Below are 72,089 nucleotides of genomic sequence, written 5' to 3' on the forward strand. Positions count from 1 at the left end.
TTTGTTTCTGGAATTATGTTACCTAATATTAAAAAATCTCATTCAAAGTTTATAGTTTCTTTAAATTCAGTACAATTTACATTTCTTAATATTATTTTTACTACTGGTAAACTTTCCTCTTTTCTTTACAAAACGGTATAGCTCTAGTCTTTCTATCATTTTTTGTTGTTGTTGTTGTTAAAAAGAGAAATAATCTAGGCCTCGATTGGTCCAATAGAAATAAAATAATTTTTTCAGAGACACCAATATAGAAGAATGGTAGTTGTACACACAAAGGAATCTGATTTAACTAGAGCCAGGGGACAAAAAATAAAGGTCACTTGACAACATGTTAAATTCAAATTGAAAATCATATGATGAAAATAAATGAAGGAAAATAAAAGACATATTCTGGGTCACTGGACTAAGATGACCTGGAAAGGGGTGGAAGTGTATAATGTGTGTACAGAGAATTGAAAGCATAATTTTATGAACTGGAAATCTATAGGATTTTTATGTAAATTTGTTAGGAAAGATGAGGAGAGGGATGAAATAAGACAACCATAATTTACCAGAGTATTATGGGGGAGCAGGGTCATAGTTTTTCCCAAAGTGATTGCAAACAGATCATATAAACTCTAGGTATGTACTGGCTAGCCAGTGGTATCATAAACTGCCAGCAGTAAAAACAATAGAACATATTTTCTTGAAATGTTTTGGGTATATGGTAATTTTTAAAGACAGTGTAATGTTGAGTAAGACAAAAATTCAGAAGTATTTGTGATTGTTGGAGTGACCTTGTGTTTGATCATATTCCAGAGAGCATACTCCAGGGTCTGGAGTATGGGGAATTTCCACAGAGACACAAGCCTGAAATTGATTTTGCAGTGGAATTGGGGTGGTGGATTCTGTTTCTCTTCTATACCTTTCTCAGTTCAGTCCTTGCTCCTTTATTGTATATTTATATATAATAAATGTGCTGATTTTAAATGTACAGTTTTGAGTTTTGGTAAATGTATATGTACATTTAATCAATACTCCTATCAAAAACAAAACATTTCTATCATTCTAGAATATTCTTTCATACTTACTTTCTGTCAATCTCGTTTTCTAATTCTGTTCAAACTTCCTGTTCTATTTCTATATCTATTCATGTATTTTTCCATTTTTCTGAATTGCATATAATTAGAACTATATTGTATGTATATTACATTAGGCTTCTTTTGCTCAGCATGATGTTATAAAGTTCATTCTGATATATCAGTGATTCACTTTTTTAATCGCTGAGTAATATTTCATTATATGATGATAACAAATTAGTTTATCCAATGTCTAGTGTCCAATTATAATTCATAATGGATATTGGGGTTGTTTCCAGTTTGCTGTAACTGTTTGAACATTCATATACACACCTCCCTTGACAACCCTCATTGTTTAATATACTTCTTTTTATTATTATACTCTAAGTTCTAGGATACATGTGCAGAACATGCAGGTTTGTTACATAGGTATACATGTGCCACAGTGGTTTTGCTGCACACATCACCCTGTCATCTACATTAGGTATTTCTTCTAATGCTATCCCTCCCCTAGCCTCCCACTCCCTGACAGGCCCCAGTGCATGATGTTCTCCTCCCTGTGTTCATATGTCTCATTTTTCAACTCCCACTCGTGAGTGAGAACATGAGGTGTTTGGTTTTCTGTTCCTTTGTTAGTTTGCTGAAAATGATGGTTTTGAGCTTCATTCATGTCCCTGCAAAGGATATGAACTCATCCCTTTTTATGGATGCATAGTAGTCAATGGTGTATGTGTGCCACATTTTCTTTATCCAGTCTTTCACTGATGGACATTTGGGTTAGTTCCAAGTCTTTGGGTTAGTTCCAAGTATCTGTTGTTCTTTGAAACAAATGAGAACGAAGACACAACACACTAGAATCTCTAGGACGCTTTTGAAGCAGTGTCTACAGGGAAATTTATAGCACTAAATGTTCACATGAGAAGCCAGGAAATATCTAAAATTGATACCCCAACACCACGATTAAAAGAACTAGAGGAGCAAGATTAAACAAATTCAAAAGCTAGCAGAAGTCAAGAAATAACTAAGATCAGAGCAGACCTGAAGGAGATAGAGACGAAAATCCATTCAAAAAGCAATAAATCCTGGAACTGGTTTTTTGAAAAGATTAACAAAATAGATAGACCACTAGCCAAACTAATAAAAGAGAAAAGAGAGAAGAATCGAATAGATGCAATAAAAAATGATAAAGAGGATATTGCCACTGATTCCACAGAAATACAAACTACCATCAGAGATTACTAAAAACACCTCTATGCACATATACCATTAAATCTAGAAGAAACAGATAAATTCCTGGACACTTACACCCTTCCAAGACTAAACCAGGAAGAAGTTGAATACCTGAATAGACCAATAACAAGGTCTGAAGTTGAGGCAGCAATTAATAGCCTAGCAACCAAAAATGTCCAGGTCCAGATGAGTTCATAGCCAAATTCTACCAGACGTACAAAGAGGAGCTGGTACCATTCCTTCTGAAACTATTCCAAACAATACAAAAAGAGGGAATTCTTCCTAACTCATTTTATGAGACCAACATCATCCTAATGCCAAAACCTGGCAAGGACACAACTAAAAAATAAAATTTCAGGCCAATATCCATGATGAACATTGATGAGAAAATCTTCAATAAAATACTGACAAACCAAATCCAACAGCACATCAAAAAGCTCATCCATCACAATCAAGTTGGCTTCATCCCAGCGATACAAGGCTGGTTCAACATACACAAATCTATAAACATAACCCTTCACATAAACAGAACCAAAGACAAAAAACACATTATTATCTCAATAGATGCAGAGAAGGTCTTTGACAAAATTCAACAGCCCTTTATGCTAAAAACTCTTAATAAACTAGGTATCGATGGAACATATCTCAAAATAATAAAAGCTATTTATGACAAATCCACAGCCAATATCATACTGAATGGGCAAAAACTGGAAGCATTCCCTTTGAAAACTGGAACTAGACAAGGGTGCAATTACTGCAGACAGCATGATTGTATATTTAGAAAATTCTTTTCTTTAAGAATGTTAAATATTGGCCCCCACTCTCTTCTGGCTTGTAGTGTTTCTGCAAAGAGATCTGCTGTTAGTCTGATATGCTTTCCTTTGTGGGTAACTGAACCTTTCTCTTTGGCTCTCCTTAACATTTTTCTTACATTTCAACCTTGGTGAATCTGATGATTATGTGTCTTGGGGTTGCTCTTCTCAAGGAGTATCTTTGTGGTGTTCTCTGTATTTCCTGAATTTGAATGTTGGCCTGTCTTGCTAGGTTGGGGAAGTGCTCCTGGAAAATATACTGAAGAGTGCATTCCATCTTGGTTCCATTCTGTCACTTTCGGGTACACCAGTCAAAGGTACGTCTGGTCTTTTCACATAGTCCCATATTTCTTGGAGGCTTTGTTCATTTCTTTTCATTCTTTTTTCTCTAATCTGTCTTCATGCTTTATTTCATTAAGTTGTTCTTCAATCTCTGATATCCTTTCTTCCACTCGATCAATTTGGCTATCAATACTTGTGTATGCTTCACTAAGTTCTTGTGCTATGTTTTTCAGCTCCATCTCCATCAGGTCATTTATGTTCTCTAAATGGGTTATTCAAATTAGCAATTCTTCTAACCTTTTGGTCAAGATGCTTAGCTTCCTTGCACTGGGTTAAAAGATGCTCCTTTTACTCTGAGGAGTTTGCTATTACCCAATTTCTGAACCCTACTTCTGTCAATGCGCCAAACTCATTCTGCATTCAGTTTTGTTCCCTTGCTGGCATGGGGTAGTGATCCTTTGGAGGAGAAGCAGCATTCTGGTTTTTGGAATTTTCAGCTTTTTTGTGCTGGTTTTTCCTCATCTTCTTGGATTTATCTACCTTTGGTCTTTGATGTTGGTGACCTTTGGATGGGGTTTTTGTGATGCTCTTTTGGTGATGTTGATGCTATTCCTTTCTGTTCATTAGTTTTCCTTCTAACAGTCAGGTCCCTCTGTTGCAAGTCTGCTGGAGTTTGCTGGAGGTCCACTCCAGACCCTATTTGCCAGGGTATCACCCGCAGAGGCTGCAGAACAGCAAAGATTGCTGCCTGGAAGCTTCGTCCTAGAGGGGCACCCGCCAGATGCCAGCTGGAGCTCTCCTGTATGAGGTGTCTGTCCAACCCTTCTGGGAGGTGTCTCCCAGTCAGGAGGCACAGGGGTCAGGGTCCAACTTAAGGAGGAAATCTGTCCCTTAGGAGAGCTCAAATGCTATGCTGGCAGGCAGGAACATTTAAGTCTGCTGAAGCTACACTCACAGCCGCCCCTTCCCCCAGGTCCTCTGTTTCAGGGAGATAGGAGTTTTATCTGTAAGCCCCTGACTGGGGCTGCTGCTTTCTTTCCTAAATTTCTAGGAAGCTAGAGAGGCAGTCTGGCTACAATGACACTGTGGCTCTGAGGTGGATTCTGCCCAGTTCTAACTTCCTGGCAACTTTGTTTACACTCTGAGGGGAAAACGGCCTACTCAAGCCTCAGTAATAGCAGATGCCCCTCCCCTCACCAAGCTTGAGCATCCCAGGTTGACTTTAGACTGCTGTGCTGGCAGCAAGAATTTCAAGTCAGTGGATCTTAGCTTGCTGGGCTCCACGGGGTGGGATCCGCTGAGCTAGACCACTTGGTTCCCTGGCTTCAGCCCCCTTTCAGGGGTGTGAATGGTTCTGTCTCGCTGGCATTCCAGGGACCACTGGGGTATGAAAAAAAACTCCTGCAGCTAGCTTGGTGTCTGCCCAAATGGCCATCCAGTGTTGTGTTTGAAACCCAGGGCCCCGGTGGTGTCAGCATCTGAGGGAATCTCCTGGGCTGTGGGTTGCAAAGACCACAGGAAAAACGTAGTATCTGGGCCAGACTGCACCTTTCCTCATGGTACAGTCCCTCACAACTTCCCTTGGGTAGAGGAGGAGTTCCCTGACCCCTTGTGCTTCCCAGGTGAGGCGATGCCCTATCTGCTTCAGCTTGCTCTCTGTGGGCTGCACCCACTGTCTAACCAATCCCAGTGAGATGAGCTGGGTACTTCAGTTGGCTATACAGAAATCAGCCACCCTCTGCGTTGGTCCTTCTAGGAGCTGCAGACCAGAGCTGTTCCTATTTGGCCATATTGCCAGTCTCCTCTAATGTACATTTTTAAAAATTCCTTTTGTAGTAGGTTGGATAATGATCATACATAAATGTCTAGTAATTCCTGGTATTTGTAAATGTTACCTAATTTGGAAAAAGGTAGTTGTAAATACAATTAAGAATCTTGATATGAGGTGATGTGGCCACTGCCAAAAAATAGCCTGAGCTACCAGCAGCTGAACTGATTCTCCCATAGGGTCCCTGAAGTGTGTGCAGCTAGATATATGACTTCTATTAGTTTGGTGCGAAAGTAATTGCAGTTTTTGTCATTAAACGTAATGGCAAAAACCACAATCACTTTTGCAGCAACCTAATAGCTTCCAGGAACTGTTAAAGAATGTTTCAGTTGTTCAGTTTGTGTCAATTTTTTATAGTAGCCTCAGGAAATTAACACATCCTTCCTGGTCTTTCCTGTCTTGCTGGCTATTACTTTGAAATTGGGGATATTTTGGAGGCCAATCTTTTTTGGGAGAAGAGGCATGACTTTTCATGCCAGTTCTCAATGTTAACTGACCCCTGGATAACTAATAATTAATATACTAATCTTTAATACACTTAGAAAAGCTTAGGTTGCCACATCATTTCATAAGGCAGGATAAATATTTTGGCATGGTGAATTTTTCTTAATATTACAGATAACATTTGCTGACATGATGAACTAAAGAAATGCTGGGATTTAAAAAAAAAACATAATACAGTGAGGAAAAAGCTAATATTTGGCAAGGATGCTTTTCTCAGTAACCTGAGATCTACAACCCACACCATTTTAATGAATTATTTATATTAGCTTTCCTGGGAGAATCTGATAGGGGCCACACATTTTAATTTTTATTATCTAATTTAATTCAACAACACATAATGAAGCAGATAACTGCATACACACACACACACGTGTATACATATATACATAAATGTATGTATACATGAGTAGCCAAAGGTGATGGGATACAGATCAGGGAGATCCAGTACCTAATTTCAAATTGTTTCTATTCAATAGTAAAATAGATTTGAGTTAAATAATTGTTATGGCTAGAAATATATATCAAATAATTTTACACATGAAAAAACAGCCCAGTATCAAATATGATTAATAATACAAATATTTTTAAAGCATTTTAGTATTTCTATTGTAATTTGGATCCAGAATTTTAAAAAAGCTTAAATCTACTCAAACTTGAAAAACACATATGTATACACACAAGCAAAACACCAAACTCCTCTCATATCTCTTAATGTCTATGTCCCTTCATGGCTAGGCTCTTGGAAATTTTATTTGTCATCATGCAGTGCTTTTATTTCCTCGCCTCCCATTCACAAGAGGAGGTTGAAATCAGCCTTCTCGCCTCACCACTTCAATGATACTGTCAGGCAAATGTCATCAGTGACTGACTTGCCAAATTAATTCAGTTGCCTTTAAAGTTTTCTTTCACTGTTCCTCTGTTGCATCTGACACTGTTGACTCTTCTCGGCTTGAAAGATTCCTACTTTGTCTTCAATGAAACCACTGAGGTTAGAATGATATACTAGTTTATTACTTGCCCAAAAAATAAACTCAGTAATGTTTGTATAAAAGTTGATAAACTACTTTTCTAATTTTATTAGTTCATAGATTTGATACATAATCTGACATTGTTTTAAGTGTAAAAATATAATAAAATTCATGCACATATTAATATGTAGAAGAGGTCAGGTTGTATAATTTCAAGTTTCCTTATGTTATTTCTCTATCAACTAATACAATATTTTTATTGTATTAGTTGTATATTTATTGTATTAGTTGTATATTGTATTAGTTGTATCTGAATTATTTATAACAAAATATTTTCTATATTTTCTCTTTAAGAATATCATGGAGACAATGTTTATTAAATTTATGTTTTAAATTAACACTTTTTTGAGAGATTACTATTAATATGCTAGATAAAGAAATTGGCAACATATCTTTAAACACTTATCACTTGTAAAACTATATTTTTGTCAAAATCATGGAGTTTTATTCCAATTGCAATTTTATGCTATACTTGAGTACTTCTCATTTTATTACATTAGTATAAGGTAGTGTTCATATGTTTTTAAATTTAATTCTATTCTACATGGTTACAAATTCCAAAAATATTGCTTTAGTTTTTTTTATTCTATTTATATACCCAAACTAAGTAAATTACCTTTAAAATGTAAATGTTTAGCTCTTTGTAACTCAAAGATAAAAGTATTTTTAACATCTTGATCTTCATACTATTTCTTCTGTCATTCAATACTTTAATTTTTCAAATCTTAAGTTGAAAAACAGTTTTATTTTTATATTTAAAACTTTCATGAATACATAATAGTTGCACATACTTAAGGGGTACAAATGATGTTTTCATACAAGCACACAATGTGTAAAGATCAAATTAGGGTAATCAGGAAATCCATCATCTCAAACATTTGTCATTCTTTGTGTTGGGAACATTCCAATTCCACTCCTTCATTTGATTTGAAAAATGCAATAAATTGTTGTTAGCTATAGTCATCCTATTGTGATACCAAACACTGCATCTTATTCCTTCTAATTGTATTTTTCTACTCATTAATCAGTCCCTTTTAATTCCCCCATCCCCACCACTCTTCCCAGGCTTTGGTGACCATAATTCTACTCTCTATCTCCAGGAGATCGATTTTTTAGCATTCACATATAAGTGAGAACATGTAATATTTGTCTTTCACTGTTCCTCTGTTGCATCTGAAAGTATTGCTTGGCTTAATTTTACTTAACATAATAGCTGTCAGTTCTATCTATGTTTTTGCAAATAATGGAATTTCATTCATATTTTATGGCTAAATAATATTCCATTGTATATATGAGCACATTTTCTTTATCCATTTGTCTGGTGATGGACACTTAGATTGATTCTATATATTAGCTATTGTGACTATAGGAGTGCAGATATATCTTTGATATACTGATACCCTTTTTGCTTTTCAATGTATACTCAGCAGTAGAATTGCTGGATTGTACAGCAGTTTTGTTTTTGGCTTTTTCAGGAACTTCCATACGGTTTTCTAGAGTGGCTGTACTAATTTGCATTGCTCCCCCAAGAGTGTAAGAATGTTCCCCTTTCTCTGCACCTTCACTAGCTTTCATTATTTTTTGCATTTTTGCTAAAAAAAATTTTAACTGTGGTGAAATATTTTAAAGATATCATTTACTTTGTATTTAAATGTGATATATTTAAAGTAAATAAATTTATGTCAAGAATTCTTTAAAATGTAAGCCTATCTCTTCAAAGTAGTCTGGGCAAATTTCCAAAATAAATGGGCTCTAAATACAGGGTCAGGCCTCCAGGCTCAGTTTCGTCTCTTTGGATCAATTTCATCTTTTTGTTTCTTAAAAAAAAAAAAAAAAATGTATAGATTACCCAAATTCCTATATTTTAAGTTTTCTAGCATAAGCTGGATCAAATTCTTTGGAATTTTTGTTTAAAATTGTGAAATATATTGAGCTTTTAAAAGGTGAATTAAAGAGATATATGTGTATATAATTTAACAATAATTAAATGATCTTTAAATTTTAACCAATCAGATTAATAGAGTATGACCAGCATATTAAATTGCCACTGTGTGTCCTTCCACTTTGGCAACCACTTTTCTATCTTCCAGACTAAATGTCATGCATAATTTGGATTCCTGGTTCATCTGTTTTTCCATCATACTCCTGTTGGACTTCTCCTAAGAAACAGAAAGACATGAGATTGAAGAAGTTAATTGTTCATCCCAGGTTATAAACGAATGCCATTACCAAGAAATTTGAGAAAATAGCAACAAACTCCTACAGGACGCCAAGAAATCAGCTAATCCAAGTTGAAGCAGAAGGCTGGCAATTCAAGGAAGGATATCGCCAAAAAAAGGTGAATAGATTCCTTGGGGTATATATAGTATGTTAGGAAAGTTTAAAGATCTGACAAAGAATTGAGGATGAATGAAAAGGCTAAGTAAATAAGAATTAATTTAGTTGGCGACTCCAAGATGATAATGATAAAAGAAAGGAAATGTAATGATGTTACATGATGCAGATTATCTGTGAATAACACAAAGGCGAAATAATATAAATGTCAATTATTATTTTAAAATAATAGTGCAATAAATTTGGTAAGCTGTGGGACTCAAGGTGTTTTGTATGTTTATGGGTATTTGCATTTTGTGAATTTATTTTTGTGCACAAAATATGGATCATGAATAAGAGCTAAATATTCATCCTATATTTAGGATAAATACAGGATCCTAAATTACAGCTCAGAAAATAAGGAAAAGCAATAAAAACATAACAGTTCATATCTATACAAATAGCAAGAAAGTCAGCTTAAGTTTTAAAAATAATTGACTTCTCTAAGAGAGGCATAAAGGATAAATACTTGAATTTAATCCTTTATCTAAGGATTCCAGAAAAAAATCGATTTCTAAATTGATATACAATAAATATCCTATCCATAAATGTTTTCATCTATATTATTTGTTCTTATTCTTGTTTTTTGTTTGTTTGTGTCTGTGTTTTTTTTTTTTTTTTTTGAGGCAGGGTCTCATCCTGTCTCCCAGGCTGGAGTGTAGTGGCACAATCTTGGTGCATTGCAACCTCCACCTTCACCTAGGCTCATGCAATTCTTGCATCTGACCCTCATTACAGGCATGCACCACCACACCCAGCTAATTTTTGTATTTTTAGTAAAGACAGGGTTTTGCCATGTTGCCAGATTTATCTCAAATTCCTGACCTCAAGTGATCTGCCCGCTTAGCCTCTCAATGTGCTGTGATTACAGGTGAAAGCAACCGTACCCAGCCTCTATGTGCTTATTCTAATATTTTGAGATATAGTTACTGATTGCAAATGTAAACATTTGCTATCATGAGTGGGAAATGATTTGTTTGACTAAACTAGTTTCTGTTCATTTATATAATAATTAAATTAATGTAATTTGGATCTTTTAACCTGATTTATTTTCTTTGACAGAATGGTCAGTAAAGACAAGCATGATATAATATATATTTAGCCTTTACATCATTTTATGAAAATATTTGCATTTATGGTAACTTTTCTGGCACTAAACTATAGACATAGAAATGTTTGTATTAATATCTCCCATTTATTTTTATTCTTAATAATCTATCCTTACTTTCCTGTATTCCAGGAACCAAGTATTTGCTGTTGATTCTCCATAAGGTGGAGACAGATGTAGACCTCCATTTCTACCTCCTTTTCATATTAAATTATTCTCTACTGCCTTCCTGTGCTACTTGGAAATTCATGAAAATGGATAAAAATTACATCATTTTTGAGTAATATTTATAGTATTTAAATTATCTTCTTCCAAGTTTTATCACTTCTGGGCAATTGGCTACAGCTTTTATAGCCGGTGAATTTGTTCTCTTTAGAATTAGATTGATTTGCCCTTTAGAAAAAAAAATTGTAGTTTCAGCCATGATTTAAAACGATCTTTATTAGATTCTAAAATATTTGTAAGTCAGTGATTCTGAAATTATTAGAGTCATTTTTTTGTTGTACCCATAGTCAACCCAAGATACAAAGACATTTTTCACTAAAATGATGTTGATTATTTTTATAAATTTGATGACAATATAATCCAATGTAATAGTAAGTAGCATTACCTAACTTTCCTATTTTTAAAGGAATATGTTAAATCCTTACTTAAAGTATATTTTAAGCCCCAGAACTTATTATAATTTTGACTTAGCAAATACGTCATTAATCAGATGAATGGATCTGTGCTCACTATTGATCTCTAAAGCTTTGAATAATAAATAGCAATGGCATCTGCTTATATGCACCCAAAGCTTTGCGTGACTTCCAAGTATTGAATTATGTATTTCATATAAATGGATTTTGTATTTTATGGGTTATTTTTTCCAATATAATTTCCACCTGAATTCAATTTTCATGTGAGGAGTCAGCTATCACAGCCTAACATAGATAGCTATATAGGATATAAGGGAAAATTAATGCATATTGGTAATATAGATGATCAAACATCCATCCATATTTGAAGTAATTTGTTGGGAAAAGTATTCACTCATGTAGTTTGTGAATGTGGTAATCAAATGTGACCAAAATGCAATATGCTATAACAGAAATTCATGCAAATAAAAACACTTTCAAACGTAATTTAAATCCATAAATATATAATAGATTAAAAAGAGAAGTAAATGATTTTAGTAGGACATTCTTATTTTCTGAGAACAATATATTAAGATAAATCAATTGTACTTACCTTATAAAATGTATTTTTTAAAATGTAAAGTAAAATATGGCATAAATAAACTAAGTGTTACACAGTATGGCATTTAAACTATTTTTATATATTTGAAACTCATGTCATACAATTGCGAGATAAACAAATGAACATAATTTACTAAAAAGATTTTTATTTTTGATGTAATTCTTCATGCACTTTTAGTTCCCAGCTTTAATCTCTGACAGGACAATATTCAATACCTACTTAGGTTTTACCATCATATTTTAAATACCATTACACTGCAATAAAAGATGTATCAATTGCCTGGTATGATAGGTTAGTAGTGCTAACTTAATCATTGCATTTACTCCGTTGTCTTTATTAAAAAGTATATAATTATCCCATTACATATAGAGTTAATGAGTCTTTAAAATCATAAGCAAAATCAATGTAACATTTACTTTTTTTAATATATACAAATCCTTTTTATCACCCTTTATATTTTAAAATGAGATGACATATAAGTGAAAATAAACTATTTTTAATAAAGTTTTACATATTATATATAATAGTTCTAGTTCATCAGTCAGAGAAATGGTGCCCAAAGATGTGTATCAAGCATTATTACTAATTGAACTACATAATATCACTATATTTGCATGCATAAAGTTTACAGGTAAGTGGACACTTTGTTATCCACAGAGAGAGGACAAATTTGTTTGATCATTATTGTAGATGTTTGAGCATGGATATTAAAGAGAAAATTTTCCTCAATTTTGCTATGCTGAAGATACAATTTAATGAGTATAATTATGCAGAATGTTTAAAAGATATTCTTTTGAGCATGGAAAATCAGTTTAATAAAACTTGAAGTGTTACATGAGATAGGTCCCTTATATTTGATATGGCATGAGTTGGCCTGGTACAGTGCTGAGTGGTTTCAGGGTAACTTTATAAAAGTCATATAGGAAAAATGAATTGCAATTTACATATAAAGTTTTCATTTATGAAAATGAAAATCATTCTTTGTCATGTCAGTAAAGGTATTTGCATTTTTTTTTAATTTTTTTATTTTTGAGATGGAGTCTTACTCTGTCATTCAGTCTGGAGTGCAATGGCTCACTGCAACCTCTACCTCCTGAGTTCAAGTGATTCCCCTGCCTCAGCCTCCCGAGTATGTGGGATTACAAGCATACACCACCATGCTGGCTGAGTTTTGTATTTTTAGAAGAGACGGAGTTTCACCATGTTGGCCAGGTTGGTCTCATACTCCTGACCTCAGGTGATCTGTCCACCTTGGCCTCCCAAAGTGTGGGCAAACATTTTAAAGGTGGTTAATTAATGCTACAGAATTATCTAATTGACATTGATATGCATTCTGTATGTGCCAAACACTGATAAACACTTTGAATTATTCAATTTAGTTAAATTGATTATGGTGATGTCTACACAACAACAATAGCAAAATGTTCTAATACAGCAAAATAGTGACTCACGTGTATTGGTAGATATTTGGAAAGTTTGTGTGACTGATATGTGGCTTACTCAGTTGATTGTATACATGTAGATGGTTAAGTCTTTGTTTCCTTCCTTATACCTCCTAACACTTTTGCTTAACAACAACAAAACCCAGAATTTTAAACACACTATTAACTGCAAAACCATTAGGAAGTGCTTTTTGTCAAGACATAAAGAATGAGTAAGTCCTGCTATTTAACAGCACAACAGTCCTACAGTCAATAATGACTTAATTGTACATTTTAAAATAACTTTAGAGTGTAACTGGATTGTTTGTAACTCAAAGAATAAATGCTTGAGAGAATGGATGCCCCTTCTCTATAATGTGCTTATTTCCCATTGGATACCTGTATGAAAACATCTCATGCACCCCATAAATATATACAGCCAATATGCACCTACACAAATTAAAGACAGTATAGTAAATTCAAGTGTGATGCACTACTCTTTTCCACAATGATAGAGAAAATACAAGGAGAGAGTGAGATCCCAAATAAAGGATGGAGATGAGTTACTTAACATATTCATGGCTCAATTAAGGAACAGAAAAACAGTACGAATACTCTAAGACTAGAGAAAATTTCACTAGTATATGACCATAGCAGAAACTGAATAACATGCTTCTATTATGCTAGGTCTCTGCAGTAATCTCAGCTTTTCTTACGGTATGTACGTATTGGAGGAGAGGAGTAAAGAATTAAATGATGGGCAGAAAGGAAGGAAGATAAAAGTATGGTCATGCATTTTTCAAGTTTTCCTGACTATACCACAGCTGCATGAATAAAAAAAAGGTGTATAATTGTATATATAAATATTAAATTAAAATTTAAAAAAACATTGTAGGATGAACATTTATTGGATGCTCAAAGAGATAAGTATCTGAGAGAACCAATTCGGTAGTGCCTGGAAAATTCAGTCAGAACTGGATATCTGATCCTTACACTTCTAACCCAAGATCAAGCAATGTGTTCTCAGTTTCATCAATTGGACTATAAGTTTTATGTAAATAGTCTTGAAAATAATGGCAACATAACTAAATAAAAATTGACTTTTGGATATCATACATCACTCAAGGTTTGTGGATTGCTGCAATCCCTCTTGGATTTTACATTGAAGATCTCTGAGAAGCAGCTGATACTGACAGAGTGAGAAGAAAAATCACATATATGGATGATGTGTTAAGGTGGACCATTCCAGTGGTGGAAGAACAGTTAGAACTGAGGTTCAACTTCTTGGAATCTCCCTTTGAGATGAAATAAAAATCTTGTCTGGTTGCATACCTCTAAGGAAAAGCTTCTTTCACAGCTGGAGCAGACCTTTTTCTAAGAGTCAGGGAAAATATCTCTACCCCTATGAGAAATCACAAGCCTTCCTGAACTTCTTTGTGTCTCTTTGCTGCTTAAGGTCAAATGGAAGGAAACAGACCATCAGTTTTTAAGAGGAGTGTGTACAGGAAATAACTATTTACTTGACATGTGTCTGTACTGAAAATTCAAGTATCTAGAGACCTCTAAAGGTTGGTACTTTTTAAATTTAGGTTAGCTGTTCTAATTTGTTTATTAGCTCTTGAAACACTGACATTAAAAGATGTCATTCTCTAATGGTTTGTAATGGGTCATATGAAACATGTAAAGCCAAAAATTGTTACTCTTCCACTCTTCGTTACATCCCCTCAAGCAAGATGAAATTCTGAATTATAATTAGTTTTGTATATACTAATTAATAATATATCATGAAAACTTCTTGCAAAATAAATAGTCCACAGATAATTTTTTCCACCAATTTTGATTGTAAGCAAAAAGACTACACCAGCCTCCTAAATACTGGCAATACATTTTGCTTGTTTTTTTAAATAATAAATGTGAAGGTACCTTGATTACAGGCTCTATAAACTCGAAGTATATGTTTTCTGGCTATTTCAACATAAGATTTTTGTTTTCATGTTTGTTTGGCCCAGTACTAATGTTTCTTTAGATCTTCACCTGACTCTTGCTGATGCATATTAGACAACTTTTATTTACAAGTGATAGAATAAAATGATGCCTGAGGAGGTGCTGGTTGACGGACAATCAATGACTAGATAGGAATTCAGATGAAATTTGTTTTTACTTGCTATCTCTCTATCTCTGTCTCTGTGTCTACCTCTGTCTCTCCATTTTCCTTTCTTCATTTCCTTCTACTACGGATGAAAATTCCAAACAAGAGGGCAAGTTGAAAGCTAGCTGCCACAACCTCTAATTCTTCCATTACTGTAACTTCACCAATCTAGTAGAAAAGTCCCAGGGAAGACTGTGATTGGCCTAACTGCATCTCAGGCCTACCCCAAACCAATCTCGGTAGTACAGGATTGAGAAGGTCTAATTGGTCAAGCTGGGCCATAAGTCCATTCCTGTCATGGGGATGGGAACTAGCTTTAACAGCCCCACTACCCTCATGATACAGATAGGCTTTGTGTCCCAACCCAAATCCCATCTTGAATTGTAGGTATTCCCAGGTATCAAGAGAAAAACCAGGTGGAGGTAACTGAATCATGGGGTTGGTTTCTCCCATGCTGTTCGTGTGATAGTGAGTGAGTTCTCATGAGATTTGATGGTTTTATAAGGGGCTCTTTCCCCTTCACTTGGCATTTATCCTTCCTGCTGCCTTTTGAAGAAGGTGCCTTGCGGGCATTTCACCTTCTACCGTGATTGTAAGTTTCCTGAGGTTTCCCTAGCCATGCTGAACTGTGAGTCAATTAAACCCTTTTCTTTAAATATTACCCAGTCTCAGGTAGTTCTTTATAGCAGTGTGACAAAGGACTAATACACCCCACTAGGACCAAAGCATTAAAGATGGGGGATTTCCTCAAAGGAAAAGCTACTGGACAAACTGCTCTTGTTCACTGTGGCCAGAACTTGAATTACAAGCCAGAACTAGAAATTATAAAGCAACCCTGTATATATCAATATTAAAATTGTTATTTATTACTATAGTAGTATGTTAGGGTCCAGTCAGAACGTGACACCAGTTATTATTTTAATAGACAAAATTTAATATAGATAATTAGTTGAGTCAGTAGTGAAAGGTTGAAAAAACAAAGGCAACACTGAAGTATCTGAGATGGGGAACTGCAAGAAGCAGCTACCACCTCCATAACTGGGAGAACCTCCTTAAAAATAAAAAGCTGGGACTATTAGAAGTTAGAAGAGCCAATAAGTATATTAGAAAAAAAAACATACTCAACATCATTAATCATCATGGATATGCAAATTAAAACTCCAATGAAATATTGCCTTACACCTATTAAAACAGCTATGATCAAAAAGTCAAAAGATAAATGTTGGTGAGGATGTGGTGGAAGGGAACACTTGTACACTGTTGATGGGAATGTAAATTAGTACAGCCATTATGGAAAAGAGCATGGAGGGTCCTCAAAAAGTTAAAAATACAACTACTATATTATTCAGCAGTCCTACTGCTGGGTATATAACCCAAAACCATGAAATTAGTTTGCCAAAGAGATTTTTGCAGACCTATTATCATTACAGCATTATTCACATTAGCCAAGATATGTAAGCAATCTAAGTATCTTTCAATGCAAGAATGGGTTTTTAAAAATGTAATACACACACACACACAATTGAGTTCTATTCACTCTTAAAAAAGAAGGAAATTCTGTCATTTTCCATACATGGATAAACCTAAAGGACTTTTATGTTAAATGAAATAAACCATGCACAAAAGACAAATATCACATGATCTAACTTACATGTGGAATCATGGAAACAGAGAATATAATGGTGGTTACCACAGGCTGGGGAGGGAGGAAGGGGTAGGGAGAAGATTGTGGAGGTGTTGGTCAAAGGACAAAAAAATTCAGTTAGATAGGAGGAATAAGTTCAAGAGATCTATTGTGCATCATGATAACTGCAGTTAATAACAATATATTTTGTATTCGGAAATTGCTAAGAGTAGATTTTAAGCGTTTTTATCTCCAAAAACTAAGTATATGAGACAACAGGTACATTAAATAACTTGATTTTGTCATCTCACAAAGTATACACATATCAAAACATTATGTTGTGCATCATAAATACGATTTTTACTTATCAATTAAAAAATAGTTTTAAAAATGTTAATTGAATCATACAAAAAAAGCAAAAGCTAGAAATTGGGTCAGAGACAGAACCCAGAACACAGATGAGTGAGTATTAGCCCACTCGTGCTGATATCTGTGAGGGGCCATAAGAGAATTGTTCTTGAGATGTGAAAAAGCAACCTGAAAACAGATATAAATATTACTGTTGAAATAATACTGAAGGGAAGAGAATGCACAACAAGGAGTACGTTTCTTCTTCCTCTTCTAGCCTTCCAGTCTCCTTCTAGTTCCCCCTTTCGGCAGAGCCTGAGGAGATCCCAGGTGGCAAAGTAGAAATGTGGTTTATAATTCCCCAGACAGAGCTCCGCAAAGAAGAGTTAAAAGAGAGGCTTTGAAACTGCGAGACAACAGCTTCATAACCAGCACATCAATGATGGCAACATCAATTCTGCGACAACTGGATAGTATTTTATGCATTAACAGTGGTTCTTATCTGTATCTATAGATAGAATAGTAATTAGAACATACACATCTATGTGCAAATTACCACTGGCTCCCTGTTGCCTGCAGTCCCATCTCACCACTAGTTTCTTTAAACTTTGTAGTTTGACACCAAATTCTTTCTATTCAGGTTGGGTATTTCTAGAATTATATTCTACTTAAACTTTGGAGCATGCTCACCATATTTACAGAGAGTGAAATTTCTGAAGCTTTTCTTTAGATTATAAATTTGGAACTTCCAGTAGTTCCTTGTGAGAGAACAGGTCCAACCAGGTTTATCATTTTCTTTAATAGTATTTTTTTCCCCTCTGCCTCAATGGTTGTAGCTTAAAAAAGAGCTGTACCAGCCTCATTTCTGTACTTCAGCCTGGCAAAGAATATGTTGACAATTGAAGAGAAGTCTTCTTTGGTGGCTATATTTCTTAGAATTTCTCACCCAAATTCTCTCACATGTCGGGGAATTTAGTAGAAAAGCTGGGCATTTGAAGTTCTCTGTGAATAGTGTTAAAATCTAGCATATATAATCAGAAACAATTCTTACAGGAGTTTTGTTTTCTCTAAGTTCACACTAAATATTTTGTTTTAAAAAATACCATTTTTTTAAAATTTTCAAAGGAATTATTGTTTGAATTTAATTCTACTTGTGTTCTTTTCCTTCTTTTTTTTCAATATGCATTTACTTTATTCATAGGATATTTCAATGAATAAAGTTGTATCAGAAGTACTGAAATATTTGGATGATTTTACAATCGGCCTTAAAACTGATAGATACAAGAAAAAAGAAAAAATAGAAATTAGTATTTTATGATTATAAAGATATTCTGAATTCTATCAGGAGCACTGCAGCAACCTTGATAAGCCTGCATAAATGATTTGTCTTTGAAAATTCACTAAATAGCAGTGGAAAAGTTTAATGTGGAATCTAACCACAGCTAATTATACATATTAGCTATATTAAGTAGTTTGCTAGCCCAGATAACCTTTAAACTTTGGCTGTAATGGTAATTTACCTAATGGAAAGGCTTAATAGAAATATTATAACAAATGTACCTCCTTAGGTTTACTGAGATTGAATTGGGAAGTTAGAAGATGTGAATGTGCTGTGCACACATACTGACAGAAAACCATGTTATTTTAATGATTCATAATTTTTAATTAGCCATGATTATTCTGAGTGGTTGTGGATATACATTTTAATTGTATCACATACTGTAATTTCCAATTTCCGCAGAGACGCTGATGAAGTGAAAGTCATATTGCAAAGTCATCATTTAAATATTTGAGAAATGGAAGGCTTTAAGAGGGATAAATTTCCACAGCTTAATTATAATTTGTATTGATTTCAGAAGTCAATTTTGCCTTGGTAATACAGATGGCTGTCTTTCTTCTCTTCCCTTGCTCAACATCATTCTGGGATTTTGAATACGTGGTGCCTTTCTCTCAGTGGATGGATAGAACGCCATGCTTCTATCATATATTCAGCATTTTAGAAGACAAAAGAGTAGTTAGAGGAGTTAAAATAGGGCAAGTGGAGCAACCAAGAAAATATCCTTTTTATAGGATGATAGTACACTTTTGGTTGAAATTGAGTGCAGACGTTTCATTGAAAATCTTACCTTGTTATTCATACTATACAAGATTATTTGATAGGGCCGTTGGAAGAATACTTAAACAAATTCAGCTTGTTTGTAGGATTTAAATTTGAAAAGAATTGGTAGCTCTGAAGAAATAAGACAATTGCCTGAGTAAGACAGGTCACCCAGCAGCTTGTGCTGTGAGAAGAGGAAATGAAGCAGGTTATTAAATGTGTATCTCCATGATTATTAGAATTATGTGAAACTATTCAGTGGTCTCCTCCAGATATAAGGACATTTCATGTACTTCGTAGATGTTGTACTGTATGGCACATACGAGCCGAAATAAGTCCATTTAAGACAGTACTCTTCAAAGGGTAAATATCTCTCTTCATTTGAGGCCCAGAAACTCAATGTAATAATTAATATCCACTAAGACAATACAAGGAGCTGTTTCTTGAGATTTTATGAAATCAAGCAGGGGAATGGTTATGAACAAATATACCTGCATTTAGGTTGATAAATAGGTATAATTTACAATAGAGTTAACCAAAGCAAAAACGACTTATCCAAAGTATAGATGATATTCAGTGGAGTTTGGAGTGATCTTTCAAGTCCTCTTCACCAAGAAAATGATGATAATACTTACCAAGATATGACCAAGAGAATAATCTCGGCCTTAAATTTTTCAGATTTGGATTTCTTTTTTTTTTTTGTATTGTTTGATTTGATTGATACCTTTCATGTATGTCTTGTGCAACAGCAACATGTTTAGTTACAGACCTTCCGTATATAGATCCCAGTTACTAATTGTAAAAAAGATTGCTTGAAATTTACCAAAATTACTGTCACAATGCTAAGTAAAATTGTTATGAATTCTGAAAAATGCACTTATAGATTTAGTTAACAAACATTCATCCATACATAGATAATGTATATACTATTATACTTACTTCAAATTAGCAAAACATTCTCATAACTATTGCAATGAAAAGAAATGTAAGTGGAAATGTACTTAGTACAGTACTCAAAACATACTTTGAATTCTATTATTTTTATTATCATTATATATTCCCTAATAAAAACTATAAATAAGGTAAGGCCCTGACATTACAATAGTATATGTGATCCTTACCTTCTTGAAATGTATGGTTTAGCAGCAAAGTCACACAATTACAAAACAAAACAATTAAAGGTTAATAAGTACTATAATGGTCCAAGTGTAGGTAGCCTTGAAAAAAGGGTCACTTTCTTTCTGTATGGCTGAAACTCTTTATGCAAATAGTTAAAATGCCCAATAAATTCTTTTTAAATGAAGGAATGGTTTAATTGAAGCTTTCTGTGTCCCATTTCCAATTTGTTTTCAATGTTTTCTACATTCTCCCTTGCACATATTTTAGTTTAGAATCTTTTCAAGGGTAAAAGCCCCTTTTATTTGGGTCAGAGTTAAAGGAGCAAGCTATGCTCCTTGATAACTACTTTCAAAACCTTCCAATTATCTTCTCTACATGCAGCAACTTAGAGATTTAATTGTTTTGCCATTTTGCACCCAATGCTAATTAAGTTAATTTCTTTTATATGTAGTATTTTATTACTTCACATAGATCTTAGGGTAGAGATACAGACAAGCGCAGAAAGATTAACTTTAAGTTAACCTTCCTGAGAAAAAAGCAAAAATGCCAATATTGAGGGCTTATCACTGGAGACACCAGTGATCAATGACCTTTCTACAAAAGAAGACAACATTATCAAAAAAGAATGGGTCTTCAAATTACAATCACAAGTCAAAGGGAAATTTCCCAATTCCTCTGAAGTGAAGCTATTTAACTACCAGTTCAAGGACCTCAAAGATTCCATCACTGGACTTGGAAGGGGTGAGGGTGATGTTTGTAAACATTGCAGACAACTTTGCCCTTTGTGTCCATCTATGAATCTTTCTGGAGCAAGGATCTATACTTTTTAATCTATTTCTCAAATGGGGCCATGACTCTAAAATGGCAAGAATCCCTGGTCTCGAGGGTGTGACAAGTCAACTTAAATCTATAAGAGGGCACCAAATGACCTGAGAAGTAGCACCAAGTTGTCTCTTCTGGTTGGAGCTAGATGGTATTGGCGAGCTCTTGTTCTATTTTCTTTCAAAACTCAACAGGATTCATCACAAGTCACTTTTCAGTATGAGCCAAGCATCAAAAATCTCTCTATTATGACAGTTTCCTTAAAGATTAGCTGGTTGATTTCACACATGAAAAGCCTTCTAGCAGGTGGTTTTTGCAAAATAAATTAGTAGGGAAATAATATGAGGAGAAAGGAAGGAAAATCTTTAAGACATTCGATTCAGTGTATGTGTGCTTTTCATGTTATATAGCGGGGAATGATGGGGGCATTATACCTGTTATGCCATGATATATCATGTGGCCTGATAGCCTGAGGATACCTGCAACTTAAGGACACTCAGCCCTGTGGAGTATCATCTTTATACATAGGTAGCAGAGATATGCCACTAACTTTGTATGACCCTGTATAATCTCATGAGTGGCAGCATTTTGTAGTTATCAAGGACTCAGACGTGAAGCCAGTTTTCCTGGGCTCAAATACTGGCCCTGTAAGTTAGTTGCTCTCTTATTCTGAGAAAATTGCCTAATTATCTCTGCCTCATTGTAAAATAAGGATGATAGCAATGTTACCTACTGCATGGGGTAGTTTTTAGAATTAAATGTTATTTGTTAAGTACTCAGAAAAGTGTCTGGCTCATAGTAAGCAATATTATGTTGAAAATAAATCAGGTTATATAAGTTCATGTTGCTAGAAAGGTAATATTTACAATGCTGGTGATATGGTTTGGCTCACACCCAAATCTCATCTTGAATTGTAATCCCACATGTCGAGAGAGGGACCTGTAGTCCCCACGTGTCAAGGAAGGGGAGTGATTGGATCATGGGGACTGTTTCCCCCATGCTGTTCTCATCAAAGTGATGAGTTCTCACGAGATCTGATGGTTTTATAAGCATCTGACATCCGCCTGCTTGCACTTCTCTCTCTTGCTGCCTTCTGAAGAAGATCCTTGCTTCCTCTTCACCTTTGCTATGATTAAGAGTTTCCTGAGGCTGCCCCAGCCATCTGGAACTGTGAGTCAATTAAATCTCTTTCCTTTATAACTTACCTAGTCTCAGGTAGTATCTTTATGGCACTGTAAAAAAAAGACTAACAGAGCTAAAACTCTTTGTTTTTATTTATTCATTACTAGATACCACTGCACTCCACTGAGTCTTTGAACCTCTCTACTGCCTGCTGCAGTAAAAATTCTTGGGTGAGATAAGAAGAATGGAAAGTGGTCCCAGGTGCTAAACCAGATGTGGTCCTGGCCACTAGAGCAGTTCTTATGAAAATATGTTTCAGACACCACTGCTTGTTGGGATTAGGGGAGGGTTTGCAGTAAGGAGTAGAAAAGTGCCGGAAGAAAGAAAGAGCACTCTCAGGAGAAGATGATAGGAATATAGGTTTTGGGGAGCTTATCAATGTTAGTGATTTTGCCTAGATTTTGCAGTTCAAAAAATCTTGGATAATTCAAACATTCATTGTCCTAAGGATATCTTGGTGGTGGGAATGCACAAGGGGTTCATGATATAATCTGAATCTGACTCAAGAGGCAATTCCTTAACTTCAGAATGAACACTTTTTCCTAAACCTTGAGGTGTACACATAAATGATACCAAGCTTCATTCTTTAATCTTAAACCTCTTTATTTGAAAATGAATCACTTCTCAATGTTTTAATTTAATTTGACCCAAAAGACATTGGGACACTCTTTAGTAATACTTTTTAATTAATCTCTTTAAATAAGTTGTGAAAAAATTTTCTATATATTGTCATGTAGTGCTGATCTCACCAGTGAGAAGTTGAAGCTGGAATTCAAGCTGGAATCACTCACCATACATACGATTTCTAGTTACTAAAGATTTAAATTAATGTGTTCTTATTGGCTAGTAGAGTAATATCATAAGTTCCATTGAAACTCCTTCTCAATCAAGTTCATCACTGAAGTAAATTTTCTGGATAAATCAAGTCCCCTACTGATACTATTGATTAAATAGATTCTGCAAAGACTGATTATGTAAAAAGCATCCTCCTAATTTATTTTGTCTGTTCATAGAATAAAGAGATGTATGATGTGATGATTTTCAAATTAGGCTCATCCTCAGAATTATATGGAAAATTCAGATATGGGGGTTACGCTAAAATCTTTATTTTTAAATAAATGTTTCAAGTAATTTTAGAGTCAGGAAACATATCAATGTAAAATAAAGTAAAAATGATTAAACTTTACTAGAATATTTTTGGAAAAGTAGACAGTTTTGGGTGAGTTATAATTGTTATCCTCTGGGCTTTATAATCATTGCTTCTGTAGATAAAAAAACAGAATCAGGAAACATGAATGAAATTAAAAGACTAAAGGATGCAAGCTTTACAAACCAATTCTATTCAACAAAGCTGACATATTTTTACATTAAAAAATAATTTAAGAACGATAGCTTTTAATTCAAATCTCAAAACAATAATCATATACCTTACTTAAAAATCTTAAAACGGTAGCAGAATTTTGTGAAATTGACCACATGAGAGAAAAAATTATGTATTTGTAGTAGAAACTCACGGGAAGAATGGAGACTAATGTAGCTGTAAATAATAATTAGGATTCCTCCACAATAATCAAACAGTTAAATCAGAAACATCAATTTATTGACCAAGCACAGTGGCACACACCTGTAATCCCAGCACTTTGGGAGGTCAAGGCTGGCCAATCACCTGTGGTCAAGAGTTCGAGACAAGCCTGGCCAACATGGTAAAAAGCCATCTCTACTAAAAATACAAAAATTAGCTAGGCATGGTGGCACATGCCTGTAATCCCAGCTACTTGGGAGGCAGGAGAATCGCTTGAACCTGGGAGGCAGAGGTTGTAGGGAGCTGAGATCACGCCACTGCACTCCAGCCCAGGTGACTGAGACGCTGTCTCAAAAAACAAAACAAAACAAAACAAAACAGAAACATCAATTTATTGAAGTTAGAAAATGGCAAGGGATAAGGCAAAGATTTTTTTAAAATGTAGGTTAATAATATAGATTATGAAAACACATTAACCCCCAAAGAGTTCAAAGTTCTTTACCTGTAATACAAATCAGTGAATCAGAAGTTACTCATACTTGATTCACAATGTCAAATTCCATCCACGGTACTGTCTAGTGTCTAAACATAGGTCCCATTACTTTGACTTCCAATACTAACTAACATCCTAATTGATATTCTTGCCTTCCAAAATCAATGGCCCATACTTTTCTATAACTTCATCTCTGAGGTTTTTAAACTCTTTTATTTTTCTAGGTCTCAAACTGGGCTGCAACCTTATTTTCACAACTCCTTATTTTATTAGACAAGGTTCATACACACACACACACACACACACACACAGGGAGAGACAGATGGATATTATATACATACTATTTAATCTCTGTCTTCCTCTGTGTGTGTGTGTATATATATATATATATATGTGCATATGTCTGTATGTATATATATGATGTATTATGAGGAATTGACTCATGATTATGGAAGCTGAGCTGAGAAGTCCCATGATCTTCTTTCTGCAAGCTAGAGAACCAGAAAATATGGTGGCACAAATCTCAATCTGAGAGCAGAAGAATATAACATGAGATGTCTTTTTTTTAATGCTTTGAATATTTTATCTTGAGAATAGTTTTAAAGAATATTTCCTTTTTTTAGCATTCAAAAGTAAACACACATACATAATTCCATCCAGGATTCTCTGTATGATTCATATTCTGTACTTACCTAAAAATAAGTCAAACATGACCACATCCATATTGAAAACAGCACTGAGAAGCAATAGCAGTGAATGCATCACCTGTGTCTGTTTCAGGATTAACAGTTTTGTTAAGTTCAGCACATCAATGTAACAATAATCACGTGTTTCCTAATACCCAGATGTTTCTCACTGGCTTTTCAGTAATCACACAAGTGCTAAGTCCTAAGTATTTAAAAAACAAAACAAAAACTTCTGGTGACTCTTTCCTTCTCTCTGGTCCCTTTACCAAAGCTCTAAATTAGTTATGACATTAATGACAATACTCTGCAGCTACTAAATTTTAAAATAAATAAAACACTTACATTCTCATAACACAAACTTTAGTTTTCACATTCATTAAAACATTTTAAAATCATGCAAACATGAGAATTGGAAATGTGTGTACTTATTGGGAGAAGACTACTGCATTTATTTTCCAGAAGAAAAAGCAGACCTGAGGCATATATTACTGGAATATTTAAACATGTTTAATAGGAAGATATGCATTAAATAGTTTGTACAAGCAGCTTTCATTGAATTTTAGAAGATAAGAACATGTCATCATGTTTATGAGATGTCTTAGCTCAAATAGCAAGGCAGGAAGAAAAGGAGTGAATTTCCTCTTCTTCTGCCTTTTGTTCTATTCATATCCTCAACAGAATCAATAATGCCCACTCATATTGGCTTATACTGGGGAGGGCAATCTACTGAGTCTACTGATTGAATGCTAATCTCACCTGGAAACACCCTTACAGACACCCCCCCCAACACACACAATGTTTAGTTTAGGCACCCCATGGTTGACCTAAAATTAATCATCACACTTACAAACCCCTCAAATGCTTTATAAACTTAAGGGCTTATGCATAAATGCCAAAGATTATCTTTATAGAGATATTTTTCTTTAATCTCAATTTAGAGACTATCCACAACTTCTTATTTCTCATGCCATAAATCTGCCCCCCACATTTGTATCCATCGCTGTCATCATCCATGGTAACTAGGCATTTTGTCATGGTTATGAACCCAGACTGTTCTGGAAACATCATCACAGAAGATTTTCTTTTTCATTTCGGCCTTTTCCCCCCAGCATTTACATCCCTGAAATGGGAGATATCCTCATTAAAGAGAATTTGAGAATGACTTCTAGACCCTGATCTTTGCATAACTCTATCTACTTAGTGATAGAACAGCTCACCATGGAGGGGTACATGGTTCCATTTGTGCAAATTCTTGTTTGTTTTGGTTATTTTGGCCATTTTTTTCATACAGGATAATAACATTTTCATTTCCAACTTGAAGACATGGCTGACTAGGAGCGCATACTAGTAATGCGACTTGTTACAACTGGGATATTTTCTTGCTAATTTGTGTTTGCTCACACATCTTCCAACCAGGTTGCTCTGAAGGCAACTATTAAACACTTGTCTACTTTTGCCACTATTCGATTATTCAAACACTCATAGCTGAGACTTTTAAGTAATTAATTTCTTTTGACAGTGTTTTAGATTCATGCCCTTATTATCTCCTCTTCTGCATACTTAGCATTCCTGGAAATAATCTGGTCATTTAAATATCAATAAGTCAAAATATACAAGAAGCAAATAAGAAAATGTAGAGGCCACTTCCAAACCCTCCTGCCTGTCAATATAGAACCCAACTCTGATTGATAGATACCATAACCAATGGTCTTTTCTTTACAACAAATTACATATCTTAGTTTCTTTGTACGACTATAACAAAATATCACAGACTGTATAATTTATACGCAACAGAAATTTATTTCTCATGGTTCTAAAGACTGAAAAGTCCAAGATTAAGGTGCTAGCGCCTGATGAGGGATTTTTGCTGCCTCCTCACATAGTGGAAGCAGAAGGGCAAAAACAAACACTTTTCTTATGTGACAGAAGAGCAAAAGAGAGAGAGCGCACTCATCAGGCCCTATTTATAGGGATCTAATTTATTCATCAGGAAAGATCACTCATGGCATAATCATCTCTTAAAGGCCACATCTCCCAATATTGTTATTCTGGGAATTAAGTTGCAATATGAATTTTGGAGAGATTAAAAACATTCAAACCATAAAACTGCCTCTTACCTATGTATGGGGTTGAATTTAATTTTACATCTCATTTCTTTTTTGTTTTAAAACTAAGAGAGTATAATAAAGATCAAATTCTAATTTGACTTATTGATGTAAAATCCTTGAATGAAAAATAATGTTTTTATTATATGATTTACTTTAAGTTAAATAATTCCTTTGTACATCATTTAAAAATAAGTACTATGGAAATTAGTAATAGACATGGCACTACAATTTTTATGGAACTAAATCCACATAACCAATTGTGTTGAGTGACAGAAATCTATAGGTCAATATCCAACATCTTTAAAAATGTGGAAGTCTTTAACAATAACAAATGTAATATAATTTGTATTAGAATACTTTAGAGTCCGACTGAAAATTTATCCTTGAACAAGTAATAGGAAGAAAAAAACATGTATTTCTTATAAGACATGAGAAATACACCAAACACTAAATCAGAGCTTTTTGGATACACCGATAATTGATTGCATGTTTGTAGTGATATAACAGAAAATACTTAACTGAATATTATCAAGAAGGAATAAACAGAAAATTAGAACAATCAACATGCTCTGATTATTCTTGAAAATAAAGATAAAATTTTGGCCGGGCGCAGTGACTCAAGCCTGTAATCCCAGCACTTTGGAAGGCCGAGGCGGGTGGATCACGAGGTCAATAGATCGAGACCATCCTGGTCAACATGGTGAAACTCCGTCTCTACTAACACAAAAAATTAGCTGGGCATGGTGGTGCGTGCCTGTAATCCCAGCTACTCAGGAGGCTGAGGCAGGAGAATTGCCTGAACCCAGGAGGCGGAGGTTGCGGTGAGCCGAGATCGCGCCATTGCACTCCAGCCTGGGTAACGAGCGAAACTCAGTCTCAAAAAAAAAAAAAAAAAAAAAAAAAAAGATAAAATTTTTATCCTTTTAGACTCAGATATTCAAGTCACGTTCCCACTCTTCCATTTGAATGTTTTTCAGGTAACAATTTGACACTTTAAAATCTTAGAATGAAACTGTAACAGTATTCAAGTTATTAGAAATGATATAAAATCATATCCTCAATTATAATAAAATTCCTAATACTGGTGATGTTTTTTGAGAGCCTATATTACCCCATAGACATCATGGCAAATTTGGAGCAAATAAGTTCATCAGTCTTCATTTGTGTAATATTCCTTGTTTAGTCTAGAAAGAGGACCCCTGATTGTGCATTTATAATTTTAGGTAGAAAATTGTGTTAGGAAATTATTCAGATTAATCTATTCTTTTCATTCTTGTTCCTTAGGGCACTAAAAATTTTGCTTTAGCTTTCCCAAGCCACTGCATGTGGCTAAAGGATTTATTCTCTACTCTGCTCTTATTCTTATTTACCCCTGTTCAGGATCTAATCTGCCTCCAACGATTCTTCCCTAACCTCTGTTCATTGCCACATTACCAATTACCTATAATGATATATTCTTTCATTTAAGAGAGCAGAAGTAAAATATTGAGGAGAGGGGAGATAGGGGGAATAAGATCATCCACACTTGCCTGTACATGACTTTATTAATGAGTTGATTCTGCATTTTGGATATTTTGTCAACAGAGTGACTGTGATTCATAGACCTCAGCGCTGTTCCAAAGCACTACTGATTTCCCAAGAAGCATACCCCTGCCAAATTAATTTACAAAAAACAAGTTTCAACCTACTTCCTCAATATAATTTGTAATATAGTCTTCACTTACAGCTTTATTCACTCATAACCCAGAGTTCTTTTTCTAATGAATACAGACTATTTTTATGTACTTTAGCTAACTTACAATTTTTTTGAGAGTTGAAAATCATTAATTAGACTCTGTTAATAGATCCTTTATTAGGTAATTTTAAAATACACACACATCTCTATGACTACCCTTTCTTACTCTGATTCTATTACTATATTACTATTATTATTACAGAACCTGGGCTAAAGCCCATATCAAGTTGTGGAGGCATTGACCACCACACACTTTCTTAATTCCTTTTTTTCTTCAATATTAAGAGGATGCATTCAGTTGAAACTCACATTGAGTAAGCTTAAGCAAAACGTGTGCATACTATCATCAATGAATCCAAAGAAACATAGAGACAATAGGAATCTGGAAATCGGATGCTTCCAAGACCACTTCTTAGCTTTGCTTCCCTTTGCAGGGTAACCCAGCTTAGATGGCTGTCCAATCCTGGACAATCAACTGTGGTCAGGGGATTGGGTACTCTAATTGGTCTAGATTAGATCAAGTATCCTATTTAGACTAATAAAATCTGGTTAAGAGACTCCATTTAAGAATGTATTAATTAAACCTGGGACATTGAGTCTGTGGTGAGCCGTGACCACACCACTGTGCTCCAGCATGGTGGTCAACAGAGTGAGATCCTGGCTCTAAAAAAAAAAAAAAAAAAAAAAAAAGAAGAAGAAGAAGAAAGAAGAAGAATAATTGATTAAGTCATTAAGTCTTAGGGAAGTGGAAAGGCAATTCCCAAAATATGACTGTTAACTCTAGACCATATACAATCATCCTCTGATACGCACGTATGCTTGGGGATTGGTTCCAGGACCCCTAAGAATACCAAAATTTGCAGATACTCAAGTTCCTTGTATAAAATATCATAATATTTACAGACAACCTATGCACATCCTCTCATATTCTTTAATTCAGCTGCAGATTACCAATAATACCAAATGTAATGCCTACATACCATTGCATTTATACAGATACAACACAGCACTCAGCACGTGTAGACTCAAGCTTTACTTTGTGAACCTTGGTGCATTTACCTCTCAGAATATTTTCATCCACTGTTAAATCCATAGACATGGTACCACAGATACACAGGGCCGACTCTCATGTATACATTACAACAAATCTCTAGGAAGTGGGTTTTTTTTGTTGTTGATTTGTTTTGTCCTTGGAGTAATCACAGGATTTGTTTATTTGTAGTAATGTTATATTGCCAGCAATTTGTCTGCTAATACTTGTATATCTACCTAACATACTACCAGACCAAAAACTTTTTAGTAATGTGTATCCTAATTATCATTATAATTTCGGGATTTAGCCGGGCCTAATACCTGGTAGGTGCTTAACAGATAATTAAATGATAAAGCAATTGCTTATTAAAAAACTAAATCTAATATAGTATTAATATTTTTAAAACTAAATGTAATTGTTTCTCAACTGTACTAGACTGAGCTTGTATGGGAATTCAGGACCTCACACGGTTTGAACTCTGTTCTTTCACAGTGGTTTCACATTTATTGCTTCCTGAAGCCAAGCTAAATACTGAGGACGGTATTTCCATAGTTTCTTACTTATTAGCAAAGGCTGCCTGGGGTTAATGGCAGTCCAGTTGTGTCAGCCACTTCAAATCCTTTGGCAAAGTCAGGCAGAGAGAGAAGAGTAGAGGAAAGGTAACTTTTAGTACAAAATTCGAGCCATAATGTAAGACAAAGATGGAGACCGCACTGAAAAACAACCTCAGTGCACATTAAACTATAAAGTAGATTTTTCTATCTTTCTAGATTAGTTGCCCACATCTGGAAGAATCAAGGTGATTGATTAATTCCAATCATGATTTAGCAACTGTTTTTAATTTCTTCTTTCTTCATTCTCCCTTCTAAACGTCTCTCCACCTTTTCAAAAATCTCTCTTTAGTAGAAACATCTGACCTTCTCAAATTTCCATCTCAGGTTTGGAAAATTATGCAAGCTACAAGCTGTGGCCCTTATTTTTATAAGGTATGTACTAGAGACCTCCTGTCTATTCCTGGCTCTTCCACCTTTTCTATGCCTGTATCAACTTTTCTGAATGCTTTCTTTATGTAAAATGAGCATGTGGGACCAGGTACATAAGGAAACTTCTAACTCTGGCATTTTGTGGTTTGATTCATCTCATGTTAATAAAGCAGGTAGGGAGAGATCCAAGATGGCTGATCACTAGCAGCTCGGGCACGTAGCTCCCAGTGAAAGCGCAGAGAACGAGAGGACGCCACACTTTCAGACGAATATTTGTAGCTCACGGACCAGGAGATTCCCAGCGGAGGAGCTCCACGGGTCGCCAGAGCGACTCTTGTGGCCGGCGCGGCGGTTTTGCTGACGCCTTAAAGCGGCAGTTCTTGGTGCAGAGTCCAGAGATTCCTGGGCAGAAAGGCACCATCAACCTTAACACCGCTGTCTTAGCTGGCGCAGTGGACTGCTCAGATTTCGGCGCTGGGAATCCAAAAGTTGGACGTCCGCTCAGAGACCTAGTTAGAAAGTCGGTAATTACAAAGACGACAGATGGATAAAAATATAATCAAGGGAAGAAAGCAGCCTAAAAAGGCAGAGAATACTCAAAATCAGAATGCCTCTCCCTCTACAGGGGATCGCAATTCCTCATCAGTAACGGAACAAGGCTTAATGGAGAACGAGTGTGTTCCAATAACAGAAGCAGGTTTCAAAATGTGGGTGATGAGAAACTTCTGTGAATTAAAAGAACTTGTTTTAACCCAATGCAAAGAAACTAAGAACCTTAAAAAAAGGTTTGACGAAATGCTAACGAGAATGGACAATTTAGAGAGGAATATAAGTGAATTGATGGAGCTGAAAAGCACAACACAAGAACTTCGCGAAGCATGCACAAGTTTAAACAGTCGAATTGATCAAGCAGAAGAAAGGATATCAGAAGTCGAGGACCAGCTCAGTGAAATGAAATGAGAAGACAAGATTGGAGAAAAAAGGATAAAAAGGCATGAGCAAAGTCTCCAGGAAATATGGGACTATGTGAAAAGACCTAATCTACGTTTGATAGGTGTACCTGAATATGATGAAGAGAATGAATCCAAGTTGGAAAATACTCTTCAGGATATCATTCAGGAAAACTTTCCCAACCTAGCAAGGCAAGGTAATATTCAACTCCAGGTAATACAGAGAACACCACAAAGATATTCTTCAAGAAGACCAACCCCAAGGCACATAATCGCCAGATTTATTAGGGTTGAAATGAAGGAGAAAATACTAAGGGCAGCCAGAGAGAAAGGTCAGGTTACCCACAAAGGGAAATCTATCAGACTCACAGCAGATCTCTCAGCAGAAACCCTACAAGCCAGAAAAGAGTGGGGACCAATATTTAACATCCTTAAAGAAAAGAACTTTCAACCCAGAATTTCCTATCCAGCCAAACTAAGCTTTATGAGCGAAGGAAAAATTAAATCTTTTGCGAACAAACAAGTACTTAGAGAGTTCACTACCACCAGGCCTGCTTTACAAGAGCTTCTGAAAGAAGCACTATACATATAAAGGAACAACCAATATCAGCCTTTCCAAAAATATATCAAAAAGCAAAGAACATTAATACAATGAAAAATTTACATCAACTAATGGGCAAAACAGCCAGCTAGCATCAAACGCCAGTATTAAACTTATATATATTGCAATTGGATAAAAAGCCAAAACCCATCGGTATGCTGCATCCAGACCCATCTTACATGCAACAATACACAAAGACTCAAAGAGAAGGAGGAAGATTTACCAACCAGAGAGTACAAATAAACAAATAAACAAAAAGTAGGAGATGCAATTCTCGCCTCTGATAAAGTAGACTTTAAAGCAACAAAGATCAAAAGAGGCAAAGAAGGACATTACATAATGGTAAAAGGATCAATGTAACAAGAATAGCTAACGATTCTATAGATCAACGAGATAGAAAATTAACAAGGATATTCAGGACTTGAACTCAGACCCGGAACAAGTAAACTTAATAAACATTTATAGAACTCTCCACTTCAAATACACAAAACATACATTACCACCTCACACCTATTCCAAAAGTGACTATATAATTGGAAGTAAATCACTCCTCAGTAATCGCATAGCATTTCATAGGTTTAAATGAAATATTGGTTGGCTGTTTGTTTGTTATCTTCTTCCCTTATTCCTTCCTGACTACATCATTAAGTATAATTATCAGTATACAAGAGGTTTTCAATACCCATTATTAAATTGCATTCTAGCCTGGGCAAGAAAGCAATACTCCCATTCTCTCTCCCTCTTTCTTTTCCTTTTTCCTCCTCCCCATTCTCTCTCTCTCTTTCTCTTCCTTTTTCCTCCTCCCTATTCTCTCTCTTTCTCTTTAAAAAAAAAAATAAATAAAAAATAAAAAATAAAAAAAATAAAGCAGGTAACACCTGGTCACAACATATGCCTTCACAATCAATCGTTTGAACTTTCTTTTCAAATTGGAATGAGAAGGTAAGAGTAAAGAAGGTAAAACACAGTTCATGTGGTAGAGCATTGTAACCTTTCAATCGTGATGCTCGCCATTTGGTGAGAGAGAGAGAGAACACGTACATGTGCGGTGCATTTTGCTTATTTTTAAAGTTGACCTTATTTTTCTGTGAAATTTGAGTGACTTTATGGTTGTCAATATTAAGAAAGAAAAATGAAAAAGCAGGTAAAAATTGATTTTTGTTGCTAAGGTAGTTATCTAATGGGGTAATTCTCAATCTATATCTGAAGAACGTATAAAAACAGCAAAGTAATAATTTAAAGTTTCAAAAATTAAATATTACTGCCATAGTGATAGTGGGAAAAATTTCATCAATTTTTATATAGTTTATTATTAAAGGTTTTTTGAAACAACGGTACAACAATGATTTAACAAATAATGGTTTATTTAAAATTCTGTAGGATTTAAAGGAAGTATATGAAAATATGACTGACTGTTCATTCAATAGTACTCCATTTCAATTTTTGCTTTTCTTTTTAAATTATCAAAAAGGAGAGTTATTACTCCTTATGTGAAGCAGGGGACATTTAAAGAAGAGACATCCCTTCTTTTTAGCCTAGTCATTTAATTTTCAGCCAAGGAATGTGGACAGGACTCTATTCATTTGGAGGTAGGAAGATGGTCAAAAAGGGATATAAGAAGGTTTCAGAGAAACCTTTCTCAATTCTCCAGGGAATGCTCTATTTCCCATAGGGTATCCAGTGGAAAGAGTGAAAACTCAAACTCGTTGGATTTTGATGCTGGTAATATTAAGATTCTGTTGAAATGAAAAAATATTGATTGATTTTAACTTGATCTTCACCTCAGCAAAAATCAATGTTTATTATCATCTCTCTAAACCATATGCACCTCTAGCTAATAGCATATTTTATGACATCAATTTATTTTGAGTTCTAAATAAAAGTGAATCAAGCATTAATAAATTATCATTAAGGTCTACATGAATATTAGAGTAACTCAAGTAAGTTTTATTTCAAACATTTAATGCAATGTAAAATTATTAAAAATTTGAGTAAATAATAAGCTATTTTAAAAGCCCATGATATTAACTCTGTCCTTTTGCCCTTCCTCCTCTCATTACTATTTCTTGCTTTTGAATATATTTCCAAGGTGGCATCAAGTTCTGGATCTATAAAATAGAGGTCATGCTTTTCCCAAAAGAGAACTGTGAAACTTTGACTAACCACAAAAATCACTTTCAGCTTTTTCAACACTGCAATTGTGCCAACTTGCTAACTTTAGCTTTTTTTTTTCCATTTAACTGGGAAATTCAGGAACTTCCTAAATGCAAATGCAAAAGCGCTTTTTAAACAATGACACAGTATTATATAAAGTAAGGTAATATAACGAAGGATCTTTATCAGTAGGTCCCCTAAAAATGTGGCTACGAATTTCTGGCAGTCCATCGGCTTGATATGCATGTTCACTGAAGCTTCTGACCTGGACATGTAACAAGAGAAAGCAAAGGAGAAATAAGATCCCTAGGCAATTTTTGTATGTTATGCTGTTTGAGTATGTTGAGGGGGTAGGGGTCAGGAGAAGTGACAGGTAGGCGTCAAGTGCTGACAAGGTGGGCATTTCTAGTCTAAGGTCAGGCTGAAGCTCATCAAGTAGCACCACATAATTGTTCACTTCTGGGAGGTCAGAAAAGCAGATGGGTCATGCTGACACAAATCAAATCATAGATGGGGTGACTTATTTTGAGAAGAAATGTCGTAAATACAGGGAAGTAAAAAGGCTATGCAGTAAATGAAGAGGGGGGCTGAGAAGTTATTGCCACATCACTATGGAGAGCCTACATTTTATGGCAAGTGGTAGGGAACACATACATTATGTCTTGAGCTTTAATATCTGTCTACATTAGCAAACATAGTTTCTTTAAAACTAAGAACAGCAATTAGTATTCTTTATTGGTTTAGCATTTCTAATAAGCAGTTGCTAATAATAACTTGTCTTATTCTGAGCTGTCATTCTTAGCATTTTCTTGTCCTGTAAAACTTGCCCCCACAAAAGATGACAAAAAAGGCACAGATTTCCTCGAACATGGATTGATTTTAATTGCATTTCCTTTTCATCTCCATCTTTTTTCTTTCTCTTATCACCTAGCAATACTTGAGTTCATTTTACCAAACCACAGTTCCTATATCCACATGTAAAACATCTTACATTTTCTCTTTCATTCTCAAAATGTTCCTCACTCTAATAGGCTAGTGATACTTTATAGAAGGCTTTTTATAATACCTTCCTCACTGGGTTTTCAATTTGCCTCATTACTTTTAGACACATGCTCTAAAGTTTTGCCATGACTTCTGCATTAGTATGTTTTCACACTGCTGATAAGGACATACTCCAAACTGTGTAATTTATAACGAAAAAGAGGTTTAATGGACTCACATTTCTACGTGTCTGGGGAGGCCTCACAATCATGGTGGAAGGCAAAAGACACAGCTTACCTGGTGGCAGATGAGACCAAATGAAAGCCAAGTGAAAGCAGAAACTCCTTATAAAAAAAAAAAAAAAAATCTTATGAGACTTTTTCACTAAAACAAGAACGGTATGGGGAAAACTGCCCCCATGATTCAATTATCTCCCACTTGGTCCCTCCTGCAACACATGGAAATTATGGGAGCTACAATTTAAGATGAGATTTTGGTGGGGACACAGTCAAACTATGTCAACTTTTATTACATATAAGCTTTTAATTCTTTTGTGAATAACCTCATGTGAAGCACCTCATATTTCTCCATTGATGACAACCATCATCAAAGGTCAGTATGAGATACCTTTTGTTTTATTCATTCATTTTTTTATTTTTTTTTTGAAAATTGAGATGGAGTCTCACTCTGTTGCCCAGGCTGGAGTGCAGTAGCGTGATCTCAGCTCACTGCAACCTCCGCCTCCCAGGTTCAAGCAATTCTCTACCTCAGCCTCCCAAGTAGCTGGGATTACAGTATGTGCCACCATGCCTGGCTAATTTTTGTAGTTTTTAGTAGAGACTAGATTTCACCACTTTGGCTAGGCTGGTCTTGAACTGCTGATCTCGTGATCCATCTGCCTCAGCCTCCCAAAGTGCTGGAATTACAGGTGTGAGCCACCGTGCCCAGCCTGCTCATTTAATTTATCACTTTTCCCCCCATTCCAACATTCAATCTTTTTTTTTATACCCCATAGTCAACTCACTCAAAGGTGTTTGCTGTGTATCTTAAAATTTGCATGTCTCGCTGTATTGTTATCTGATGTGGATTGTAAACTGCCAACTTTTCATTGTATTCTCACTTGGCAGAGAGTAGAGAGAAGCAAGCTTTCTCTGGACTTTTATAAGGACACTTTTCTCATCTGAGGGCTATGCTTTCATGACCTCATCTAATTCTAATTACCTCCCAAATACTCCACCTTCTAATTCTATCAAATTTCAAGGTAAAATTTCAACATGTGAATTTGGAGCATGCAATCATTCAGTCCACAACACACAAGTATGTAAATACATGGGAGAAAGATCATAATCTCTGGCCATTTATTTTATATATATATATATACACACACACACACACACACACACACACACACACATACATATATATATACACACACACACATATATATATATATAATGGTATAGCACATTGATTTGTACAGTTTAGCCTATTATAACACATATTTCATTTCCCTACAAGGGGAAATATACATGTACAGAAACGTTTCTTTCTAACATTATATATATCTAGCTAATGAGTATGGGCCAAGGCTGCACATGTCTCTTCTGGCCTGGAATGTTTAATTGCTGTGTTGGACCCCTCCAGATCTCTCTTTCTTTTCTTCACAATGACCAACAATGATTGAGATGGGTTATACTGCATCAGTCTCAGATGGATATAACAAGCAGAGTCAACCTGGAATGGACTGGCAGTGGGAACAAAAATCAGACTTGTGCTGTTTCAAGTGTAAGGAATGTGGAGGTTACTGCAACATCACCTCGTTTCTCTTGAGTGATACAATCATCATAAATATTCCTTCTTTTTCTCTTGGGAGAACATTTTTGGGCTATATAACCAGGAATAGTAACACTGTGTCACAGGGTAGATGCAGTTTTAATCTAAATAAGTACTGCTAGAGTACTCTTCAGCAAGATTAAGCTGCTCTGGTTTTTCCACATCCCTACTAATAATTATTATTATTCAACTTTCCAGTTTCTGCCAATCAGATGGTTGTAAAGTGGTAAATTATTTTACTGTAATTTGCATTTCCCTGATTATAAATGAGCTTGAGGATCTCTTCACATATTCGATAGCTATTCGTATTTCACCGTCTGTTTATCATCTGTTCATATCATTTGCCCTTACTAGCTTCTTCTCACAGAATATATGTTGAATATGTATAGCACATTGATTTGTACAATATAGGTGATTTTCATATTTTCTTTCCTAAAGGGGAAATGTACATTTATAGAAACTTTTTTCTAAGATCACTAATAACTATTTCTTATCAAACTGAAAGGAATTTTTTTTGTATACACTCATCCTTGACATTGCTGTAAAATCTGATATTGCTGATCTTCTGGCATTGCTTGGGATGTTTTCTTCCTTTGACTTCTTTGTGCATTCTATATTCTTTATCTGTTCTACTCTTACTGCTACCTTTCAACTCCTTTTATAGTTCTTTATAGAGGTTTGTGTTCAGCCGTTTGGTCCTATCTCCTGTTCCTTCCTCACAAGGAAAGAACAGGAAAGAAAGCTGTAAATCCAGCTATTTCCTTTACACTCAATATGAAATCTCCCACCTTAAATTTTGCTGTTAAGGTTGCAACTCTAACTACTGAATAATGCCTCTACCTGATTATCTTATCATTATCTCAAATGCAGCAAGTTAAGATGAAAATAAAACTATCACCTGAAAAAGTATGTCAACTTCATTTATACACCATTCGTGTTACTTGCAAAGCATCACTTCTGACAAGATGGAAACCTTGAAGTAAACTTTGGTGTTTAATTCCCTTTTATTTGCTAGCCTGGGTGATGAATTTGGATTTCTCCATTGTAAATGTGCTTTTGCTTTACTCTTTTTCTCTGACACCACTTTTCACTCTCCATTGCTGCTTTCCTACCAAGAAGTTTACCACCTCACAACCGAGCAATGAGAAGCCTACTGAACAGATGTTGTGTCTAGGATTTTACATGGTTTCACATAGATGCCACATTTTTATTACACTGTTTTTGCTTTATATATTTACAGACAGTTTTTGCTTTTTCTAATAAAAGAATGCATAGCAATATTCTGTTATTAGAAGAATTAAATAATGCAGAATTGTGTGGAATAACATAAAACATTCTACTTTATATTCATCCACCCAGATTCATCTTCCTGTCTTTTTTCCCCAGAGGTAATCACTGCTGAAACTATTGGTGTTTCCAGGTAATTAAAGGATTTGTTTATCCATTTTTGTGCATGCATACACAAAAGGTTATTTCTGTTTTAATTACTTACAGGTGGGCTGATACTTTTTTTGTAAACATGCTTTTTTTTTCACTTAGCCTTTCATATAGGAGATCTTTCTATGCTAGCAGATGTGGTCAAATCAGTTATAATGTCTGTCCAATGTAAATGACAAGTGGAAGAGAAGAGACTGAAGACAGGAGAACTATAGGAAGCTTTTACAGTAGTCCACTTGAGGGTTAATAAAACTTTTCCCCAGATGAGTAACAACTAAAATAGGAGAGCCGGACATGTCATGTAAGAGTAACTTAGGGGATGTAATTACAGTCATATTTGTGAAATGTGTAGTAGATTATGGCAAAAACTCCAAGCTTTCTAGTGTGACAGAGGAGGGTATAAGTGATTATAATAATTAAGATATGGAACCCATGGGAAAAAAAGACAGACAGAGGAGGCAAGGGATATTGACTCTTGGGAGTGCAAACGACAGGCACATTGACTTCTTTAGACTTTAACTCATGAGAAATTACAATTTCAGAATTTAGACTTTCCCTAGAAATTTGATAATGAAAAGATGAGTTTTATATTAAAATTGTGAAGCCTTTTTATTACTGGCAATTTATTATCAAAAATTTATTTATTCAATGTATTATAGCAATATTATCATAGTGTCTTTAATTTCATTGTTTATAAAATCTCAGATAGGCTATGCTTGACAGCTTGACTAGAAACTTTCAGATAGGAAATAGTGTGGGGGCTGAATGTAAAGCTTTGGTCACAGAATACAGTTGGAGTTAATTTTATTAATACATTGTTCTGAGAAGTTTTAATCCTTCTATGCATAAAATCTACCTTTGTGCTAGTGATCCCAAGAGGAGCCACAGTGGATCAGCTTTCTATAATCAAAGAAGGTAGGTACAGGACTGTCCATATGATATTGTTTGGCTGTGTTCCTACCCAAATCTCACCTTGAATTGTCATGACCTCCACAAGTCAAGGGCAGGCCAGGTGGAGATAACTGAATCATTGAGCCAGTTTATCCCATACTCTTCTCATGTTAGTGAATAAGTCTCATGAGATCTGATGGTTTTATAAATGGGAGTTCCCCTGCACAAGCTCTTTTGCCTGCCACCATGTAAGACATGCCTTTACTTCTCCTTTGCCTTCCAGCATGATTGTGAGGCCTCCCCAGCCAAGTGGAACTGTGAGTCCATTAAACCTCCTTCTTTTAGAAATTACCCAATCTTGAGTATATATTTATTAGCAGCATGATAACAGACTAATGCAATAAATTGATGCCAGTAGTGATGTGTTGCTATAAAGAGGACACCCATGGCCGTGGTTGGCTTAAGGCCAGAGGGTTAAAAAAAAAAAAGTTGAAGACAGCTGGAGTGGAGTATTTCTTTCTCAGTCCTTCAATTTCCATGAAAAAAAAAAAAAAAAGAAAAGAAAAAACACACATAGGTTCTTCCTACTTCTGTGATTCTTCCTTCCCTGGAAAGTAGGATTCACTTAGCTGATTACTGCGTTTATCATAAGAAAATGGCATAAAGAGCTTATGACGCTTTCATTTCCTTCTCTTTGAGACATTACTGCCTAAAGGAAATGTATATCCTGTCTTTTTCTGTGCCATATGGTAAAAGGTGCCTGCTCCCTGAAATGGGAGCTTATATTGCTCAGTACTTCTTTTGACATAATATATAAATATACCTAAAATGAGATTCATTATTAGGAATTTCCACTAGCCCAAAGATATAAGACTTCCTTTCCAATATTTGCTTTATTAAACAATAGAACCACATTCTTAGAATATCATTTGCTTTACTCTTTTATTTCTCATCTTGCCTAGAACTTGAGTAAAGGGGGAAAATGGTCCTACTTGTTGGGAAATACCTGAAACTACAAATGCTTACATACTCAGGTCTGCTGTGGTAGTGTGACAGCATCCACAGACAATACATAATGAAATAATTGTGGCTGTGTTCTAAAACCTTCATTTATGGACACTGAAATTTAATTTTTACATTATTTTCACATTATCAAATATTACTTTTCTTTTTTTAACTACTGAAAAATGTGCAAAGCATTCTTAGCTTGAGGGGACCAGAAAAGACCCACAAGCAATAGTTTGTGGACCTTAGTTATAGTGTCAAATACAAGATTTTGGTTGTATTATTTCTTCCTCAAGAATTTTCAAAGACTCTATTTTGCATATTTCAGTCCCTCTTTCTACTATTGGCTTCCAGGCACTCTATAACTTGGTCTTTCATACCTTTACAACACCAAAAAGCATATCGTCCCATTGTAGTTTCTAGCACCTGATTTCCTCTCAGTAAATATATTTTTTTAAGTCACTAATTATTTTTTTAAAAACTGTACTTTCTCCTTGCTGTGGTTTGAATGTGCCCCCCAAAAGTTCATGTCTCCCTGCCGTCATGAATGGATTAATGGATTAATAAGCATTCTGCACTTATGAATGAATTAAGGTTGTTATCACAGGAGTGAATTTATTATTGAGAAAGTAGCTTTGTTATAAAAAGGAGCTCTCTCTGGTGCTGTTGCCCTCTTGCCATGTGTTGCCCTCCACCAAAATATGATGCAGCAAGAAGGCCCTGACCAGATGCCAGAGTCATGCTCTTGCACTTCCCAGCCCCCAGAACCATAAGTTAAACAAACATATTTTCTTTATTAATTATATTAATAATTAATATATTATCACTTTCTATTGCTGTAACAGAATATCACAAAATATCCAGTCTGTAATATTCTGTTATAGCAATAGAAAGTGGACTAAGGCTCTGTTCTAGGAAACTTGTTTCTTCAATATGCTTGTTCACTTTTTCTTCTCTAAATCTAAATATTATCTCTTCAAAAATACCCTATTGAACTACTTTGATTCCACAATATTCCTGTTTCATGCTGAGAAATAAATTTCGGTAGAGGTCAAAATTGAGACTGCTTTCTAGTTTCTATTTTATATTATGGTTTTGATAAGGAGAGAGAGAAGGAATAAATTCAAAAATGAACTCCAAATTCAGAAAATATGGCATTGACATTTAGAAAGGTTTTTTGGGGGATTGAGGGTGAGTTTTACCTTATTGTGTTTTTATGTAGAAAGATAGTGGCCAATTAATCATTTTAGCATCTTTTTGTGTACAAAACAAAGCAAGCACGGGAGATATCCTTTATCTAAACTATTGGCTAAGCATACATTTCCATCACAACAATTTAGTCTCAATCTGGTGTAGACAAGTTCAGAGGAGGCTATGGGACAATAAAGTTAAAAAGGAAATAGAGTTAAGAAGGAAAAGAGAGAGGGAGGCACACCTGTTTATTCATTCTTCCTAGTAGCCTGTAACAAGCTAGTCCTTTATTTAACTCTGTGTCTTATCTGGGAAAGACAAAATACATTTTGTGTGATGTATAGTTTTCCAGAGTTTTTTAAAGGAAAGACATATTGCAGTAAAAAGGGAAATTTTAAAAAGAATGTTTACTCTGCATCCCTCTGGGGCAGCTATGAAGCTCAGTAATATTTTTAATACTCTAGATGAATTACCAGTGCAGTTAGACTTATCATCTCAAAGGTGAAAATATTGTTTTGGGGAGAAAAATGCTTTATGAAAATATTTTACTTTTTTTTTGTTTACATGGTGAGAAATGTTCAGTTTCACATCTCTAGATATCTATTGTCAAATGAAGATCCAAAAAATGTACCAATTTATACTCTCATCAATTATGCTTCAAAATAATACATAATCTTTTTAAAGAGCATTTTAAAATTCCACTTTTATTTGTATTAAACCTGGCTTACTCTCCTTCACTCCCCAACATTAAGTTGAAGTTGAAATGCTGTGTCCAAAATTATATTATTTCATTTTCATTTGAACTATTAGCTTGCTATTCCTTTTCCAAATTTTTGATTTGGCGCTAAATTAATTCTTTTAATTTCTTAAACCTAGGAAATCTGTCACTAATCCATTGGGAAAAAATATGACAATTCCATTTGGATTTTTATTTCCTTATGTCTATCTAGTATCAATAATTACATAAAACATTTCTTTTGGTGTATCATCTGTCTTTCCTACAAACATTGATATGGTTCTTTTCTGTGGTCTAAGAATTTGTTCAGTACCTCACCTTGATTTATTTTACTAGTCACATTTTCTTTTGGAATTTAATTTATGGTCCCTTTCACCTTCAATGCTTTCAGGCAATGTTGACTTTTTTTCTGTATCATTGTCAACAATTTATTAAAAATTATTTAAAGAGCTTCTTCTAAGTAACTGCCTTTAATATAGTAAAGCTACTTCTTTTCTAATATTTCAAAAGAAAATAACTAAAATAGAATAATGTCAAATGAATTCCTTCACTGAAACTTATCGTATGTCCTATTCTATGTAACATTTTTGCTCTGTCCCTGTGTGCTGCATGCATTTGTCCTTGTTGATAACATTTATAAACATGTCTATGAGCTGTGGCTGTGGGCCAAGATGTCTTTGATTCGGTCACAGCAGCAAAAGACATTTGAAAAAGAGAGCTATTTTATGAATAAATGAGCTGGATCACATTTGTTGGCAAAAGTAGAACATTTACTGAAAATATTTATATTCAAATGGACACTTCTGAGATGACCTTAATGGCTAGTTGCACTGGAGTCTTTGTATTGCGTACAAACTAATATGAAAGCAGTTTACTTAAACATAAAGACAGGGATACCCATTTAACCCAAAACATGAATCATAAAGCTTCTCTTAGATGACTATGTTTTTACAGTGAAACTATGTCTAGTCTCACCATATTACATTGTTTACCATGTAAACAAAATCTTAGTAAAGCTACAAAACTAAGATCAACTATACCATTACAAACATGTACCTATCTAATGTCAGCATAGGCCTAGTTAAATATCTATATGCTTAAAAATTAAAGATACATCATGTACATGTGGTTATCTTGCTGCTGTAATAGTTTTTAAACAACTATGTCTAAGTAATTTATTTGTGTGCTTTTGTGATTTAGCATTTTCACATACTTACATATTTTAATTATGAAAATCAAATGTAAAATATTTTTTAAAGTTTTTGACTTTATAAAGATAGAAGTAAATAATGATGTAGAGATTCAGAAACTGACAAAATTCCTATAAGATACAATAATAACTGAATTAAGACAAACTCATAGAAATAATTTTGTCGTCATTTCTGAATTGCTTTCTAATCCGCTTTTTTCATAAACTCACTTCTCCCTGTCCCTTCTTGCTTTTCTCTCATTTTCTACATAAAAGAAAATTGGGACAAGATCTGAAAATGGGAATAAGAGGATATCTTGCTCATAAGTTTAAATGGCAAAATTCTTTTCTTGATGGTTTTATATTGTATTCAATGAAGGGAACTTTCATGCCGGGGCTAAGCAGCTAGTTAACAAAGGGGGAAGCAGAATGGAGACAGGAAACATGGAAGTCTAGGAAGGAATCACGGCACAGATAAAAGCTCAAATTGTGACAAATCCAAGAACTGAAACAAAACAGTGCTAAGGGGCTACAAACCATCCAATTATCAAGAAATATGCATTTAAAATAAAATTCAAACTATGCAGACACTGAAAAAATTTGGTGAAAAAGACTGAGTGGTCTTTGACCTCTTGGGACTCACAGTCAAGGGTCAGGTGTCAAATCCAACATGAGGAAACAAGTGAGAGTGACCATTTTAGATAGTAAAAAAATGTCAAAAACAAGTTTATGTGATAAGAGATTGCCAGGTGAAGGTTATGTTAGGGTCTCCAGCAAAAGTCTCTCTGAGGAATCGATATTTGGATAGAGTTGAATAATGATGAGATGGAGGTGGGAACGGGGAGTAGAGAGGCCCTGAAGAAGAACACAGCTTGTGGTATCAGAGGAGTAAAAGGAAAAAAAGTAATAGAGTATGACTGGAGTACATTGAGCAAGGAAAAGAGATAGGATGGCCGACCAGCAGGGCAATTTAATAGAGGGCTATAAAAGCTAAAGCAATGTGTTTGTATCTGATACTAATTGTAATGGAACTGAATGAAGAAAAGCATTAGGCAAAATTAGGAGCATTTTTTTTTTCCAAACTCAAAGTATTTGCTTGGGAAAATACTGTGTCCTTGTTCAGGAATACCGTAACCAAATCTAAGATTTATTAGTAGGATATGGGCATTTCCTTGATCAATTTCAGCTGCAACCCTAAAACTGAACAGGCCCTTGTGGATACATATTCTTCTCATCTTTATGTTCTACCTTTTGGGGTTGGGAAGTAGTTGCCTCTTTCAACGCTGAAAGACCCTGATAATATGCATTCTCCCTATACCCTTCAATACCTTCGTGAGCTTAACAAGTCTTTTCTGAGTTTATCTGTTTCTTGAAAATATTGTGAAATGCAGATTCTCTGGTGTTTTTTTTTTTTTTTTTTTTTTTTGCCATTTTCTAGAGCTACAGGCTGATTAATGACCTTCTTTCTAAGTTAAAGCAGATAATAGCTTTATCAAACAATTTATTATTTCAAAACATGAATCCTATTTTGTCTATCCTTCAAAATTTTTCTAATTCCTCAGCAATATATCACTAAAAACAATGCCACATATTTTAGATTTTTTACACATGAGCAACACTCCTCCATATACAAAGTTTATTATTTTTAGTAACAGATAGTTCCAAAGTGTTTTACTCACACTGCAATTTTAAAGCAGGCATTGCAAAAGGTCCTGGGCAAAAGTAGGCTCTATCGTTGTACATACTTTCAAAATCTCTGTGCCAGGAAAGAGGACATTGGTATTTCATGTTTGGTTCTTAGAGTCTTCCTGAACATGAGAGGGATTACTTTGCTTACAATTTAATTAGCCAAAGCAAGTCACATGACCACACCAAACTTCAAATTGGGCAGGAGAATGCAATCCTACCAAACCTAGAAGGATGAGAGTCCCAGAATATTTGAAAAGCCATAAGGACTAACATATAGACTATTAAAAATATTTGTTAATTAAAAGAATTAGAAGTCGCTGCAAGGAAGTAACAAAACCAAAATGCAATACTGTAATATTGGGGTTTAGGGGTTTAGGGTGCCCTCAGCTCCCCTGAGAGGATGTTTTTCCAGGCTTTTGGTCTCCTGCCCTCTTAAGAATGAGAGAGGGGACCACGGCGCAGTGCGCAGTAAATGCTGGACTTAAAAGTGTTTATAGAAAATGATTTATTTAGAGAGAGAAAAAGGAGAAGGAGAGAGAAATAGCTAACTCTTACACTGAGTGAGAGAATTTAGAAAGATGGAATTCAGGAGAGGAAAGCAGCTTCCACACTGAGTGGAAGGGAATAGAGAGAGAGAGAGAGATGGAGTTTAGGAGGGGAAGACAGGCTTCCACCAGAGAGTGTGGAAAGGGATCACAGAAGGAAAATTTAGGACAGAGAAAAACAGCTTCCACGAGTGCGAGTGTTCATGGAAGGAGATTTAAACATGGAGTCCAAAGGGGTGTGGAAGAAGGGGACTTTTAACCTGGGAGGAACCCCCACCTTCTCTAAGACACTGGGCCAATGAAAGAGTTTCTTAGAATTTCCGCTGGAGTGATTGACTTTTAGTTTCTTCCCGTGCCCGCAAAATTTAAACATAAACCATTAAATCTCTTGGATGGAGAAAGATGGGATGGGGGCATGGTGCTGTGAAATTCTTGCCCTTAAAACTATGCCCCCTCATGGACCCAGAAAGAGAACACTTTCTCTCAATACATGGATATGGTTTGTTTGTTTTTTCCTATAGTAAGAGGCAATGGCAGGGTGCCTAATGATTTGGTTAGCACAGAGCCATAAGACAGGAAGGAAATTATTTAGCTGATAATAAAAACATAACTTGTGGGTGACCTGTTCAAGAAATACATTTGAATACAAAATCAGATGTCTAGCAGCAATCAACTGGAGCAACAGATGATTAACTAAAACCCCTTGCTGAGAGTGAAGACATCATATAAAACAATACAGTTACTTATAGCCTGATTACAGAAGTATATGATTGTACAAGAAACCAGGTCATAATTGGATATATTAACTCTCCTTTATCTTTAAAATAAAATATTCTCCTTGTATCGGCAGGAGCTGAAGCAGGTAAGGCAATGGAATGATGTCTGGACTGGAGTCATGAGACCTCTGTAGAAGCTTCAGTGTATCATAAACAAATGTCTTTCAAACTTGAGTTTTCACAGTGTCTGTTGTGATTGTCACTTAGAAACAATACTAAATTCTACATCTACTGCAGCTGGCTCTGCCCCTAAAACTCCATTGAAAATGTCTACTATAAGTTATTTTTCTCTTTGTCCACATGGTGTCTTTATTATTTATATGTTTATCACATCTCACCAAGATTATTGCTTACCAATTAGTCCCTTTATTTCTAGAGTGCCTCCCTCTTCCCCAACTCCCCAAACTCACTTCCCATATGGCTTCGAGAGTAATCCAGCCTGCAGAAATGCTTGTTTGTTTAATTGAGCTAAATGTTCTTCAATGATGTTCTTTACCAATTTGGAAGAAAGTTGGGAGGGGATTCTAGGAAGAAAATAATTCTGTTTATTTGTTTTTGGAATCCACACCTACATCATCACAAGGAAAAAATATTTTGGGATGTGTTTCTATCCTTCCCATTAGGACCAAGTTTAAGTGTTTCATAAAGATAATCTAATAATTAAAATCATACCACATGATATGCTCCCAGATGCCATGCCCTCATATATTGATTTAATTCAGAAGATCTTCATGTTGAAAGTTTGAAGATATTTCTTTTCTTTTAGTGAAAGTGCGACACCTGAGGAGGTATGCTAAACTCCAAAAGAACTGCTTGAGTTTTCTAATTTATGAAGACAAATCCAGGAAATGTGTGGATATGGCTACTAGGGATAAAGAATAATGGTGGGAGAAACATAAAGTTGGATCAGGCTGAAGTTACTGATATGGGCTCACTAAGCAGAGACTCTGCATTTAATATTGCAGCTCAGGGAGTTAGAATGGGCTTTAAACTATTTAATTCATTGGCTCAAACATGGACCAAAAACGTGGTCCACAGTGAACCAGTTGGAAATGCCAGTCCTGTCTTAGTTTAAGGTAGAAGAGTCAAAGGCACGGGGAGATTGGAATATTAGAGTTAATTTGTCATTTAAGATCTACCCCTCCACACTGGGAGGATCCAGAAGGCATACATTTCACCAATACTGTGAGAAATAAATTGGTGAGAGGAGCTCCAGCATCCTTGTAGAGTTCTGTGATCACTCTTCTCTATAGTCAAGATCTTGCAGTGAGAACTGCAGTCACTGAATTGGGAAACCTAAATGCAATGGGAGTAATTGGATCCCAAGGTGGCAGGGGCCAAATGGTAGCACACAGCTGCCAAAGGCAAAGAGGATGTGGTTAACATAGTAGATGGTAGCGTCAAAACAGCAATCAGAAGAGTCTGGCTCATGCAGAGGTTGGTTGGTTGATCATAGTGTTCAACTATGGCTGGTTGATCATAGTGTTCCTACAAATAAAATATATAGGATTCTGTCTTAGTCCATTCAGCTCCTATAACAAAATACCATAAACTAGGTAGCTTATAAGCCACAAAAATTTATTTCTCACATTTCTGGAGGCTGGAAAGTCCAAAATCAAGAAACTGGGAGATTTGCTGTCCCATGAGGTCCTATTTCTTTACAGATGGCTGTCTTCTCCCTATAACCTCACATAATGAAGGTGAGGAGAAATCTCTGCCAGTCTTCTTCTATAAAAGAATTAATCTTATTCATAAAGGAGCTGTACTCCTGACCTAATTAATCACCTCTGAAAGTCTCCACTTCCTAATATTGTCACTTTGGGGATTAGAATTTCAATATATAAATTTGGGCGGTATGTAACATTCAGTTCATTGCAGAAGCCTACTAAATTCTGATTTCATCTATGTAAGCAGAAAAGTTCTAGGTCAAGTGAACAAAAATCTGACCTGATTTATACAACCAAGAGTCATAACCCCTCAATCAATTGTCAGACTTAGAACTCACTAAATGAAGGGGAAGCCTTAAGAAAGGACCCTGGTACATTGCTGAAAATGAAGACTATTTAGTCTTTCTCCCAACCCTCCCTAAAGGAAGCTTTCTTTCTTTCTTTTTTTTTTTTTGACAGAGTCTCGCTCAGTTGCCAGGTGCCAGGCTAGAGTGCAGTGGCATGATCTCGAGAAAGCTTTATTTCTAGGATGAAGTGTCAACTTCTAAGTACTTTAAATACTGAAGTAGAAACTGGAATTTCTATGCTTTTCCTGAAGAAATATAGATATACTTAAGATGCCTAAGTGTCAACATGCTTTCTTATTAATGATATAATTAGTAGCACATATTTTTAAAAATTCTATCACAATTTTAAAAGACTCTATGGTGTGTTTTCTATTAGGTGACTGACAAAAAGTAATGTTAATGCTCATATTTATTAGCGCTCTCTCATGGTAATTTAACTTTATTTGTGCTCTAGGTCATTTTTCAAAGACATAAGAAACTTAATTTGATGTATACATATTTGAATATTGGCATGATTGGACATATTCAAAATAATGATTTTTTTCTCCATATAATTCACAATAACTATTATCCTGAATGGGCAATCGGCAACTTTTTAAATTACTTTTCTATTTCCTTTAAAATTTTCTACTCTTAATATAAAAATCAGAGCACAGAAGATTTAAGCATAAACTTAGTACAAAAAAAAAAAAAACCACACTCTTGGATTTGATCTTTACAATAGTACAGATATGTACATATAGGCTCAGAGCAAAATGTCCTAATCAATTTCACTTCCACGATTCCATGATGGGGGAAAAGTAATATACCTTTGATTTTGGTTCACTTGCTTTTGATTCAAATATATAGCAGCATTCTACTTCATATATTTAAAAAGCAATTTAAGGATTTTTAACAGTAAAATCATAATCTATTAATTCTTATGTGACTGAATTAGATAGAATGTAATAACCTGTCTGATTATTATTAAGGATAAGATCCTAATTTTATCCGCTTCAGAATTATAATGTATTGTCAATGATATTTATGGTTGTATTTTAAAATTTAATAGCAGAAACCCAGTGAGCATGACAAAGCTTGTTAATTGTTGTAGAGTTCTGATGAAAGGATAGGGTATTGTGTAGAATCAGCATGCCAAGGATAAATATCTCCATTTGTAAGCTTTGTCACAGGAAATTAATTAACAAAGTAATATCAGGTCTTAATAGAACACCTTCATATAGTTTTGCAGAGCTGAGATTGACTGTCACTAATAAAAGGTAATTAAAAGTAAGTCTATTATCAAACCTGACAGTCTGAAATGACCTAGCAAAAAGGCATATATTTTCCTCAAAAAGGGAAAAATATATGTGACTGAGTTTTTGACATAGAATAGGAAACTTTTTTTGATAGGGCATGATCTGTACCTTGTTTTATAAAATTTCACTACGAGGCATTGTAAAGAAGCACTATATATAAGAATATCCATTATTCTGAACCATCGACACTTGTATACTTGTTATTTTTGTCTGAAAAATGTAGCAAAATAAAACTCAATTTGTGAATTAAATTTTCTATAATATAACTTCTGATAAGTTCTATTAAAGTGTACTCTGCTTGGCAAATTTCCTTAATTTACATTATACAGTTTTAAATGACCTAGATCAATACTGTAACTCAGCTAGCACTCAACTATACACCTTTAAAAAGAAGCTTGAATACGTTTTTTTTTTTTCAGAAGGAAAAACATGTATTTATATTCTCAAGTCTTTAATAATTAAAATTATGATTTTATAAGGTAACATTAGTAATTGTTCATTTAGTTCCCTCGCAAGATGACATTTTCAATTTTTAATTGTGGACAGTACATTTTAAGCAATAAGTATCAGAAAACATCAAGAAAAAAGGAAACCTATGACATCTATTAAAAAACACTTTTTTCTTCTGATGAAATTGAGATAATACGGAAAATGTTGCAGTAACATTGTTACAGTTCAACTAGAAATATCTATTTTTTAACTATTTTGCCTTGATTCCTTCGTTAGTTATTAAAGTTTGCTTAGACTCTGAGCATTCTTTCTCTCTTAATATATATTATTTCCTGTTATTGATGCATCTAATAACTTGCAACAATAAAAAATAAATCAAGGAAAAATAACAGTGCTTAAGCAAATAATCCATATAGTTATTTCTATCTAGATACAAAAAAGGTCATATAAAATGGGAAAATTTATAGGACTTAAATGCATGGAAGGGGAAAACTCTAAAACTTTATTTAATATGAACATAAAAAATTTAATAATTTAGTACTGAAAGGCACTATAAATCTGGAAGGTAAGCCTAATTCCTTTTTATTGTGAATTTTCTTTTTAAGTAAAAGTGCATGTCCTTTTTCCCCCCTCATTCACTGTAGAATAAAGCACTTTAGAAAAAGCAGAAAGTATCCTTCTCTCATCTCCCATTTATCTTTACGATTCTGTTTGTGCTCACTTCATCACACAGGAGCTGAAAGATTCCTGCTTTAAAATATTTCTCAACACCATCTGAAATAGCAAGTCTGTTGACACCATTTTTCCAATAGTATGTGCTCACTTTGTATGTCTGTGTCATACTTTGGTCATTCATGCAGTATTTCATTTTTTAAAATTATTTGTACATCTGTTTTGGTGATCTGTGATGAGAGATCTTTGATATTAGTGTTGTAACTGTTTTGGTGTGCCATGAACTGCACCCGTGTAAGATGGGTAAGCACCCATACACATGTGTGTTCTGATTGCTCCACCAGCTGGGTGTTTGGGTGTTTCTTCTCTCTCATTCTCTCTCTCTGTCTCTCTCTCTTTCTCTTTCTCTCTCTCTGTGTGTGTGTGTGTGTGTGTGTGTGTGTGTGTGTCTGTCTGTCTGTCTGTTTCTCTCTCTCTCTCTCTCCTTGGGTCTCCACATTCTCTAAGATACTATGCTGAAATTAGGCCAATTAATGACCCACAATGGCCTCTAAGTGTTAAGATGAAAGAAAGAGCCACAAGTGTGGCTGTATTTGCTCAGAGTGCTTTTGCTTTTGCTCTAATTGGCATTCTCTCATCAGTCAGCCTAAAGGCTATCTTATGTAGGTCCTCCTTGGCTACCCAATTTAACTCTTATACTGACTCTTTTTCACATTATTCCTTATAGTACATTTATAACATCTAAAATTATCTTGTTCATTTACTGTTTACTTCTACATTGTCAATCCTCTGTTAAGTTTCATAAAGGCAAAGAGCTTGCCCTGTGCTACACAGCACTTCCAATATGATAGCCACAAAGTATATGTCCTACAAATATTATGTAATAAATAAATGAATGAATGAAATAATTAATGAAGACTGGTCTTGATACATATTTTTCCAGTTTCTAAAAATAAATAAATTGGATGATGCATTTCTCAATTCTCTAAATCAATTGACATTAGAATGAAAATAGGCGTTCAGTAACAGAAAACAGTATCAAAGTATAAGTTTGGACTTTGTCTGCACCGTACCTGGCTGTTGGTGATTTAGAAAATATAATGGCAAATATCTGAAACCACTATTTCATAACAGAAAAAAATATCTTTTAGGATTTAATATAAATCTCAATTTCAATTGGAAATAAACAGTATTGCATGAACCGGCCATTCATTTACACGTATAATTAAATTACATGATTAAAATATTTTGTATAAGAATTCAAGGAAAAAACCCCATGATGTCTGGAATGGATTACCAAATGATTTATATAACTCACTCTAGAATTTAACAATTTTTTTGTGATTAACCTGAAAAGAAACTAATTTTTTTTTATAATTCCCGAGATTACAGTGAAATCAGTAAAAAGTTAGAATGTTTAAAAAGAAGAAAGTGGTACACTTTGTGGGGTATTTGACAACAGAATATAAATACCTTAGTGGGGTATTTGGCAACAGAATAAAACAGAGATTTGTTTTATTGGTTTCAATTTGCAATGCTGTCTAGGAGCAAGTTACCATTGTCTTTTTAAATGTTTATATGGTCAATACTATCACTCAGCAAATGGGCTTTCTGGATGGCTTGTTGTTTTACTAAGGGAAAATATAATTCAGACTGCAGCCATAGGAATAATTTATTTACCACGGTTAAGACATTGCTCCTAGATATATGACCCTTGTACCAAATATTTAAAAGCAAAGATTTACTGCATTGTCTGCTTTTATAAAAGTTTTACATTCAGAAAAACAGAGTCTAACTAGAGAAATTGAGGAGAATTAGCAATGGGAGCCAAAATATTCATTTGTTATGTTTTTCCTAAGTGTCAACACTAGTCTTTAGAGAACTCCTGTGCATAAAGAACAAACTTTGCCATTTCTGTAGTCAAGGCAATGAAGATACCAAGTTTGGGATTCATGTTTTAGAGCCTGAACCCCCAAGGTCTTTCAGGATCCATTAAAAAGTTTATCCAAAGCTGTTCAGCTGAAGGTTAAAACAAAATTTTAAATTACTTATAGTGATGTAAATCCATGAATTTACAGAAAATACATATGAAGTTGTAAGTTAGAATGAGGATAATGATGATGAAGAGGAGAAGGAGAAGGGCATTAGAACTGTAGAAGGTGAAGGAAGGTATTATAGCAGTGATGAAAAACAAGATGGGGTACTATCAGATGGCAGACATTTTGAGAACTGACTCCATGTTAAAATATAACAATAATATCATGATCCTCTCTAACGATCCTGAGTTAATTGATTAAAGAAAGAGATTATGACTATGGAGAAGCTTCTCTTCCTCACGTCGCATATACCCAGCTGCTATAGCAGGAGTTTTGGCTGCAGTCAATAGAATGGCTTTCTTAACAGTGAGATCTTTTGTAAAGATGCCCATTTAAACAATTATTCATTCAATCAGCAAATATTTATTAATCTCTATGGGCTAGGTACAGTGCTATGTGTTGTAGATAAAGTTGTAAACACAACAGATAAGAACCCTTCCTTACAGATGTGCTATGATGAATGGTAAACAAACAGAAAAAATATAAGGAATCATTATAGATCACATCAATGCCTAAAGGACATAAAAATGTTGATGTAATAAACGGTAATTATTTACTCTGTCTGGAAAGACTTCTCTGAGGAAGTGACTGGAGATTGTTTGAGATGTGATACCAATAAGATAAGAATAAGCCTATCATGCAGTGTATTAAAGACAGAAAAAAAAATCCCAATATCAAGCAGAAAAAATAATAAGTTCAATTAAAAGTGACCTGTAACATTGCGGAACAGAAAAACAACAAAATGTTCAAGTGGCCGAAATCTGGTCAAGAAAGAACAATAGTATGAAATGAGGTTGAAGAGGAAGCAGATTAGGAAAATCAAATCAATAGTGTTTGGATTTTATACTACCTCCAATGATAATTTTAAATGAAAAGAGTGCTATAATGTGGTTTATATATTTAAAATATCACTCTGGCATCTATGTGGAGATAGGTGAGTGAATATGAAGGCAGAGAGGCCAGAGAGAGGAGAATTATAGCAAACCGGAGAACATGGCACTGACTTTCATCAAGAAGGCAGCTGTGGAGATAAAATGACAAAAGACACAGAGAAACATCTGACATAAGTAGGACTTCCTGATAAATTGGATGAAGTTAGAGAAGGAAAATATTCAAAGTTACAGAAAGAAAATAATCAAGGATAAATAACAAGCTTGAGTAACAATGTAATTATCTGAGATGGAAAATGTTGAGGTAGAGAAAAATTTCTTAATTTGAAAGGCATAGAGAAAGAAGACTAAAGTTTTCTTTTTAGATTCTTTAGGATTTTGAGATTGATAGTTGCTGTGGAATAAATGTTTATGTTTCCCAAAATTTATTTGTTGAAAATCTGTTCCCCAATGTGAGGTGTATTAGTCCATATCCACACTGCTGACAAAGACATATCAGAGACTGGACAATTTACAAAAGAAAGAAGCTTAATAGACTTACAGTCCTACATGGCTTGGAGACCTCACAATTATGGCAGAAGGTGAAAGGCACATCTGCATTGGCAGCAGACAAGAGAAGAGAGTTTGTACAGGGAAACTCCCCCTGTACATAAAACTTTTAGATCTTGTGAGACTCACTTTCATGAGAACAGCATGGAAAAGACTTGACCTCATAATTTAATTACCTCCCACCAGGTCTCTCACACAACACACGGAAATTCAAGATGAGATTTGGATGGGGATACAGTCAAATTATATCATTCTGCCCCTGTCCCCTACCAAATCTCATGTCCTCACATTTCAAAACCAAGCATGCCTTTCCAACAGTCCCCCAAAGTCTTAATTCACTTCAGTATTAACTCAGAAGTTCATAGTCCAAAGTCTCATCTGAGACAAGGCAAGTCCTTTCCTCCTATGAGCCTATAAAATCAAAAGCAAGTTAGTTACTTTTTAGATACAGTGGGGATAGAGGCATTGGGTAAATACTGCCACTCCAAATGGGGGTAATTGGCCAAACAAAGGGGCTACAGGCCCATGCAAGTCCAAAATCCAGCAGGGCATTCAAATCTTAAAGCTCTAAAATGTTTTCCTTTGACTCCATGTCTCACATCCAGGTCACGCTGATGCAAGAGGTGGGTTCTCATTGTCTTGGGCAGCTCTTCCCCTGTGCATTTGCAGGGTACAGCCCCCTACCTAGCTGCTTTCATGGGCTGGCGTTGAGTGTCTGTGACTTTTTCAGGTACACAGTGCAAACTGTCAATGGATCTACCATTCCAGGGTCTGGAGGATGGTGGCTCTCTTCTCACAGCTCCACTAGATGGTGCCCCAGTAGAGATTCTGTATGGGGGCTCCAATCTCACATTTCTCTTCTGCACTGTCCTAGCATAGATTATCCATGAGTGCCCCACCCCTGCAGCAAACATTTTCCTGGGTATGCAGGCGTTTTCATATATCTTCTGAAATCTAGGCAGAGGTTCTCAAATCCCAATTTTTGACTTCTGTGCACCTGCAAACTCAACAGCATGTATAAGCTGCCAAGGGTTGAGGCTTGCACCCTCTGAAGTCACAGTCCAGGCTCTACGTTTGCATCTTTCAGCTATGGCTGGAGCAGCTGGGATGCAGGGCACCAAGTCCTCAGGTTACACACAGCATGGAGACCCTGGGCCAGATCCATGAAACCATTTTTTCCTCTTATGCCTCTGGGCCTGTGTGGGAGGGGCTGTCATAAAAGTCTCCGATATGCCCTGGAGACATTTTCCCCATTGTCTTGGCTTGTAGCATTTGGCTCCTTGTTATTTATGCAAATTTCTGCAGCTGGCTTGGATTTTTCCTCAGAAAATGGGATTTTCTTTTCTGTCTCATTGTCAGGCTGCAAATTTTTTGAACTTCTATGTTCTGTTTCTCTTTTAAATTGAACACCTTTAACAGCACCCAATTCACCTCTTGAGTGCTTTGCTCCTTAGAAATTTCTTCTGCCTGATACCCTAAATTATCTCTCTCAGTTCAAAGTTCCACAAATCTCTAGGACAGGGGCAAAATGCCACCATTCTCTTTGCTAAACATAACAAGAGTCACCTTTGCTCCAGTTCCCAACAATTTCCTCATCTCCACCTGAGACCACCTCAGCCTGAATTTCATTGTCCAATTATTATCAGCATTTTGGACAAAGCCATTCCACAAGTCTCTAGGAAGTTCCAAACTCTCCCACCTTTTCCTGTCTTCTTCTGTGCCCTCCAAACTGTTCCAGACTCTGCCTGTTACCCGGTTTCAAAGTTGCTTCCACATTTTCAGGTGTCTTTTCAGCGTGCCACACTCTACTGCTGCCAACTTACTGTATTAGTCTATTTCCACACTGCTGATAAAGAGACTGGTCAGTTTACAAAAGAAAGATCAGAACAAAAGAAAAGAACTTACAGTTCTACGTGGCTGGGGAGGCCTCACAATCATGGTGGAAGGTTAAAGCACATCTCACATGGCAGCAGACAAGAGAATAAAGCTTGTACAGGGAAATCCCCCCTTATAAAACCATCATATCTTGTGACACTTACTCACTTTCTTGAGAACAGCATGGGAAAGACATGCCCCCGAGATTCAATTACCTCTCACTGTATCCCTCTCACAATATGTGGGAATTCAAGATGAGATTTGGATGGGGACACAGCCAAACCATATCATGAGAGTATTTCAAGGTGGGTCATTTGAAAGGTAATTAGAGTTATATAGATCATTAGGGTGAAGCACACATGATGGTATTCGTGACCTTATTAAGAGTTGGAGTGATCAGAGATTTCCTTCTCCTTCATGTGAGGACACAGCAAGAAGACAACTACAGTCATTCATTTCTTAATGATGAAGATACGTTCAGAGAAATGTGCCTTAGGTAATTTTGTTGTTATATTAACATCATAGAACGTATTTACACAAACTGAGATGGTACAGCCTACTGTATACCTAGGCTATATGGTATAGCCTCTTGCTCCTAGTGTGCAAAGATTTGTACAGCATGCTAGTATGCTGAATACTGTAGGCAACTGTAACACAATGGTAAGTATTTGTGTATCTATACATGTCCAACCATAAAAGTGGTACAGCAAGAATATAGTATAAAAGATAAGAAATGGTACACCTGTATATGACAGTTACCATGAATGGAATTTGCAGGACTGCAACGTGTTATGGATGAGTCAGTGAGTGAATGGGGAATGAATGTGAAGACCTCAAACATAACTGTACCTTACCATAGACTTTATAAATACTGGTACACTTATGCTACACTAAATTTATTTTAATTTTTTTTCTTTTTTAATAATAAATTAAAAAATTACTGTATTTACTTTGTAAAATTTTTAATTTTTTAACATTTTAGCTTTTTTGAAATAACAGCTGAAAACACACATATTATACAACTTTGCAAAAATGTTCTCATTTCTTTATTCTATCAACTTTCTTCTTTTTTTTTTAGTATACTTTTAATACTTTTTTGTTAACACTAAGACACAAACACACACATTAGCCTTAGCCTACACAGGGTCAGGATCATCAATATCACTGTCTTCTTCCTCCACATCATATTGTACTGGAAGGCCCTCAGGAGCAATAACATCCATGGAGCTGTCACCTGCTCTGATAACAATGCCTTCCTCTGGAACCCCTCCTGAAGGATCTGACTGAGATACTTTTATTGCTAATGATTTTTATATAAGTAGTAGAAAAACATTCTAAAATAACAATACAAAGTATAGTATAGTAAATATATGAATCAATAACATAGTGTTTATTGTCATCAAATATTATGTACTGTACATAATTGTATGTTATATATTTTTACATGACTGGCAGTGCAGTAGGTTTGTTTACACCAGCATCACTACAAACACATAAGTAAGGCATTATGATGTTAACATAGCTACGATGTCACTAGATGATAGGAATTTTTTAGTTCCATTATAATCCTTTGGAACCATCATTGTATATGTGGTTTATCATTGAATGAAATGTCATATTGCAGCACATAACTGTATCTGCCAGCCAGGAAACAGGCTTTCATCAGAACCTGACCATATTGGCACCCTGATTTTGGACTTGCCCACCTCCAGAACTGTGAGAAATAAACTTCTGCTATTTAAGTCACCCAGTGTATGAGCCTAAAATGATTAATATTTTAGTTATTTTCAATTTTTAGTCTTCCATTTTTTAAACTAATAGAACCTTAATTTTTTGCTATGTATATGGCCACCTGGAAGCAAAATTACATTTCCTCAACTCACTGACAGATGTGACCATGTGACTTGGATTGCAAGCATAAATGAAGGAGTTCAATTGTAAAAACTATATTAAATGGAAGGAATATGCTCCTCTGATTACTTTGTTCCTCTTCTTCTAATTTGGACCATGACAGATTAATGATTGACAGATTTACTGACAGTTCATCCATCAAGAAGAGGGGATCTATTTCCCCTCCTTTTGTATCTGTACTAATTCTAATGAACTCCTAAAGTAATGCTGGTTATTCTGGCTCTTTGATCACACTTTGAACGGCAAGGATGTAATGGTCAGCATTATCATTCTCTATGGCTTTTGAAAGGGAAATTTGGTTAGCATGACAGGCAGTAATTAATACTGAAAAGGATTGCAAAGTGAAATGGAAGGTAAGAAAGTATCCATGAATCATAAATCCTCTATCTGAGAAGTTTTACAATGAATACTGGGAGTGAAATGCTAAGTAATCCAGAAGGAGATAGAGGATAATGAAGGTGGTTGAGACTTCATATATGGTGGAAACTGCTTGTATCTTAAGGAAAAATCCCATTTAGAACCATGTTGACAGAAAAATCAGAATGACATGGAAAAAAACAAAGTCTTAAAGGAAATCGGAAGGTGAGGGAGGCATGTAGTTCCTTGTGGCCTGGCAGAGTATGTCTGATGGAATGATAGGAGAAACCTTATTAGCCTCAACAGCCCCTGCCCTCTGTAAACTCACCTTTCTTTTATATACTATTCTATGTTGTTACTTACCCATTCTGGAGATCGGATATTACATTCTTTTAAAACATCACTTTTTCCCCTAAGAAAGTATTGTTAAATGAAAAAAAGTAAAGGGCAAAAAAGATAGATAAGTGGGTTGGTTAACGGATAGACAGAAAAGAAAGGTAAATAATAACAATTGCTGCTACAAGAATAATAAAGCAGAAAACTATGCAATTAATACGGACAGCATCTGAGGAAGAAGGAAGAAAAAGGGAAATGACACTGTTCTGAATGTATCTTTTTACATAGTTTTAACTCTTGGAAGCATGTTAACATTTTATGTATTCAGAAATTAAATATAATTCAAAACAATGAGAAGAAACACAAATTATATTGCAAACAAATAAACCCAACTCTGTCTCAAAAGGATTATATAGTTACAACAAAATAATAAAAACAAAGCAAAGACAAATTAAAGAAAGTTGAATCAAAGCAACTTTTGAACATCGTGCATATCCTCAGTTCTGGAGTGAGATATGGGGATTGTGGGAGGAATGCCAAGAAATGATAAAATCTTTTAGTAGATTTTTTTAGTACTGGTATAGATGATACAATTCTCAAAGTATGATAGGTGATTTGTAGGATTGAGCAAATAAATGTATTGATATCGGTGGGATCCAGGCTTCTTACTATGGTTGAAGGAAAATGTAAACATGCTATGAAGTGAGGGGAGAGAAGAATGAACCATGTTGGGGTGGATTGCAGCAGGAAATATCAATATGGATTTGGTGAAAACACTAGTTCTTTCTGCTGCCAAGATAAAGAAGAAAAGGAACTCCAGAGGCAATGAGCATGTCTAGAGCCTAGACACTTCTACATTTTCCATGACCAAATAATAGCTATCCTCAGGGAATTTTCCAAATCATATTCTAGAACAGGGCATATTAAGATGAGTATGAAATAATTTGTTATACCAGAAACTTGAAATGTGCCTAAAAAATGATGGAGTCCTATTAAAATGACAATTCCACCAGCTTGAATGTACACACACTAGCCAAGACTAGAACAAGATGATCAAGCAGGGAGGGTAATAAACTATCAACCACTGCGAGAAAACTAGAAATGAATGAGTCCATAAAGATAATCGATCAACCAATAAATAAATAAAGAAAAGCAGGAAGGAGAAGGGAGAATGGTTCCTTAGGGTAGAATGCTGATCAACGAAGGCTGAGAAAATCCAGAAGTTAGAAAATCATTATATGAAAATCATCAAATATTTTCTTCAGTCAAATATGAAGGTGGATTTTGATGAGGAGCAGGATTTTGCATGACCTTACAGGGTCTCCCCACAGATCCCTTATAACACGCAAAAAGAAATATGGTTACTCTATAAGTGGAGAAACCAGAAATACCGTTATCTGTTGATCCAAATTGACATTGGCATTGAGGAATAGATGGATATTGTGAACCTCCCAATGACACCCTGAGGAGGATACAATACCTCCTAGATAGAAGTCATATCGACCATACATGCTCTGAATCTAAACATGAGAAAAGTTCTGACAAACCCACTAAAACACACTACTGAAAAAGAGACAGAAGGGTTTGAGTGCTTCAAAATTTACTATCAGGCTAGGCGCAGTGGCTGATGCCTCTAATCTCAACACTATCAGAGGCTGAGGCAGGAGGATCACCTGGACCTGGGAGTTCAAGACCAGCCTAGGCAACATAGTGAGAACCCATCTCTACCCCTACTCCTGCAAAAAAAAAGAAAAAATCTCAAAACAAAAAAACATATCCATATGTGCTGTGGTAGTACGTGACTGTGGTCTGAGCTACTCTGGAGGCTGAGGTAAGAAGATTGCTTGAGCTGAGAAAGTTGAGGCTGCAGTGGGCCATGATCCTTCCACTGCACAGCTGGCTGGGTGACAGAGAGACACCATGTCTCAAAACAAACAAACAAAAAGAAACTGTCACAAAAAACAAAGAATGACTGAGATAATGTTCCAGATCAAAGAACATGACAACTAAATGCAATATGTGATTTTGGACTGGATCTTGGACTAAAGGAAAGAAAGCTATAAAAAGCATTACTGACAAAGTTAGAGTATATCTGGTAGATTACATAAAGATTATGTCAATATTAAATTTCCAAAAGTTTTTAACTTAACAGTGGTTATGAAACAATGTTCTTGTTCTTAGGAAATACACTTTGAAGCATGTAAAGCAGTAAGAAAAAAGTGCAGATATACAGACATGTCGATGCATACAACGATAAGAAAAATAAGGCAGAATGTTAACATGTTAACAATTTATAAACCTGAATAAAAGATACACAAGAGCTCTTTGTACAATATTACAACTTCCCTATGAGCTTGGAATTATTTCTAAGGAAACAGTAAGAAATACAGTATCACTTTTTAGAAATAGGGATTTTTGTCACATACTTCAGAATAGACATCCAAACACTTGTGAAGTGACTATATGAATGAGTTTAAAAAGTATGTATTGCACCCCGATGGCAATGCTTTTTCTCTCTGTTTCTAAATGTACCATCTTTATATGTACAAAATATAACATGATTTCATAAAAGAACAAGAAACTAGATTGATATTCAAAAATGCTAGACAGAAAATATAAAATAATACCAATTGCCAAAGAAAAAATATTTTTGAGAAGGCTGCTAAATATATGCTACAAGTGAGAGAAGAATATATTAAAATTAGTGTGACATTTTCCAGTGTTTCTGTGGCATATATGCCTAGTTTAATTACTTAAAAGCTTGAAATATGTAAGTTTAACTCTTCAGAAGCTGTCACTCTCAGTATCAGCTTGTCTTGACCCTAATATATCAAATTTAACCATGAAAGCAGATTTTATACTGATTTCATCAAGCAGGAAACACGCTATAAACTTCACGAGATATATATTTCTGCAACCACATTTGTGTCAAAGATAATATGAAGAACACTGCAGCATTCTTATTGAGTATTAAATTCAGCGTATGGGTAGTTGAAAATTGATATCCATTAAGAAGTGAAATTATAAAGAAATAAATGTCCACTGGTGTATCATTATTCTTCTATTAGTGTACTTATATGGCTGATATAAAGAATGCAACAATATTTAAAGGTCCTTATTTTGAAAATTTTCTTTCTTTCTCACATCTTTCTCCCTCTACCCTGAAAATGAGTTCTGGTACATCATCTGCTTTCAAGTGTGAATAAATATATATATTTAATTACTTATTTTTTAAAAATCTACTTTATTGCAATTATGTTGTCATTAATTATACATTACAAAATGAGACAGATTGATCTTCACTTGTATATGATGTTTTTTGAAATTATGTTAAATGGGAAAATCATAGTCAGCATTTTGTAATGTATAGAAGATAAACTCTTCTTAAAAGTTTAGAGATGAATTTTCTTGTTGCGTTTTGCTATGGTTTTGCTGCTTTTGCCTTGTGTCTTGAAATGATAGGTTAGGCCAACAACTAGACAGGTTTTGCACATTTTAAATGATGATGTTTTGCCTCGAGGTTGTTTCACGCTAGCTGTTCATGGAACCTTTGGGGATTTAAACATTAAAAGAAGGGGAAAGTGCCAACTCTAATTTTATGCACTACCTTATTCTGTTAATTTGAAAAATGTTGAGTTGTCTTAGTTGGAAAAGGTTAACTCAGGGGTCTGGCTCATAAAACCTGTGCAAACATAGATGACTAATTTGGGTAGTGAAGACCAAAAAAAGTGCATAAACAAATACATATTGTTGAAGGAAATTAAAGAACATTCTTTGGAATATTAGACACACATATTTAACAAAACAAATTTAAATACACCATGAAAACTTAGCCCAAAGCAGAGCATAACAGAATAATGATGTGACACTGTCAATTCTATTCACATTTATGTGGGAGGCACAGGAACTACAATTTGTGAAGAGTAGGGAAGAAAAGATACTATCTTTTCCTCACCCATTGCAGGATTCATGGCTGACACCCCTATAGCAAAAGACAGATTAGCAACAGAAAAATATAACAAATTTATTTATCCAAGATTTTACCTAACATAATAGTCTTCAGAAATGAAGACCAAAAGATTCAGGAAAACAAATCATGCTTAGATTCAATGAAGAATGGACAGTCATGTCAAAGTATAATTGGGCAAAAACAGTATGCTCTAATGGCAATAAACTCAGGGTGAACCCAGTGAGGCCTGCCTGTTCAATTTCTTCTTGGTACCCAGGTATAAAGCAGGACACCTGTCACATGAGAATCTTTTGACTTATTTTCTCTATAGACAGCTTTCATACAGAAAGTCAGGAAACAATTGTAGAGTAAACTTTCTGCTTCTGCTGTTTTCTCAATTTCCAAGATGCCATATTTTGGGGTAGTGTGTCTGAGCTCCAACATAAACATCTATGTTATTCTATAACTGTTATGTTTGCGCTGTGTCCCTACCCAAATCTTATCTTTAATTGTAGCTCCCATAATCCGTATGGATCATGAGAGAGACCTGGTGATTGGTAATTAAATCAAGGGTACGAGTTTTTCCCATGCTGTTATTGTGATAGTGAATAAGTATCACAAGATCTGATGGGTTTATGCAGAGCTGTTTCCCTGTACATACTCTTTTGCCTGCCTCCATGTAAGATGTGCCTTTGTTCTTCCTTCACCTCCCACCTTGATTGTGTGGCTTCCCCAGCCATGTGGAACTGTGAGTCCATTAAATCTCTTTTTCTTTGTAAGTTACCCAGTCTTGGGTATTTCTTCATAGCAGTATGAAATTGGACTAATACAATAACAATGACAAAATTATAAATAGATTGGTTTCTTTATTTCTCACAAGCAAACTAGGAGCTATTATTTTTCTTATTTTATACATGAAGAAATTTTATTATAGAAATTGAATTAATGTATGAGCTCACACAGCTCAAAATTGGCAAAACTATGATGTACATTTTGTTCAGTTCCTAAAAAGAGGTAAATTATAGAGTTGTATGTGAATGAGGTTAATCTCATCTGATTAAGTGGCATGTTTACTATGGCTGGATGAGAGTCATGGAACTTGCTATTGTTTTTCTTTGGGCTTTGGAGTATTGAGGAAACTAAAGCTCAGTTCTATGCATGACTGTGACTCTAAGCCCAGATGAATCACTGAACTGTGTGTCCCAATTTCACTGTTTGCAAAACCAGAGTATGAATTAATCTCTATCTACCTTCACATTTCATGCACATTAAGCTGACTTCTTACTCTGACTAAGCCAGGTAGCTTATATGGGATTCTCTGTCAAAGCAAAGGCATGGTAGAAGCATTCCAGGAGCTGGAGTCCTATAAAGAAATGTGTGTCACTTGCTCACAGACTGTTGTATGTAAAGTACCAGATAGGTCACCTGGAAGTAGGAACCTTGTGAGCAGCTGCAATAATCATCCCATCTAATGAATCATCTACCCAAAGGAATGAGGCATTCAGAAATAATTCATGTACAAATACAGAAACAGAGATCGAGTGTCATTAAAAATGAACAGGCTAGGAGCAGAGGGCAGCAAATACTAACTCATACAATTACTTGAGCTAAGCAGTAGGTAAGTGCAGCAATGAGAATTAATGGAGAAGAAGGTTGGAGAAGGAGGCCCAGACCTGGCTTGTAGTATTCTTTTTGCTGTATTATTATTGCTACTACTTGTTGTGGTTTGAATTGTGTCCCCCCCAAAAATATATGTTCAAGTTCTAACCTTCAGTACTTGTGAATGTGACCAATTGCCACAAAGAGAATAAAATACCTAGGAATACAACTAACAAAGAATGTAAAGGACTTCTTCAAGGATAACCACAAACTACTGCTCAAGGATTTAAGAGAGGACACAAACAGATGGAAAAACATTCCATGCTCATGGTTAGGAAGAATCAATATTGTGAAAATGGCCATACTCCCTAAAGTAATTTATAGATTCAATGCTATCCCCATCAAGCTACTTATGACCCTCTTCACAGAACTGGAAAAAAACATCTTAAACTTCATATGGAACCAAAAGAGAGCCTGCATAGCCAAGTCAATTCTAAGCAAAAGAACAAAGCTGAAGGCATCACATTATCTGACTTCAAACTATACTACAAGGCTACAGTAATCAAAACAGCATGGTACTGGTACAAAAACAGCGATATAGACCAATGGAACAGAACAGAGGCCTCAGAGGCAATGCCACACATCTACAACCATTTGATCTTTGACAAACCTGACAAAACAAGCAGTAGGGAAAGGATTCCCTGTTTAATAAATGATGTTGGGAAAACTGGCTAGCAGTGTGCAGAAAGCAGAAATTGGACCCCTTCCTGACACCTTACACTAAAATTAACTCAAGACGGATTAAAGACTTAAACATAAGACCCAACACCATAAAAACCCTAGAAGAAAACCTAGGCAAAACCATTCAGGACATAGGCATAGGCAAGGACTTCATGACTAAAACACCAAAAGCATTGGTAACAAAAGCCAAAATAGACAAATGGGACCTAATTAAACTCCAGAGTTTCTGCACAGCAAAAGAAACAATCATTAGCGTGAACTGGCAACCAACAGAATGGGAAAAATTTTTGCCATCTACCCATGTGACAAAGGGCTAATATCCAGAATCTACAAAGAACTAAAACAGATTTACAAGAATAAAGAAAAAAAGGAACCCATTCAAAAGTGGGTGAAGGATATGAGCAGATTTTTTTTCAAAAGAAGACATATGTGAGGCCAAAAAACATGAAAAAATGCTCATCATCACAGGTCATTGGAGAAATGCAAATCAAAACCACATTGAGATACCATCTCATGACAGTTAGAATGGTGATCATTAAAAAATCTGGAGACAACAGATGCTAGAGAGGATGTGGAGAAATAGGAACACTTTTACACTGTTGGTGGGAGTGTAAACTAGTTCAACCATTGTGGAAGACGGTGTGGCAATTCCTCAAAGACCTAGAAATAGAAATTTCATTTGACCTAGCAATCCCATTACTGGGTATATATCCAAAGGATTATAAATCGTTCTATCATAAAGACACATGCACACATATGTTCACTGTGGCACTATTTACAACAGCAAAGACCTGGAACCAACCCAAATGCCCATCGATGATAGACTGGACAAGAAAAATGTGGCACATATACACCATGGAATGCTATGCAGCCATAAAAAGGAAGAGTTCATGTCCTCTGCAGGGACATGGATGAAGCTGGAAACCGTCATTCTCAGCAAAGTAACACAAGAACAGAAAATCAAACACTGCATGTTCTCACTCATAGGTGGCTGTTTAATAATGAGAACACATGGACATAGGGAGGGGAGCATCACACACTGGGGTCTGTTGGGGGGGAACAGGGGAGGCATAGCAGGGGGTAGGGAGTTGGGGAGGGATAACATGGGGAGAAATCCCAGATATAGGTGTCAGGATGGAGGCAGCAAACCACATTGCCATGCATGTACCTATGCAACAATCCTGCATGATCTGCACATGTACCCCAGAACCTAAAGTGCAATAATATATATGTGTATATATATATATTAAAGTCCTTGAATAGACAGTTGAAAAAATAATAAAATAAAATAAAATAAAAATGAAGATGAACCCTGCCACTTTTCTTTTCTGTAAAATAATAGTACAGATCTATCTCTAGAATTATGCTTTCCATCTGTGTTTATTCCTGCAGAAGGAGGGCCTTTCCTATTTTGTATACTGAAAATGCTGTAATGCAGGAGAGAGTTCAGAGAAGACAGGCCACATTCCAATGTCTAAGGTGGCCCTCTGAAAACAGGAACACTTTCCCTAATCTTTGCCCTGCAGACAGCTAGAGATGCACATGCAAATGCATCTCTCCTTATTTACATAAAACGTATTCACTACAAGCAAACTTACAGGAAGCCATCTTTGGCAAAAAGAAGCCCCAATTCTTCATGAGTTTTTGCCTTTTTTTTTTTTTCCATTTCTCTTGTTCTTATCCTCCTTGTCACTTTTAGAAATACAATTTAGAAATACAATTTAGCATTTATATTTCTAACTATAAATATAGAAATTATATATGATGATATAATGCATACAAATAGATGATATAATTACATATTATATAATACATATAAAAGAAATATAGCACTTATATTGCTACTGTTACAGCAGAATAAGCACATGGCAATAATAACTATTACCATTTTCCTCAAAGAGAAAAAAACTATCTTTACTCATTACAAGTCCAGGGATAAGAAGCCCTGAGTCTCTTCTTGGTGCTACCATCAGACAAAGCCCTGTACCCAAGGTGCTCTGCTCTTGAGGAAACCTTCTCATCATTAACACTGATACAGAAGAAAGAGCCACTGAGGGGCTATATAGGCATAATTATTTCTGACGCATATGTGGGTGGTATTTTAAAAAACAATAAGGTATAAAATGAAGCTCTTTGCAAGTAGTTCACCTGCATTTAAACGTGAATACATATACGTGTGTATATAATTAGATGTAATTGAAATAATATGGACCCTCTAGCAAAGATGCTATGTTGTTAAAGGGCTTTCAGTTGCTTTCTAAAGATAATTAAATTTCATGGAAAATAGAAGTCTTTGTGAAATAAGTATCACAAAGGACACATTTTCCCCAACCTCCACTTTTACCTAGTTAGCTAATTATCATTTACATATCTACACATACACACACATTTATTCATATATATTCTGCTCATAAGTATTTCAAAAAAAGCATTTTTAAGGTATTTTTCATCTTAAACTATAGGTGACCCTAGATTTGTTTAAAAAGGACAGCACATTTCAGGTATATTTCAAAAACAGAGTTTTATCATTTTATTGTGCAAGAAATCATCCATAAAATGTCACTGGATATGCATATGAGACCCACAGTCTACCATAGGGGTGGCGGTGTTATTTTCTTTATTTTGTTTCTGAGTGTAGGAATGGGATCTTTTTGGAACCCTGACGGGAGATATTTTCAGACTCGCACTCTGTCCTAAATATCTTTCCACATGCTTTTGGTTCTTCACACCATTTTCTGTTTCTATTTTTATTTCCCATCTGTATTAGTCAGGATTCTCCAACAGGATGTGTATATGTATATATACAGAGAATTATTTTAAGGAGTTGGCTTTTGCAATTGTGGAGGCTTGGTAGATCCAAAATCTGCAGGGTAGCCTGGCAGGCTGGAGCCTCTAGTAAGAGCTGCAGTTTGACTCCAAAGGCAGTCTGCTGGCACAATTCATTCTTGCTCAAGAGAGGTCAGTCTTTGCTCTATTAAAGCCTTTCACCGATTGCGTGAGGCCCAACATTAGGGAAGTTAATCTGCTTTACTCAATCAATATCTATTGATTTATATATGAATCTTATCCAAAAATGATGATTACGGAAACATCCAAAATACTATTTGACCAAATATCTGGCTCCTGTGGCCCAGCCAAGTTGATACAGAAAATTAACCATCACATTATCTATTGAAAATAGTCATCTTGGCATTGTCTTCTGTGATTCCTTAGAAAGTACTTTTCAAAAGACACAGTAGGGAATGTTTCTCTGTGATAAAACCGTATGAAGTAGGGGCAAAATACATCTTGTGAGTAATTTAAATTCTAGTTTTGCTGTTCTCCAGATGATTTACTTTAGAGAAATTATTTACTCAAGGCTTGCTTTTTTATCGGTAAAATGAGGATAGATCTTTCCATTAATTTGCATTTCATTGATTTGCTCCTATTTGAGATATGTAGAATGAATTACTAGTTTTCTAACATCTCCAGGATTAAAAACATTTTCTCCAAGCCATGTTTTTCTTGTAAATTTTTTTTAAATTTACATTTGCATAGTGCCCGAAATTTTCAGTTATGTTATCTCCTTCCAATTCCATTGGATGCCGTGGGTTTTATGGAAAAAGGATCTGGAATCCTCTGCTAGCCAAACCTATTTTCCTTCTGCTTATTTTCCTCATTATTTAAATTTTAAATAGAGGAGAATATAAAAGAAGAATAAACAATAAGTAGCAATCATCTATAATAGTCTTTATAATATACAATTTAAAACTTTAATGAAAATTGGAGATTACCTTTATACTTAAAAAGTAAATTAAACTTCAACAGTAACTAAGATCTATTATAGAAACAAATTCACTTACAAGGAAGTAACAGGAAGACAAAGTTTCTTAGATTTTCCTCAAATTCCAGTCTGATCATTTGGTGTCTCCTTGGCTCTCTTTCTAAGGGCAACCAGTTGTATTTTAGAGACACTTAATTAAAGTGAAGTTTTAATTATAGTTATTTGATTAGTAAGTAGCCCTTGAAATTTTAAGACAGAGTTGAGATTGCTTTGCTATTCAATTCATCCAAAATAGTCGTATATCTTTCGTTGTGGCTACTCTTTTTGTGAGAAGTGCAGTGCTATATACATAGGGTACTACAAAAACAAAAAACAAAAACAAAACCCAAAACACTGTGATATTGTGAATGTGATAATTACAGCACTACCACTGTCATTATTTTAAGGAATTATTATTGGGAGAGAACAGAAGTAGATTTTTGCATGGTTACTAAATAGAGAACTACTTTCCAAAGAAAATTTTATTCACATTCATTCACCTAGTGGTATTAAAGAGGAACAAATGTATAGCAAGAAAAAGAAAGAGACATTTGCTCAGTATGTTTTTCATAATTAAAAATCCATCTATAATCCAAAATGATTGTATTTAAAATATTCAACTGATGTGTAATATATTCACAAGCTAGAAAATTCTATATAAAGTCTAAGGATAAAAAAATATATAGAATGCTTGCTCATGTGTTCATATAAAACATTTATATGCATATACACATACATGACATCATATCACATATGTATCAAATACATATCATTTCCCCCCCCAGTGAACAATAATTTCTTTTCTCTGTTGGTCAAACTTTATCACTGCCTTAGGTTTTTCAATCACAAAACTTGTGCAGGCAGAAAATAATTAACAGTTTTACTCCAAAGTGTGTGCAAATGTTTTCATACGGCCCTGTTAGTAACAACAATGACCTCAGCACAATGGATTTCCAGGGGAATTAATGATGGGGGTGGTTAATGGCCTGAGGCAAAGCCAGCCAGTCATGAATCCCTAGGAAATGCTCTGTGCTTTGATCATTATTGCTTCATTACAACATAAAAATAATCAGCAACAATTACAGTCAGAACTATGGGAATAGTTCAGCCTTGAAAATTAACTCTTTCAGGCTTGAAGTTGCTGAAGTTTCCATTGCTTCCAGTGAATTCATGTAAACAATCCTGAAACCAAAATAATTAATACAAATGATACAGAAACACAATGTGATCCTGAGTGGCCAATATTCCAATTGAAATCAGAGCTGTGGCTGGCTAAGCAAAGAAAGTGAAATGAGCCTGTACAAATAAAACACGAAGCAAATCGACCTGAACTTAGAATTTTTAAAGAGGTATATTTGTCTCATGCTCAGAAAAAATGAACAAATGGTTTCTCAAATGGTGCTGTATTTTGATGAATTCCAATAAAATATGTTGGAAGGGAAGGAAAAAAAGGGAATCTAATCCTTTAAAAAATTCCGAAATAAATTCCACTTGTGTGTGTGTGTATACACAAGTGGAATTTATATATATATATATATGTATATATATACACACACGAATATATATTTTCATATATTTATTTTAAATATATATATTTATTTTAAATATATATATTTGTGTGTGTATATATATACACACACATATATTTTAAATTTGGGGGCAAAAATAAAAATTATTCTGCATTTGTGCATAGTGTAAACCTTTTGCAAACAATACATATGTTGCTGCATTAAAAGATGCCTGGGTAAATTCTTGAAATTGAATGTGCATATTTCATAAAAATAGGGTAACTTTTTTCTGCCATATTTCTCACTAACAATGTCCTTATCAAGAAGACCAGTAACCTTTTCCCATACTCCCCCCTCCCTTAATTGAAAATCAACATTTAACATAAAATAGCTCTTTTTAGAAAACTTTTAGATATCTTCTCTTTTTTTCCTTGGCTTTTCCTTTCTCCCAGGTTTATCAAGGCATAGTTTACATAAAAATCATATATATTTAAGGTGTAGAACTTAATGTTTTATATAAATATATACTGTGAAATTATTACTGCAATCAAACTAATTAACTTAGCTACTACCTCCCACAGTTACCATTTTTGTGTGTGTGATATGAAATTTTAAGTTCTACTCTCTTAACAAATTTACATAATACAATACAGCATTATTAACCATAGCTTTCATACTGTACTTTAGATCTTCAGAACTTATTCATCCTGCATAACTGAAGTTCTATACCCTTTATCCATCTCCCCATTGTCTTTTCCTCCTCCCTGCTCCTGACAGACACCATTCTACTCTCTGCTTCTAGGAGTGTGTCTTTTTTGGATTTCACATAAAAGTGAAATCATGCAGTATTTGTTTTTATTTCTGTACCTAGTTAATTTCACTTAGCATAATGTCCTCCGGATTCATCTATGTTGTCAACATGACACAACTTTCCTCTTTTTTTAAAGCTGAAAAATAATTCCATTGTATTATATATGGCATATTTTCTTTATCTACTCATATATCAATAGACACTTGGATTGTTTTCATATGTTGATTAGGGTGAATAACACTGCAATAAACATGAGAGTGCAGATATCTTTTCCAGATACTGATTTTGTGTTTTTAAAAATAAATAATTCAAAATAAATGCTGTTGGAACCTTAAAATATTAGTATTTTGAGTCTTAAGAAAATATAATTATGGAACATGAGTCAACTAAGCAGGCAGCTGTAACCTAAGCAGCTGTAGCCTTTGTTACTCTGATTATAGATTAACCTTTTTATTTACCTATGTTGTT

Source organism: Aotus nancymaae, unplaced genomic scaffold (assembly GCF_030222135.1).
Source record: "Aotus nancymaae isolate 86718 unplaced genomic scaffold, 86718_ANA_hifiasm-v0.15.2.pri h1tg000022l_1, whole genome shotgun sequence".
NCBI lineage: Eukaryota > Metazoa > Chordata > Mammalia > Primates > Aotidae > Aotus > Aotus nancymaae.